General features: G+C 42.2%; 1 non-coding gene across 1 annotated transcript; it reads right to left on the bottom strand.

The window, feature by feature from the left end:
- Positions 1-24,782: 24,782 nt before the first annotated feature.
- Positions 24,783-24,889, bottom strand: LOC140853533 (small nucleolar RNA R71). Its single transcript, XR_012136603.1, has one exon. It is a non-coding gene; the product is annotated as a small nucleolar RNA R71 (small nucleolar RNA).
- Between the last annotated feature and the right edge of the window lie 43,838 nt (positions 24,890-68,727).

The raw sequence follows: 68,727 nt of genomic DNA, 5'->3' as shown, positions 1-68,727 counted from the left end.
TCGATCAAATATTGACCCATGGACCTTGGACTGAAGGCCACTTGGCAAGAGGTCATTGGAGAGTTTTTATGGAGTGTCCACCTACTAATTTTACCCTCAAAATGGGCTCCATAATTAGATATGGTGTGCGCCCCAAGTGGATAAGGATAGAGTCCCATGAGATGAGGACTCTATACCTTGATCGACTCAAACTATTGGGCACCAATCTCACTGTGTTTATCCAGTGTTGGTGCCAATAATAGAAGGGTTTGGTGGAGTTCTTACCTGATATAATCAGATGACATCACTCCATCAATCAAAATTTTTTCAAAATTAATTAAAATTTTCTGATTGGTCGAATGATGTGGCACTGCATGGTGCAGTAGGGTCTATTTAAACCCTATCTGCGCCTAAGGTTTTGATACTCTGCTCAATACCCAGAAAAAATATGAAACCCCTCCACTTCTCCACACCCCCTCTGCTCCTCTCCCTCCCCTCTTCATGTCCAAGAGGTTGGGCATCCATCTGGTGCTTGTCCAAGGTGTGGTGGCTCCCTGATTAGAAGGCTGCAGGGATTTGTCGAGAAGCTGCTGCTCCAGCTTCAGAAGATCTTGTAGATCAGATCTAGATCTAACTTTTGGAGCAAAGATTTATGAGGAGAAGATGATCTAGATCCTACTTGAGTGGATACCAGTAGAGATCAGACGACTGTGTGGCTATTTTAGAACCTCGGGTGTTGCTGCGATCATCTATAGGGTAATCTAGTTACCCTAGAAGTATTCCTCTAATCCTCAAGTTTTAAATTTAATTTTAAATTAAATATCAGATAATAATAATTAAGTTTAATAGATCTTATATCTAAAATAAAGTAGAATATTTTTTTTTAAAAAAATATTCCATCCCAGATCTCATTAGATCTGGAAGATCCTACAAGAAAAAAACCGATTTTTCCTTCAACTGGTATCAGAATCAAGTTGATGGCTCTATTTTAAATCTAATTTAGATCTAATTTTTATTTTTATTTATTTAATATTAATAAATTTTAGATGTCACATCAGATATAATTAGATCTAAAATTAAAAAATTTAAAATTAAATCTAAGTAGATCTAACATGTATGAGATGCATGACTAGACTAGGAATAGTTTAAACTATGAATAGTCTTGAAGTTTTATGTTTTAATATGATTAAAATATAAATTAGATCTAATTTATTCTCTAATTTTTTGATGTTATAAATATTATATTCAGATCAAAAAATAGAAAATAAAATTTAATTAATTCATAAGATTGATCTGCTGCATGCCTAGACTAGTTGTAGAATTGTTCTAGTAACTGTCTAGAATAGAGTTTATATTGAATAGTTCAATTCAAATCTTATTTTTTAGATGTTACATGTGATGTATTAGATTTGAAAGCATGCTAATTAGATCAGATTTTAATACATGAGATGTATGTAAAGCATGTATAAGTTAGATCTAAAATTATATATGTGATATGTAACTTAGATCTAACTAGTTTTGTAGTGAAATCAATATTTTTGATTAAGGTGTTTCTCATGGCCGTCCGATCATAAGAACAAAATAGGGTTTAAGACCCTCTCCTCCCATTCAATAGGATATTCTTATGGTGTATAGGGGTGCTGCGCATTCATCCTTAATCAGAAATTAAAATTTACTTTTTTGCAAAATCCTAGATCCTGAAACCCTAGGATTTATTTACATATTTTGTTTATGAACCCAAGACTTAATTAATGAATTAAGCTTATAAAATTAAATTAGATCTAAAATTGAGAATTTCAGATCTAAGTCATTTTCATAAAATTGGGTTCGGGCTTGGGTAGCTCAATTAGGTCTAGTGGTTGATCAAACTGAATCAAAAGTTGGTTAGGTGGGATCATGAAAGCTAATAATTGATCAGCCTAATAGGATTAAATTTAGATCAAGATCGAATCACATTTAGATGTGACTCGATCAAGTTAAGACCTAATTTGGCTCAGTGGTTAGAGCCTGGATTGTAGGCTAACCCAATTGATTCTAGTTCAACAATTTGGTATTTAAGGTAAGTTGGGCAGATGCGACCGAATGGTTTTTAATTGAGAGCTACTCAACTCAAATGCGTTCTTGTCAATGTAATGGCATATCCCTCCCATCGGTCTCACTTACCTGGCTATATGTGTCGACCCAGTTCTGATTTGAGGTGACTAACAATTCGAGCTAACCCATGCCATTAGGTTAGTCATAATTGTTATGACTATGTCAAGTCAAGCTTAATGAGACCTAAATCAAATCTCTCTAAGAAAATATTAAGTCTAAGGTCTTCCACCATTGTGGATGTGCGGGTCCTTCCCGAGATTAATTGTTCTCGGCTAGTTACAGTGGCTTAGTTGCATCAAAAAGATGAAACTATGTCCATTAGGCATTGGATGCTACGGATTAGAGGATGGGTTGTGCTCAATATTCCGGATACGGTGAGGGACTCAATCAGGAATCTAGTTCATGCAAATAGTGGGTCTGACTTAACTAAGGATTGAAGCAATATTTCAGACACGGTGAGCTTCATGAATTAGAGACCAAGTTTTGGGTGCACCATAATTAGAGTATCATTGGACAAGAGTTGTCCACTCATTGGTTGACCCATCATCAATAACTGTTTGGTGAGGTGGTGAGCCAGTCGGTGAGACCGTACCACCCACTAGAAATCACTAATCACGGAGATTTTCACATCTCTACCTAGGGAGTGTTGGGATCTGAGAAAATAGTGGGAGCCTAATTTGTTTAAAAATAAAACTTCTAAATAAATTGGTTAAGTCTGATTACAAAATCTAACTAGAAACTTTTGACTCTCTATAGGAAACATGTCTGCATCCAACCCTCTAACCAAAATACTAGACACCCACAGATTGACTGGACCCAATTTTAAGGACTGGTTGAGGAACTACAGAATTATTCTAGGTTTCGAGAAATTGACCATATCTTGGACCAGGACCCACCTGCCATGCCAGCACGTCCGACTGCTGAACAGAGAGCGTCTCTAAAAAAGTAGATGGATGATGATAACAAAGTCAGGTACTACATGTTGGGTGCCATGTCTGATGATTTGCAGCGTCAGCATGAGAATATTATGACTACCCACCAAATGTTGGCTCACCTACAAGAGTTGTTTGGTAAACAAAGTAGCGCAGCCAAGTATCAAGTCTGCTAAAGACTTTTTAAGACTAAAATGCATGATGGGCAGTCAGTCTAAGATCATTGTTTGTCAATGATCAAGGACCTTGAGGAGCTTGAGAAGCTCGATGTCATCTTAGACAGAGATTTTCAGATTGATGTGATCCTTCAATCCTTGTCTGATGCATATGGTCAGTTCATCATGAACTTCCATATGCATAAGATGCAATGTACCTTGGCTGAGTTAATAAACATGTTGGTTACAGCTGAACTTTCTTTGAAGAGTTCAAAAGGCTCAATTCTTATTGTGGAGCAGACTTCTTCCAAGAAAAAATCTTTTGGAAAAAAGAAAAAGTCTGTGAAGAAGCAGAAGGTGGATGAAAAAAGAAAGAAGACGGAACCGAAGAAGAAGGCTGCTGAAAAGAAAAAATATTTTCACTACAATTCAGATGGCCATTGGAAATGGAACTGTCCTCAGTACCTGGCTACCCTGAAGAAGAAGAAGGATGGCCCTTCTGGAGGTATGCTCGTTATAGAATCTAATCTTACAATTTTCTCTGCATCTAATTGGGTACTTGACTCTGGTTCTAGTGCTCATTAGTGCACTTCTACGCAGGATCTTAAGGAGAGCAGGAGGCTAAGGGATGGGGATATGATCCTACACGTCGGGAACGAAGCAAGAGTTGCTGCTGTGGCCGTGGGAACCTACCCTCTGCGATTATCGTTAGGATAAGATTTAGTTCTTAGAGACTGTTATTATGTGCATGCAGCAAGCAAGAATTTGATTTCTGTTTCATGTTTAGCACAAGAAGGCTATGTGATTAGCTTTCATAAGGACCATTGTAACATATTTTATGAAAATAATAAAGTTGCAAATAGTTTTCTTATTAATGGTCTCTATCAGCTACATAATGATGTATCTGTATTTCATATCGAGCAAAATATGAATGCCATAGGAATTAAAAGGCCTAGAGATAGTCTAAATGATTGGTATCTGTGGCACCTAAGGCTAGGTCATATAGCAGAAGATAGGGTTAACAAATTAGAGAAATTCAGGCTATTGAGTCCGTTGACTTTCGAGTCATATCCAGTTTGTGAAGCATGCCTTCAAGGAAAAATGATCAAGCTTCCTTTTGTGGGACATGGGGAAAGGGCCACAGACCTACTTGTCCTAGTACATATGGATGTATGTGGCCCATTTGATGTGCTGGCTAGAGATAACTATGTCTACTTCATTAACTTTACCAATGATATGTTTAGGTACGGGTATGTGTTTCTAATGAAACACAAGTCCGAAGCCTTTGAAAAGTTTAAAGAATTCAGGCATGAGGTGGAAAAATAAACAGGAAAGCCCATTAAGGTTCTTCAATCAGATCGAGGAGGTGAATACCTTAGTCGAAAGTTTCTAGACTATCTTAAAGACAATGGCATAGTCTCTCAATGGACTCCAGCTGGAATGCCACAACTCAACGAGATTTCAGAACAGAAGAATCGGACCCTATTAGATATGGTCCGTTCTATGATGAGCTTCACGGACCTCCCTAAGTTTCTTTGGGGACATTGTCTCATGACAGCAATATATATATTGAATAGAGTTTCTTCTAAAACTGTTTCTATCACACCGTATGAGATATGGCATGGTAAGAAGTCAAGTCTGAGTCATCTCAGAATTTGAGGTTGTCCGGCTCATGTCAAGAGACAGCAGGCGGACAAGTTAGAGTTCAGATCTTTTAGAGCTCGGTTCATAGGATATCCTAAAGAGTCATTAGGATACTATTTCTATATTTCAGTAGATCATAATGTGATTGTGAATCGACATACTATTTTTCTTGAAAAATAATTTATTCAAGATAGTGGCATCGGAAGAACAATTAAGCTCAATAAAAATATCTTCCAAGAGTAATGAGCTAAAGAACCTGAGAAACCCAATCAATTAGAACCACTTCAAACATAATCTCTTCCACCTCGTAGATCGACTAGGATTTTCCATCCTCTTGAAAGGTACTTAGGTACCATACAAGAAGATGTAGAGGAAATGTTCCTCACGGAAAATGGGGCTCATGGTGATGACCCCAAGACCTATGATGAGGCGACATCAGATATCGACTCCAAGAAATGGTTAGAGGCAATGAGATCAGAAATTGACTCGATGCACTCAAACCAAGTTTGGACCTTGATAGATCCATCTGAAGATATTGTACCTATTAGGTGTAAATGGATCTTCAAGAGAAAGATAGGTGCAGATGAAAATATGGAGACATTCAAGGCTAGGCTCGTAGCGAAAGGTTATAGTCAGCGCGAAGGCATTGACTATCAGGATATCTTTTCACCTGTAGTGTTGCCCAGCTATGCAACCCCAGAGGGGGGGTGAATTGGGTTTTAAATATTTTAGGCTTAACTAATTACTTGTAAAAATTATATATCAAAAGCTTGATGAATGAGGAGAGAGACTTTAGTTTGAGATTAATTACTTAAAACAAGAATGCAAGGATATAATGGAGAATTAAAGAGAAACAATAAAGCATGCCACAAACACAATGATTTATAGTGGTTCGGTGCCAACCTTGCACCTACATCCACTCCCCAAGCTCCTACTTGAGAATTCCAATCCACTAAACTTTGTATTCAACCCGAATACAACCGTCGGAAACTCCGACACTAGCTATCCCAAGCTAGTCCACTTGTTTCCCGGGTACAAGCCGACCCAATACACTCCGATTTCAGGTTCGGATCAACCTTTCCTTGTTTTGGAAACCCTCCAAAATAAAAACAATTACTCACAAGATAAAATCAGTTTAGAGCACAAAAAAGTACAAGAATAGCTCCTTAAGTGAGCGAATATAACAATAAATACGCTTTACTCAAATGAAGAAGCCCCTCTTGGATTTCCTCAAAGTGGATGAGAGATGAAGTAAATGCTTGAGGAGTTGGTGAGCTTGATTGATGGCTTCTTGAAGGCTTTTAAATGAGCTCTTGAATGATGTTGAGTAGTTGGCTTGAGAAACCTTCTCTTGAATGCACTTGAATGCTCTCTTGAATGCTCTTGATTTTCTCTTTTCAAATCACTTGAATGCCTCTTGGATATTTTGATCTCTCTCTTTTTGTTTTCCACCTTTTGAAACCTTTTATAGCCTTAAGAGACAAGGGAAAACAAACTAGGCAGAAAAAGAGCCGTTAGAGCACAAAAAGCAGCATTAAAAAGCAACCAAATCTGGCCAAAAACTAGCCGTTACAGGCAAATCCCGACATATGAGTCGACTCATGAGTCGACTCATGCCTCAGGGGTCGACTCATGAGTCGACCTCTGTTGCAAAGTCCAGAGATTGGGTTTCTGGATTTTCTTGGCCCAAAACAGCAGAGGTCGACTCATGAGTCGACTCATGCCTTGTGGGTCGACTCATGAGTCGACTCACAGGTTGTGCCAAGCCAGAAAACCAGCGTGCCATGGCTAATCTTTGCGTGCCAATCAGCTCATAGTTTCATGAGTTGACTCATGAGTCGACTCATGAACTTCAAACCTTCATAACTCCAAAAATATAAGTCCAAAAACCATGAAACTTTCACCAATAGATTACATATCATTTGTTCTACACGATGATGCTATCAAATCAGAGTTTTGATGAAATTACGATTTTGCCCCTGTAAAGCATAAGGTCTTTTTCACATAAAAATATTTGTATCCCTTCCAACTGTTTTGTAGTCATCAAAATCAATCTAGGAGCAACAATCTCCCCCTTTTTGATGATGATAAAATATTTGAACAAAAGCATTTATATGAATCATGAATTTCAAAAGATTGCGTTTTTGGTGCATATGCTTGAAAAGAGTATGATTCTTTTGGCATGTGATACAGATGGTTATATGCATAAATAGTTTGTCCATTTGCTTAAAGATTGAAAGATATGCTCATTGGATAATTGTTTTGGTGTTAGAGCAGAAAATTTGATTTTATTATCAGAGCAAACTGTATTTTGAAAAATTTTCTCAATTCTCAAAACTAGTCATGTGTGCCAAAGCATATTGAATAGTTGATTTGGAAAGAGTATTAGATTATATAAGTTTAAGATGTATCAGAGCAAGAGAAGTGAAAATCCTGCAATGTATCAGTGTAGGGAAAACAATTTTACAAAGTATCAGAGAAAAATTTTGCAAAGTATCAGAGTAATAAAAAACAGTTTTGTATCAGAGTAAAATTGAGTAATGTATCGGAGTAGTAAAAAAAATTGTCAAAGTATTAGAGCAATGTATTCAATATATCAGAGTGGGTTTGGAATTTGAAAGCCTATCAGAGCATATTCAAAGGTTTACAGCAAATCAGAGTATAAGTAATTTTAAAAGGTACTTATTTAAAAGGTGCTTATTTGCAATATATTTAGCATTTGTACTTAAAGTTGTCAATGTATTAATTTCTCATAATTTATAGTGTTTGCTTTTATGGATTTCTTTTTGTTTAATTTCTCCCCCTTTTTGACATCATCAAACAAGGTTAAGTCCTTTTTCTGAAGCATTCTTTAATTTCTCCTCTTGTAGGGTTTGCTCCCCCTTAATGAAGCAACTATTAACAGCAATCATAAAATGATAATACCATTAAGAGAAGACAATATTTCACAAAAGAGAATATATAACCAAAGTAAGATAATCATCATTCCAAAGGTAAAGCCATAATTGTTTCAGTACATAGATTGTAACATAAAAAGTAACATACAAAGTCAACTAGCTCATGTCAATACATGGCCCCAAAAATACAGATCCTAGAGAGGACTAAACACTAAGACCTAGGATCTAGAAATGATCAATGATAAGTCAATGATCGGAATCATCAGAAATGTGATAAGGAGCAGATGAATCTGGATCTGAGATGCGTCCTCGACCCCGTCTGCCTCTGGCACGAGAGGAAGAACTGGCACGAGCAGGCGAACGGGAGGAACTGGGTGGCTGAGAACGCTGAGAAGCTAGGGACTGAACTGAAAGGGTAAGTCTGATGGAGTCAAGTACAGTCAGTGCCCTGGAGACAGCCTGGAGAAGTGCAGTGAACTGAGTAGTAGCTTGCTCACTTGATCCTCTGATCTCCTTCCTCAGTAACTCATAACCGCCCTCAAGAGCTCCTCTGAGTCTGCCGGCCTCTGCAGTGAGATCAGTGACCTCAATCGTAGACTCCTGAGGCTGAGGGTGTGCCAAATCGAAGACCTGCCCCTGTAACTCGAGAACTCTGCCAGTCAATCTCAGTACAGTGTCCTCAAGCTGCTGAATCCTCATGGACTGATCTGCCATCATCTGATATACTGTGGAGATGTGGGGAGTCAAAGTCTGATCAGTAGAAGTAGCCCCTGGTACAAATGAAGTACTGCTCACTGACTCGACATCAAAGAGCCACACGCTGTGCAATCCGCTCAATCTGATAATCGACAGTGTGAACTCTGGCGGAGGTGCTCTCTCTCTGGCTGATGCACAGGTGTGGGTATCCTGGTAAACTCAGAAGGGCCAGCCTCTGGATCCGGAAAGAACTGTATATCTGGTGAAGCTGCCCTGAAGTCATGAACAGGAGATGATGGTTCTTCTTCTTCTTCAGCTCTGACTCCTGCTGTATCCTCAGCTCTTTCTTCTGTTCTTTCCTCAGCTCCCCTGATCCAACCACCACCACTTTTTGTGAACCCCATTCGATGCAAGGTGTGTGGTTGAAGGTATCAACATGAGACAGTTTGGTGGGAGCCTCCCCCTCACAACTAACTCCAAACCTCCTGAAAACTCTAGTCAGGGCCATACCATAAGGCAAATGTGCCTTAGATCTGTTCAGAGTCTCTCTCATGGCCTCTATCATAAGTGCGGGAGGTTTAGGGGGGTTTCTGTGATAATGTGAAACATAATGCATATATCCCTGCCTGACAGAAGATCGTGCCTACCACTCCTAGGGAAGAAAAGTTTTGTGACCATTTGATGTAAGATTCTCATTTCTATAGGTAAAATCTTGGCCTCTAGTTTATTCAAATTCCCTTGGTAGGTTCCTCCAAGTATAACACTTATACCTTCTTCTTTCACAGGGAGTTCCATGTATGCATAACTTCACTAGGTAAGTGTAAAATCTTCCCCTAAAATGACAGGATCCAGACAGATATCAATCCCTTTCACAGTTGAAGTTACTGACCCATTTCCATAAATAAGATTCTGATAAAACTCCCTAACAAGGTCAACAAAGGTGACTTCTTTGAGTGAACAGTAAAAGCTCCATCCCTGATTTTTGATCTTACTTGCTAAAGAAAATCCCTCACTTTCAAAGAACCGGAAGTCAATGTTTTTCCCGTTTCTACTTTTCTATCTGAGAGAGGGTTCTTACTGGGAGTTTAGAAGACTGTGAAGGACCTTGAACTGAAGCTGGAGCGGGAGCAGAGGAGGACTGTGCCGCTTGCCTTTTCTTCTGACATTTCTTCAAGTTCTCGGACAGACTTTCTCCTTTGGGAAAGCTTCATTTTTGGTGCCATACCCTCTTCAATACCAGGCGAGGAGACTTGAGGAGCAAGTGAGAGAGTGGAGGAAGGATCACAAGAGAGTGATTTGAGGTTTTGGAGGAGAGAAGAGTGGATTTGAGAGGGACGGTGGAGTGCTAGGGCACGCTCCAACCGTGAAGAACAAGGGAAGAGGTCACAAAAGAACCTTTCCCCGAGTGGCGATTTGCGGTGGAGAGGAGGCGGGAGGAGTTCCACAAGATTAAGCCTTGGAAATGGAGCAAATGGGAGAAGGAAGAATGGATTTCGGAAGGAAGAAGACGAGCGTGAGGGTCGGCTCACGAACAGTAATTCAAATATAAACCTTCAGCCCGTTGGAAGTTGCTGGGAATTACAAGTTTGCCATTGAGTCGACTCATGGGGTCGACTCATGAAGTTCAGAAAATCAGGAAAAATGTGAATAAATTCCAGAAAAATTTGAAATTTGGGGAGAAGGAGTTTAGCTCTAAGATGAGTTTTTAGAATGAAAAACTTGAGCTTTTGAGACCAAGAAAGGTGTTGGAAATTGAGCTCTTAGGAAATTTTGACCATAAATCATTGGAATTTGAAAATTAATTCAGGCAAATGGATTAAGAATTCCTAGATTTCTCCTAATTTCACAGAATCTATCCTCACTAAGGGCCTTTGTAAAGATATCAGCTAATTGATTTTCGGTGCAAACATATTCAAGAATTATATTTTTGTTTTGAACATGTTCTCTTATGAAGTGATGTCTTATTTCAATATGTTTGGATCTTGAGTGTTGAATAGGATTTTTAGATAGATTTATGGCACTTGTGTTGTCACATCTTATTGGTGTTTCATTAAGTTTAATTCCAAAGTCTTCGAGTTGTTGCTTAATCCACAAGATTTGAGCACAACAACTTCGGCTGCAATGTATTCGGCCTCAGCCGTAGACAGTGCTACCGAATTTTGTTTCTTACTAAACCATGAGATTAGGTTAACTCCAAAAATTGACAAGTTCCACTTGTGCTTTTTCTATCTAGTTTACATCCAGCAAAGTCAGCATCAGAATATCCTAATAAATCTATTTGTGAGTCCTTAGAGTACCATAACCCTAAAGTTTGAGTACCATTTAAGTATCTAAGGATTCTTTTAACATCATTCAAATGAGATTCTTTAGGATTAGATTGATATCTAGCACATAAACAAATACTAAACATGATATCAGGCCTACTTGCAGTTAGATACAATAATGATCCAATCATGCCTCTATAGTATTTTAAGTCTACACATTTACCTTCATCATCCTTGTCAAGCTTACATGAGGGACTCATTGGTGTGCCAATGGGTTTGGAGTTCTCCATTCCAAATCTTTTAAGTAGTTCCTTGGTGTACTTGCTTTGGGCGATGGAGATTCCTCTTTTGATTGTTTGATTTGGAGTCCGAGGAAGAAGGTGAGTTCTCCCATCATGCTCATCTCGAACTCCCCTGCATAAGCTTAGCAAAGTCTTGACAAAGGGATTCATTAGTAGACCCAAAAATTATGTCATCAACATAAATTTGTATAACTAACATATCATTTTGATTTCTTTTGATAAAGAGGGTTGTATCTACATTACCTCTTGAAAAACCATTATTTAGTAAAATTTGCTTAGTCTATCATACCATGCTCTAGGTGCTTGTTTTAATCCATATAAAGCCTTATTAATTTAAAAACATGATTAGGAAAGGCATGATTTTCAAATCCAGGGGGTTGTTCTACATAAACTTCTTCAGCAATAAATCCATTTAAAAATGCACTTTTAACATCCATTTGAAACAATTTGAATTTCATAAAGCAAGCATATGCAAGTAGAAGTCTAATGGCTTCTAATCTAGCTACTGGTGCAAAGGTTTCATCAAAATCAATCCCTTCTTCTTGATTATATCCTTTAGCAACCAATCTTGCTTTATTTCTAATTACATTACCATGCTCATCTAATTTGTTTTTAAAGACCCATTTTGTGCCAATTATTGAACAGTTTTTAGGTCTTGAAACCAAAGTCCAAACATTATTTCTTTCAAATTGATTAAGTTCCTCTTGCATTGCATTAATCCAATTATGATCTTTTTCAGCTTCTTCAATAGTTTTAGGTTCAAAATGAGATACAAAAGCACAATGATTAAACACATCTCTAAGTGAAGAGCGAGTTTTTACACCATGCATAGGATCACCAATAATTAACTCCTTAGGGTGGTTGTGAACATACCTCCATTCCTTGGGTAGGTCATTTGTACCTTGAGGTTGTTCTTGAATTTCCTCACCTATCTCATCTTGTTTGTCTTCTTGTTCCTTGTCCTCTGGAGTGGCTGAATCTTTCAGAGTGATCTCCTTCATACCTTCTATTAATGGATCTGCATCATCAACACCCTCATTCTTCCTTGAAGGAAGATCGTTAGATTCATCAAAGACAACATGAATGGACTCCTCAACTACTAAAGTTCTTTTATTAAAAACTCTAAAAGCTTTACTAGTAGAGGAGTAACCCAGAAAGATTGCTTCATCTGATTTTGCATCAAATTTACCAAGTCTTTCCTTGCTATTATTTAATACAAAACATCGGCAGCCAAAAACATGAAAATATGCAATATTTGGTTTTCTTCCTTTCCAAAGTTCATAGGGGGTTTTCTTTAAAAATTGTCTGATCAAAGCACGATTTAAAATGTAACATGCTGTGTTAATAGCTTCCGCCCAAAAATATCTTGGAAGGTTGCTTTCACAAAGCATGGTACGGGCCATTTCTTCTAAGGTTCTGTTTTTCCTTTCAACTACCCCATTTTGTTGGGGTGTTCTAGGAGCAGAGAAGTTATGGCCGATTCCATTCTCATCACAAAATTTTTCAAAGTCTTGATTTTCAAATTCAGTTCCATGGTCACTTCTAATATTTTGAATTGAAAATCCTTTTTCATTAGTGACTTTTCGATGAAATTTAGTGAAAATATGAAAAGTTTCATCTTTGTGTGCCAAAAAGAAAACCCAAGTAAAACGTGAATAATCATCTATTATTACAAAACCATATCATTTTCCTCCTAGACTTGTGGTTCTAGTTGGTCCAAATAAATCCATATGCAAAAGCTCTAATGGTCTAGAAGTTGAAACAATGTATTTGGATTTAAATGAAACTCTAGTTTGCTTACCTAGTTGACATGCATCACAAATCCTATCCTTTTCAAAATTCAGTTTAGGCAAGCCATGAACTAATTCTTTCTTAATTAATTTTGAAAGAGAATGCATGCTAATGTGAGCAAGTCTACGATACCAAAGCCAACTAGTCTCATTAACTTTAGTATTTAAGGATACTAGGCATTGCATGTCTAATTTGGCTAAATCATTTAGATCTACCATATAAACATTGCCATGTCTATGTCCTATAAATTTGATGCCATCATTAATAGGACTAGTCACAATACAAACAGATGATTCAAAAACTACTTTATACCCTTTATCACAAAATTGACTAATGCTAAGTAAGTTATGCTTTAAACCTTTAACTAACAAAACATTTTCAATATATTTGGAGGGAGTGATACCAATGTTACCTATCCCGATGATCTTTCCTTTGCCATTATCTCCAAAGGTGACCATCCCTCCATCCTTAGCGTCAAGCGTGATGAATTGTGATTCATCACCAGTCATGTGTCTCGAGCATCCACTGTCCAGATACCATTTCCTGTTTTCTCCATGGGATGCTAGACACACCTGCAAACAAATATCAAGTTTTTGTTTTAGGTACCCAAGCTTTCTTGGGTCCTTTTTGGTTAGTCAAGATGGTTCCTTTTGGAACCCATATTTTCTTTACAGTTATGTTTGCACAAGTGTAAGATTTATGTCCTATTCTACCACATTTAAAACAAGTAGTATTGGTAGGCTTGTTACTTGAATAATTTACATAAATATTTTTCAGAAATTTTTGTTTCTTTAGGGGTTATAGCCAAGTCCGGCCTTATCATATACGGCCTTTTGATTTTCAAGAATCATATTTAGTTTGTTTGAACTTAAGGTGAATTTATCTACTATAGGTTTCAGCTTATTAATATCATTCTTTAGGCTTTGGTTCTCTTGAAGCAAAGTAGATTTTTCAATTGAAAGATTTTCTGCTTGTTTTACTAAAGACTGATTTTTCAATTTTAGTTCTTTGTTTTTCATTCCTAGTTTCTTCAATTCATCAATTAAATCATTGAAGGCTTCATGTAATTCTTCAAAAGTAAATTTACTAGGGGTTTCAGAAATTACCTCATTATCCTGTGCCATAAGGCACAGGTTGGCTTGTTCTGTTGAGGTCTCCTCATCGGAGCTTGAGTCGTCGCTCGCACTCCATGTGGCCATCATTGCCTTCTTTTTGAACTTTTTGGGACCTTTCTTCAATTGTGGACATTCGGATTTGAAATGCCCCGGCTTCTTGCACTCATAGCATATAAGGGGTTGATCTTTTTCTTTCTCTTTGCTTTGTTCCCCTTTTGTGAAAGGTCTCTTTCTCATCCCCTGCTTCCTTTTTCTTAGGAACTTCTTGAATCTCCGGGTGATGAGTGCCATCTCTTCATCCTGTTCTTCATCTTCTGTGTCGTCAATTTCTTCATCAGGAGAAGCTGTGGATTTGAGGGCAATGGTTCTTTTCTTTTTGACTTCATCCTCTTGATGTTGCTTCATGCTAAGCTCATGAGTCATCAAGGATCCAAGAAGCTCTTCTAGAGGTAGAGTGTTCAAGTCCTTTGCTTCTTGGATGGCAGTCACCTTGGCTTCCCAAGTTCTTGACAATGACCTGAGAATTTTTCTTACAAGCTCACTGTTAGTATAAGATTTGCCAAGACTCTTCAAACCATTAATTATATCAGTAAAACGAGTAAACATAGCAGTTATGGACTCATCATGCTCCATTTTAAATAGCTCATATTTATGTACAAGCATGTTTATTTTGGACTCTTTTACTTGATTTGTTCCCTCATGGGTTACTTCTAACCTATCCCATATTTCTTTAGCAGATGCACAGGTAGAAATGCGATTAAATTCATTTGCATCAAGTGCACAATAAAGAATATTCATAGCTTTAGCATTTAATTGTGCCAATTTCTTATCAACCTCATCCCATTCTCTTTCGGGTTTGGTTGACTCCTCACCATCTATAATCTTGGTGGGTGTGTGAGGACCGTTCACTATGATACTCCACATATCATAGTCTAGTGCTTGTATGAATATCTTCATCCGAGCTTTCCAATAGGTGTAATTAGACCCATTGAAAAGTGGAGGTCGGTTGGTGGATTGCCCCTCGGCTAGAGAAGTGCCGACGTGGGTTGCCATAGATCTTTGGCTCTTTGATTGTTAGATCAAAGAAGGGCTAGAGCACCGGGCTCTGATACCACTTGTTGCCCAGCTATGCAACCCAAGAGGGGGGGTGAATTGGGTTTTAAAAATTTTAGGCTTAACTAATTACTTGTAAAAATTATATATCAAAAGCTTGATGAATGAGGAGAGAGACTTTAGTTTGAGATTAATTACTTAAAACAAGAATGCAAGGATATAATGGAGAATTAAAGAGAAACAATAAAGCATGCCACAAACACAATGATTTATAGTGGTTCGGTGCCAACCTTGCACCTACATCCACTCCCCAAGCTCCTACTTGGGAATTCCAATCCACTATACTTTGTATTCAACCCGAATACAACCGTCGGAAACTCTGACACTAGCTATCCCAAGCTAGTCCACTTGTTTCCCGGGTACAAGCCGACCCAATACACTCTGATTTCAGGTTCGGATCAATCTTTCCTTGTTTTGGAAACCCTCCAAAACAAAAATAATTACTCACAAGATAAAATCAGTTTAGAGCACAAATAAGTACAAGAATAGCTCCTTAAGTGAGCGAATATAACAATAAATACGCTTTACTCAAATGAATAAGCCCCTCTTGGATTTCCTCAAAGTGGATGAGAGATGAAGTAAATGCTTGAGGAGTTGGTGAGCTTGATTGATGGCTTCTTGAAGGCTTTTAAATGAGCTCTTGTATGATGTTGAGTAGTTGGCTTGAAAAATCTTCTCTTGAATGCACTTGAATGCCCTCTTGAATGCTCTTGATTTTCTCTTTTCAAATCACTTGAATGCCTCTTGGATATTTTGATCTCTCTCATTTTTGTTTTCCACCTTTTGAAACTTTTTATAGCCTTAAGAGACAAGGAAAAACAAATTAGGCAGAAAAAGAGCCGTTAGAGCACAAAAAGCAGCATTAAAAAGCAACCAAATCTGGCCAAAAACTAGCCGTTACAGGCAAATCCCGTCATATGAGTCGACTCATGAGTCGACTCATGCCTCAGGGGTCGACTCATGAGTCGACCTCTGTTGCAAAGTCCAGAGATTTGGTTTCTGGATTTTCTTGGCCCAAAACAGCAGAAGTCGACTCATGAGTCGACTCATGCCTTGTGGGTCGACTCATGAGTCGACGCACAGGTCATGCCAAGCCAGAAAACCAGCGTGCCATGGCTAATCTTTGCGTGCCAATCAGCTCATAGTTTCATGAGTTGACTCATGAGTCGACTCATGAACTTCAAACCTTCATAACTCCAAAAATATAAGTCCAAAAACCATGAAACTTTCACCAATAGATTACATATCATTTGTTCTACACGATGATGCTATTAAATCAGAGTTTTGATGAAATTATGATTTTGCCCCTGTAGAGCATAAGGTCTTTTTCAAATAAAAAATATTTGTATCCCTTCAAACTGTTTTGTAGTCATCAAAATCAATCTAGGAGCAACATCATCTATTCTTTAATAAAATCCTCAAAAAAATTATTAGGTCCTAAAAATGATTAAATTATATTGATAACTAAGTCATAACCTCCCATTAAGTGAGTGATAATGAGTCCATTAGTTTAATAATCATTGGAGGCCCAAAGACCTGGTGCTTATTGACTAATGGAATTATCATTCATAGTATGATAATTTGGTTTGAGTCTTTCTGATAGTGGTTAGGTTGGCCGATCAAAGTCAGGCTTCATCATTTATTGGTCCGATTCACCAAATCAAATCATGTTAATGATTGGACCTAACCAAATTTTTTCAGTGGAAGCCAAAGCCTACTGATTAGGTTCTGGGGCAAAATTAATTACTAGAAGTTATTTAGAGAAACAACTGGTTATGAACCTACCCATAGATGCACATGGGTTGACCAACCAAAGTTGGGCTCGTGTGTAGTCTGTGTGCATTCTAGTACCCACTAAGGAATTAAAGTAATTCCTCGAATTGGAGGTTGAGGCTATCAATTTGTAAAAATACTGGGAGAAACTTTAGTCTAAAGTCCAAATCTTTAGTATTAATAATTTATGTACTAATATAGGTTTGGTTTTTCTTTATGCAGCTATGGCCACTACCCTGTCTCTCTGGTCATTATTAGATAATGACAAGCTCATGGGACCTAATTTCGATAGCTGGTATCAAAAATTAAAAATCATCCTTGAGCATGAGTGGATCCTTTATGTAGTAACGAATTCGGCACCTGAGGAGCCAGTCCTGAATGCTAAAGGGACGGTCCGAGACACTTACCAGAAGTGGCTCAATAACCGCACCACCGTCCGGTGCATAATGCTGGCGGTAATGAATGATGAGTTCAGCTGCAGGTTCGAGAACATCCAGCCACAGGAGATGCTTCAAATGTTAAACGACTCTTTTGGCACGTCTGACGATATTGAAAGGCACAAAACTAGTTGTGCCATTTTCAATACTCGGATGAGGGATGGAGCCTCAGTCACTGATCATGTACTATACATGATCAAAATGATTGAGCACCTAAGTAAACTGGGTTTTCCCCTGCACGAGCAGCTCGGTAAGGATGCGATCCTTAATTCTTTGTCCAAGTCCTTTCTTCCCTTTCTTACTCATTTTCGAATAACAAAGCCTGCAGTGAACTACCACGACTTGTTGGAGTTGCTGCAGAACTTTGAGAAAGACCACCAGCTCCATAAGGAGTCAGTGAATGTTGTGGGAGGATCTTCTTCTGGTCATCGACCCTTTAAGAAAGGGAAGAAGAACAAGAAGAACAAGAATAAGAAAGTGCAGCTGCATGCCGGGATATCTGCACAGGGTTAGACCAAGAAGCGCAAGCCCGACCAGAGTCAGGCGGAGTGCTTCTTTTGCAAGAAGCAGGGGCACTGGAAGAGGAATTGTCCTCTATACATTGCCTCACTGGATCCGAACAGGTCGAAGAAGAAGCAAGGTACTTATATGATAACACCTTGCAACTTTTTTATTTGTGATACTACTGCCTCGGTATTCGATACCGGAAGCCCTTATCATATTTGCAATTCGATGCAGGGTCTGCAGGTCAGTAGGAGATTTGATAAAGGTGAGAGATTCCTGAACGTTGGAGATGGAAGCAAAGTTTCTGTTCTAGCATTAGGAATCATGAACCTTGTAATCAATTCTCAAAATATAATTCTGAGTGAATGTCACTATTGTCTAAGCTTTTTATTAAATATTATTTCTGTAGGCCTTTTGGCCATGAATGGTTATCAATTTTTAATAAAAAAAAATATTTGCAATATCATTTTGAATGGTGTTACAATGTTTGTTGGATAACTTAATAATAGAATTTACTTTCTATCACAACCTGTTAATGTGGTTCAAACCTCCAGTAAATGTCCTAGAATAGATAATATGTCAGAAGTCTACCTTTGGCACTGTAGGCTAGGTCATATCAATAAGAACAGGATAAACAGGTTGGCTCAAGAAGGAATTCTTGAAGTATGTGATTATGAATCACTTCCAACCGTGAGTCCTATCTTCTTGGTAAAATGATCAAGTCACCTTTTACTGGAAAAGGTGAGCGAGCCAGTGAACTCTTGACTCTGGTACATTCTGATGTATATGGATCCATGAGCTCAAGTGTAAGAGGTGGATATTTTTACTTTATAACCTTCACAGACAACCTATCGAGGTATGGGTATGTCTATTTAATGAAGCATAAGTCGGAGTCGTTTGAAATGTTCAAACTATTTCGAAATGAGGTAGAAAAATAAACTGAAAAGTGTATTAAAACTCTTCGATCTGATCGAGGAGGTGAATACCTTTCCAATGAGTTTCTGACATATTTTGGGGAGAATGAGATTCTCTCTCAATGGACTCCTCCTGGAACACCACAGCATAATGGTGTATCTGAAAGGAGGAATCAGACCTTGTTGGACATAGTTTGATCCATGATGGGGTTTGCTGGTCTGCCGATCTCCCTTTGGGGATATGTGCTCGAATCGGCTTGTTACCTTCTAAATAGGACTCTGAGTAAGTCTGTAACCAAAACGTCATATGAGATATGGATAGGATGTAAGCCAGTACTCTCGCACCTTAGGGTTTGGGGGTGTCCGACTTATGTTAAACGTTTAATTACGGACAAGCTTGGACCTAGGTCTGACAAGTGTAATTTTATAGGGTACCCAAAAGAGACCAAAGGGTATTACTTCTACCTAGCTGAAGAGCAAAAAGTATTTGTCAGCCTTAAGGCAATCTTTTTGGAAAGAAAGTTTCTTGGTGAAGGGACTGTTGCCTCTAAGGTCGAACTTGACGAAATTCGACAGGTGAAAAATCCGACGCAAGTTGTTGAACCTGAACCAAATTTGATTAGATCAGATCCGGAGCCCATTGTTCAAGCACCCTTAAGGTGATCTGATAGAGTACCACGTCAACCGGACAGATACTATGGTTTCTTGGTTCAGGACGACGATCCTATCAAACTTGATGAAAACGATGAGGATCCGATCACCTACATGGATGCAATGTAGAGATCCGACTTTGAAAAATGGCTAGAGGCCATGAAATCCGAAATGGAGTCCATGAAGGTCAACGATGTGTGGATATTGGTTGACCCACCCGAAGGAGTAAAACCCATAGGGTGTAAGTGGATCTTCAAGAGGAAGAGGGGCGCAGACGGAAAGGTGAAAACCTATAAAGCCCGTCTGGTTGCCAAGGGATATCGTCAATGTTATGGTATAGACTATGATGAGATGTTTTCTCTTGTGGCAATGCTCAAATTCATTAGGATTATGCTTGCGATAGCTACCCATCTGAACTATGAAATCTGGCAGATAAATGTGAAGACAGCTTTCCTAAATGAAGAGCTGGACGAAGAGGTGTATATGATACAACCTGAAGGATTCACATCCACAGATGAGTCTAAGGTGTGTAGACTACAGAGGTCCATTTATGGACTTAAGCAGGCATCCCGGAGTTGGAACATACATTTTGATAGGACGATCAAGACGTATGGCTTCGTTAAGAACGGAGAAGTGCCCTGTATTTATAAGTGGGCTAATGGTCCAGTAGTAGTATTTCTTGTATTGTATGTGGATGACATTCTCTTAATGGGGAATGAAATTCCTGCATTACAGGGAATAAAGATTTGGCTGTCATCACAGTTCTTCATGAAGGATCTGGGAGAAGCTTCCTACATCCTAGGGATGAGGATCTATAGGGATAGATCTAAAAGGTTGCTTGGTTTATCCCAGTCTACGTACATATATACTATGCTGAAGAGGTTCAGCATGGAGAATTTCAAGAAAGGCTATCTACCGATAGGCCATGAAATTTCTCTCTCGAAGAGGGATTGTCTGACAACACCTCAAGAGAGAGAGCGTATGCGTAGGATTCCATATGCTTTGGCAGTGGGATCTATCATGTACGCCATGACATGTACACGATCAGATGTGGCATACTCACTAGGGGTAGTGAGTAGATACCAATCTGATCTAGGGGAGAATCACTGGAAGGTTGTTAAAACTATCCTGAAGTATTTAAGAAATACTAAGGACCAGTGGCTTGTTTATGGTGAATCAGACTTGAGACTTATAAGGTTTACAAACTCTAGTTTTCAGTCTGATCACGATGACAGCAAAAGTGTGTCGGGATTTATTTTTACCCTTAATGGTGGGGCTATCTACTGGAAGAGTTCCAAGCAACACACAATGGCTGATTCAGTTTGCGAGGCGGAGTACGTCGCTGCATCAGATGCTGCCAAAGAAGCGGAGTGGCTGAGGAAATTCATCACCGAGCTCGGAGTAGCACCCTCCCTTGTTGGTCTAGTTCTGCTCTACTATGACAGCTATGGAGCCATTGTTCAGGCGAAGGAACCCAAGGCACACCAGCGGATGAAGCATATTCTGCGTCGCTACCATCTCATCCAAGAAATTATGGATCGAGGTGACATCGACCTTCTGAAGATCGACGGAAAGGAGAACCTGACCGACCCATCCACTAAAGCCATTGCGGTGAAGGAGTTCGACGACTACAAGTCGAAGATGGGTATTAGATACTGCACTGATTGGCTTTAGGCCAAATGGGAGATTGTTGGAAATAGTGTCCCAAAGCCAATCGTCAGCCTGTTAACGGTTGTGCTCATTTTTGCATATGTACATAAATTATGAATTAATAAAAATTATTTTGATATTTTTTATCATAAAATATTTCATCTTACTCCTATGTTGTGGTGAAGTCCTTAGGACTATTTAGACTCGACAAAGGAGGATTTGTCGTTTAGTCCTTAAATCTGTTCGCGATTAAATGATACGTTGTTACCAAGGATGACAATATTTATCAAGCATAGGTCGTTGTGTGCCATATAGGTTGGTTGTCCTCTTAACCAATGAGTGTGGAGACACTGATATGGCATACAGGTGAGATGTAAGGGTACATCTGCACTGAACGTGACCGACTCTGGAGCTATTTCTACTGTCAAGATTTGCTCCGATGGAATATGGGTATAAATGTCTCTCTGACCTGAGACCGCCACGGTGACTTGCAAGCAACTCACTGCACTTAGGCACTGGACTACCTGAATTTCTAATTCAGTGACGGAAGGCTGCTGGGTGTAGTCAAGTACTTGACTTGTCGGTGCGTGTGTCAAGATGGGATTGACCACTCCAGTTTAAGAGTTGTGTATAGTCGTGTTTCAATTTAGCAAAATCTTGGCCAGGGTAGTCTTTGTGAGGAGTCACAGGACTGTTTGAGTTGAGCACGATTCGAATGATCTAATCAGGGTGGATAGTTTAACCCTGAGTCGTCCTAAACACAGAGGTCAAAAGGATGAATTATATAGTAACCATATTCACGTAGGTTTTGAGTGTTGCGATTGCGATTATTCGACCTATCTGATCATCGAATACATTGCTAGTTGATCACTTCGATTAGTACAGGAATTGATTCCTGTGCTATCGGCTTAGGTTCGAACCTGCGGGGTCACACACATTAGAAGTTTCTATCTGATCTGATGGCTGATGAAGAGTCCTAATACTCATAGACTATGAGTCCTACATGTCTAAGACTCTATGATCGAGAATCAGGATTCTCTGATCATGAGTCCCACATATTTTGGGTACCGGGGTCAAGAGTCCCACTGGTTTGGGACTCTTCGATCAGGGTTACATATCGATGAATTCTGATGTTCGATTACCCATCGGATTTGGATTCAATATTTATGAGAGGTTTAATTAGTGATTTGATCACTTATTAACTCAATTTAATTGAGTAATTAATTTTGGATCAAGTCCAATTGAATTGGATTCAGTTGGGTTTGACCCGATTAGGTTAAGAGTTGACCTAATCGTCGAGATGGTTTGGTCCCTGATTTGATCAGGGGTTGGGCTTAATCAATTTCTAATTTGATTAAGATTTTATTGAGCCTAATTAAGCCTAATTTAGTTGAGTTTAAATTAGTCTAATTGGGCCTAACTTATTTGGTTCAATTAGGTTGGTTTAAATAATGAAACCACCTTGACCCATTCTCCCTGTGCCACCTCACTTCCACTGCGCCCATTTGAATTCACGAGAAGGAAGTTCTCATGAATTTTTTCTCATGCAAAGCCCTCCTCACGCCCTACTTTAATGCACCAAATGAGTGGATAAGGATGATTGGTTGGCCATTCAAATTCAAAACAAAGTTTGAATTTGAATGAGCAACCAATCTTAGCGCCTTGACCTTATCCTCTTTTAGTGCCCCATTTATTACACGAGAAAATGTTTCTCATGAAATGACTCATGCACAAATTAAGCCACACCCTTTTCTTCTCACGCCCTTAGTGGATAGGGATAAATTGGTTTCCATTTAAATTCAAATTTTGATTTGAATTTAAATGTGAAATTACTCATCTTTATCCTCTCACGTGGATAAGACGTTTGACATTGTTTTAAAAGGAGGAGAAGAGTGGGGCATGTGCAAGAAAATTTTTGGAGAGAAAATCTAGGCGTGAGGAATCCTTGTGTGTAAGGTGAAGGTCTATATCCTTCCGAGAGAAAAAGAAAGAAAAGAAAGAAAAAGTGTGTGCAGAGTTTCAGTGAGTTCTTCAGGGTTTCAGCCTGGAGTTCAGAAAGTGAGAAGGTGAGCTACGAGTGTCGTGAGCCCACCAAATTTTAGGAAGGTCTTCAACATCCTCTCAAGCATGTCTGCTAATGATTCAGAGCATCCAAAGAATTGGCAGACATCGATCGAAGGAGTTCGATCAGCATCGATCGTCGAAAGGGCTCTACAATGAGCTAGCACTCGTGAGGAGTCGATCAGATCGAAAACTTCATGTGGATGATCCGCAGAGGCCAGACATGTTGTGTGGCTATATCGCGATGATCAGACTCTTCCAACTATGATCAGATTATGATGATCTACTACCCACACAAAGGTATTGTGTTCTGAACACATTACAGTAAAGTGTTTACTGTTCAAATTCGAATTTCAAATTTAAATACATGCATGCTATATATCATATTTAGATCCTAGTGTAGGATAAATTCATATTAATTAATTAAATTAATTAATATTTTTTCATTATAAAATCATAATTTTAAAAAAATTTTAAAATTATCATTTTACCTCTGCACTGAATTTTTCCACAATCTCGACTCATCCTACCTACGTAGTGAGTAGAGTTATTTTTGGTGCTATCAATGACTACGCATCAAATTTTGGTACCATTGTCGGGGATCTTGGCACGGTTGAATTAAAAAAAAACCACTGACATTTCATAACACTTAACTAAAATAGCATAACCTCAAATATATAAATTTCTAACTTGATTGGACACCTTGTTTCTTTGCATTGCATTTCCATAATTAACTTTAAGGGCACAACCCATTAACTAAGATAAGGTAGGAATTTGATCACCCTTCCTTGGCCCACAAATCACTCCCTTGCATTTGTATAACCAAAACCTTAATCTAAAATTAATTAGACGTTGACCCCGAAGGATTTTGAGCTCATTAGGATAAGTGACCCTGAGAGTTGAATCAGGTTAGACTTGGTTAGCTAGCTGGTGTCTAGGCAAGTGGTTTGCGGGATGATTGGGCCTGAAGAAAGGTGGTTTTTAATTAGTTCTGTTCACTGATCTAGCCAATTTAATTGGTGTCTAAGGAAAGCAACGGGGGGACTCCCACCAACCTTACACTTACCTGGCCAGTTGGTTGGTCAAGCTCCGACTTGGAGGGCTTGAAGGCTAACTACAGTTGGGAGCTGTCTAGAACTAGAGTAACTTTAGGATAGAGAATCCACTGTGTGCTAACTTGATTGTAATTAAAATCTAACCACAACTAATTCTTCTATTAGTTTTAGGACTTCTTAGGATCTCTTCTTTAGAACTCTTTTCTCTCTTCTCTTCTCCTCTTAATAAAAAAAAAATCCTTAACAAACTAGGATAGTCCTACATAGACCTTTTAGTTGCATGTTAGGTCGATGATCACTAAAACCCGACTTGCAACCATTAGACAAAGAATTAGAAAAGACTCTTAGGACTATCCGAGTTAGAAACATGGTTGCACCTAGTGAGGCTAATCCTCCACGCTCATTGAGAGAATATTTCACTCCATCCTCGTATACCTACTCTCCATGCATTCAAGCACCTCTAGTAGAAGCTACCCAATATGAGATTAAGTCTAGCATTATTCAAATGTTGCCATCATTCTATGGACTTAGTAACGAGGACCCATACAGACACTTGGATAAATTTCTTGAAATTTGTTCCACAGTAAAAATCCAAAACTTCTCCGATGATGCCCTTAGGTTGAAACTATTTTCTTTCTCACTTAAGGACAAAGCCAAGCATTGGTTAAACTCCTTAGACTCTATAACCATTTCAACTTGGGAACATCTTCAGAGAGAATTTCTCAAGAAATACTTTTCAATTGAAAAAATAAATCAAATTAGAAAAGCTATCACTAGTTTTTTTTTAATTGGAGGGTGAATTTTTTCATGAGACATGGGAAAGGTTAAGGGACCTCATTCGTAAATATCCACACCATGCTGTCCCTCAATGGCAACTTTGTCAGTATTTTTATGATGGTCTATCAGAAAAACACCAACAAATGGTTGATGCATCATGTAGTGGGACATTAATGCTAAAGAGTGAGGATGAAGCTGGGCAGCTCTTTGAAATACTTAGTGAGAATTTCTTACATCATATGTCTGCTACCTCTAGAGAATAACCCATGCTTCAACAAAAAAGAAGTAGAATTTATCAGATTGGAAACATCATGGATATCCACAGTAAGGTAGATGAACTGTCCCAAAAATTAGACCGTCTTTTAAATACTGAACAATCCCCGATTCTACCTAACCCAATCCAAGAAGTTTGTGCATTGTGTGCAAGTCCGAACCATTTTGTTAGTGAATGCCCAGCCGCACCTCAATTTTCTGAGTTTGTACACAAGTAGGTTCAGCAAGCTCAAGTCCAACAAGCTCGCAGATCAGAAAATGATCCATATTCGAACACTTATAACCCTGGCTGGAGAAACCATCCAAATTTTTTCTAGAGACCACAACCAGTGGTTGGCCCTGCCGCACCTCGACCTCAATATTAGGACCCAATATATAAGCATGGACCATACCATCAATTTCAAAATGCTCCTCAACTGTCTACTATTGATCACAGCTCAACTTTTGAGAAGAAAGTTTTGAAAGCATTAGAACGATTAGAAGTCAACACTCAGACCCTTAACTCCCACACACAATCCATTACTAAGCTAGAGACCCAAATAGGTCAACTAGCGACTGCATTCAGTAGGAGGGAAGGAGAAAAATTACCTAGCCAACCCCAGAGCAACCCAAGAGGGCAATTTGTGATTGAGAGCTCTAATACCCCAGAAGCTTTTTCTGAACATGCCAAATCAATCATGACTCTGAGAAGTGAGAAGGTCATTGAACACACTAGTAAAACCAATGAGACCGACCCTAAACCTCTAACCGAAGCCAAATCACCCAAAAACAAGGAGGACCTTAAAATAGAGAATGAAACACCTGCACCGGAATCATCTTACTTATCTAAAGTCCCATTTCTGGATGCCCTGAAAGCTCCTATTCCTGCAGATAAGAAGGGAGAAAAATTCGATGAGATGTTGGAATTGTTTAAGCAAGTTCAAATTAATCTTTTCCTTCTAGACGCAATCAAACAGGTCCTTACTTATGCCAAATTTTTGAAAGATTTGTGCACCCAAAAACATAAATCTAGATAACAAATCCCAAAGAAAGTATGCCTCACTGATCAGGCTAGTTCTGTCTTCCAGCATGCCACTCCTCCAAAGCTTAAGGACCCAGGAGCCCCTATCATTTCCTATGTTATAGGAGATTATCACATTGAAAAAGCTCTTCTGGATTTAGGGGCAAGTGTGAATCTTTTACCTAGTTCGATGTATGAATTTTTTGGATTCGGAGAACTGAAACCCACATCAGTCACACTGTAATTAGCTGACAGATCAATTAAGGAACCACGTGGAATGCTTGAGGATGACTTAGTCAAGATAGATGAGTTTTACTTTTCGGTTGATTTTCTGGTTCTCGACATGGAACTAAGTGGCAACCCTAGACAAATTTTTATTATCTTAGGACGACCCTTCCTAGCTACGACAAATGCATGCATTAATTGTAGGACAGGAGTCATGAACATATCGTTTGGAAATAAGAAACTGAGACAGAATGTGTTTGGTGCTTCCCAAGGACCATCAATGGATAGTTGCTTCAAAGTAGATACACTAGAAGACATTATAGAAGATGCAACACCCATAATTCTAGCACCAGACCCCTTACATACTTGCTTTGCTCACTTTGGAGTGTATGACTTTGAGGGATATATGAAAGAAGTTAACACTTTGTTGGATACACCACACAATAAAACCACTCCTCCATGGACAATCAAGTATGAGCCATTGCCCACATTAGCCAGTACACCAATAGTCCCATCTTTAAAATCACCACCTATGTTAGAATTGAAACCCCTTCCTGCTACGCTCAAGTATGTATTTCTAGGACCCAATGACACCCTCCCGGCAATCATTGCATCAGACTTGACCCCTAATCAGGAAGCACAATTGGTTGGTATTCTGAAGAAACATAAAGAGGCTATCGGTTGGTCCATTGCCGATTTAAAAGGAATTGACCCCTCCATTTGCATGCACCATATTCATTTTGAGGCAAATGCCAAATCCCATCGAGATATGCAGAGGAGATTGAACCCAAACATGTGTGAAGTAGAAAAGAAAGAGATGGTAAAGTGGTTAGATGCTGGAATCATCTATCCCATATCCGATAGTAAATGGATCAGTCCCACTCAAGTAGTACCTAAGAAATCAGGTATTACTGTGGTTGAGAATGAAGAAGGTGAACTGCTTCCCACTCGCATATCATCTGGATGGCGAGTATGCATAGATTATAGAAAACTAAATATCGTTACTAGGAAGGACCATTTTTCATTGCCCTTCATCGATCAAATCTTAGAATGGTTAGCAGGATAAAGTTTTTTCTATTTTCTTGATGGTTATTCAGGGTACAATCAAGTATCTGTATTTTTGGATGACCAAGAAAAGACTACCTTCACCTGCCCCTATGGCACCTTCACTTTTCGACGTATGCCATTTGGGCTCTGCAATGCACCCGCTACATTTCAACGGTTCATACTGGCCATTTTTTCAGATATGGTGGACAAATATCTTGAAGTTTTTATGGATGATTTTTCTGTGTTTGGAACCACCTTTGAGGATTGTCTCCATAATCTTTCCAAAGTTCTTAAACGGTGTATGGAGATAAATCTTATCCTTAGTTGGAAAAAGAGCCATTTCATGGTGCGGAAAGGAATTGTATTAGGACATATTATTTCTGAAAGAGGGATCGAGATAGATAAAGCCAAAGTTGAGGTCATTTCAAAACTACCACCCCCTACTTCGATCCGATAAATACGATCCTTCTTAGGTCATGTCGGATTTTATAGACGCTTCATCAAAGACTTTAGTAAGATTTCAAGACCCCTGTGCAATCTGTTAGCCAAGGACACACTATTTATCTTTGACGAAGACTATTTGAAAGTATTCAACACATTACGAACAGCCCTGACAACAGCACCCGTAATAAAACCCCTGACTGGTCCATTCCATTTGAGATTATGTGTGATGCCTCTGACTTTGCAATAGATGTCGTCTTAGTTCAAAAAATCAATAAGGAGCCACATGTGATCTATTATGCTAGCAAGACTCTTTTCGATGCCCAATTAAACTACACCACAACAGAAAAAGAGCTATTAGCAGTAGTGTTCATCCTTGAAAAATTTTGCTCATATCTGTTAGGGTCTAAGGTTCTAGTTTACTCTGATCATGCGACTCTGAAACATCTCCTCTCAAAGAAAGATACTAAACCGCGTTTGATCAGGTGGATCCTTCTTTTACAAGAATTTGATCTGGAAATCCGAGATAAGAAGGGTTCCGAGAATGTGGTAGCTGATCACATCTCCAGAATCTTAGTTGAACACACGATAAGCATAGATGAGGTTAAAGAAAAATTTTCTGACGAATAACTTTTCGCAATCTCCTCTAGCCATCCTCCATGGTTTGTCCATATTGTCAATTACTTGTCAACAGGACAAGTACCTTCTCACTGGACAAAACAAGAAAAGGATCGATTTTTCTCGCAAATTAAACATTATTTCTGGGAAGAACCTAAACTATTCAAATACTGTCCTGACCAAGTTATTCGCCGTTGTGTCTCCGAGAGTGAATTCCAAAGCATTCTCACTTTTTGCCATTCTTCGGCATGTGGGGGATATTTTAGTGGAAGAAAAACTACAGCAAAAGTGCTGAAGAGTGGGTTTTATTGGCCAATGCTTTTCAAGGATGCACATGAATTTGGTCGAAGTTGTCTGCAATGTCAGCGAACAAAAAATTTATCCAAGAAGGATATTGTTGGGTACAAAATACCCACAGCCGAAGTCCTCAGCAGAGTCGACTCCAGGAGAACTCCGCCCGGACTCCTACGGGAGTCGGGCTCCGTCCACGACGCCAAGGAAGACTCCACCCGGACTCCTACGGGAGCCGGGCTCCGTCGCCAACGTCAAGATCCGCCCGGACTCCTACGGGAGCCGGGCTTCGTCGCCAACGTCAAGCTCCGCCCGGACTCCTACGGGAGCCGGGCTCCGTCACCAACGTCAAGATCCGCCCGGACTCCTACGGGAGCCGGGCTTCATCGCCAACGTCAAGCTCCGCCCGGACTCCTACGGGAGCCGGGCTCCGTCGCCAACGTCAAGATCCGCCCGGACTCCTACGGGAGCCGGGCTTCGTCGCCAACGTCAAGATCCGCCCGGACTCCTACGAGAGCCGGGCTCCGTCGCCAACGTCAAGATCCGCCCGGACTCCTACGGGAGCCGGGCTTCGTCGCCAACGTCAAGCTCCGCCCGGACTCCTATGGGAGTCGGGCTCCGTCGCCAACGTCAAGATCCGCCCGGACTCCTACGGGAGTCGGGCTTCATCGCCAACGTCAAGCTCCGCCCGGACTCCTACGGGAGCCGGGCTCCGTCGCCAACGTCAAGATCCGCCCGGACTCCTACGGGAGCCGGGCTTCATCGCCAACGTCAAGATCTGCCCGGACTCCTACGGGAGCCGGGCTTCTTCGCCAACTTCAACCGTTAGTAAGATTTGTCCAGACTCCTACGGGGGCCGGACTTCACCTTTGACTTTAATTGCAGGAAGATTCTCTCCGGACTCCTACAGGGGCCGAGCTCCGTCACCAACTCCAACCGGACAGGCTGTAGTAACGGCCATGATTCTGCCCCACTCTCTGCGGCCGTTACTCCCTGGCAGGCTGTAATAATGGCCATGATTCTGCTCCACTCCCTGCGGCGGAGCCTGTGCGATTCCACCACTCCCGGATGAGTAATGACAGCAAATACTGCTCCACTCCCATAACTGATCCCATGTAGCGAGCCACGGCGACAGCCATGACCCCACTCCACTACTCTCCGTAATAAATTTCTCCTGACTCTGAGCGGTCCACGACCAGACGGTTACAGATGTCGCTATCAGGCTACCGCTCCCTCCGCCTATAAAAGGGGGTCCCAGATACGTTATTCATAAGCTTTGATCTTTCATCTAAAAACTCTGCTAAATTCTCCGTTCGAGCACTCCATTCTTGTTGAGGCAGAGAACTGACTTGAGCGTCGGAGGGTCTTGCCGGAGCAACCCCACCTCTGGTTTAGACTTCCTTTGCAGGTCCCGACGGTGACCGCGGCTTCCTCGACTCCAGCTTCTCCGGTGCGAGTGGATTTTTGCACCAACAGGATTGGCGCTAGAGGAAGGGTGTTGAACCTTCGCAATACCCTTGTTCTTAAAGGAGTGCTCAACGGATCCACCTCCGGTCATCTTATCCGGCACCCACTCCTCCTTTCCTCATCTGATGCCTTCTCGCGAGGCATTCGCACAACTACCTCCGGCTATGGTCGCCGACAAGGAGCGGCCGGACGATCGGCCTCTATCGGATTCCGTCAACACCATTTCGGGGGGATCCCAGCGGGAAGCAACCAACGTGCCGGCTATATCCCCCAAACGGCAAAAGGTTGAAGAACCCATAACCTTTACCGAAGAAGACACCCAAGGAGTCTAATTCCCTCATAATGATGCAGTCGTAGTTTCCTTGAATATAGCAAATTACGACGTCCGTCACATTCTTATCGACAACGAAAGTTCGGCCGACATCTTGTTCTATGACGCCTTTTCAAGAATGTCCGCTCTTAGCGGTCATCTGAGGCCGATTTGCTCCCCCTTGGTAGGGTTTACCGGTGACGCCGTTCCGACGGAAGGAATGATAGCTTTGACTGTGGCCACGGGTCAATATCCAAAGCAATCCAGGGCTCTGGTGAATTTCTTGGTGGTGAAGGTGCCATCCGCCTACAATGCAATCCTTGGCCGACCCGGCCTCAATGCTCTCCGAGCTGTCGTTTCGACCTACCATTTGAAGTTGAAGTTCCCCACCAACCAGGGGATCGGAGAGGTCCAGGGAGACCAAGCCCTGGCCAGACACTGCTACAACATCGCCCTGCAAAGAAGCAATCAGGCTGACCCCTGTCCCGTCGATGGACTGGATGCTCGCGATGACCTCGCCGAAGAAAGGGGCGGCCCAATCGAAGATCTGGTACCAATCCCTTTGAATGATGGGAATGCGGAGCATGTAGCGCTAATCGGCTCCAACCTGAGGGAGGAGGTGCGGACGCGTCTTATTGATTTTCTACGGAGGAATGCGGATGTTTTCGCTTGGATTCCAGCAGACATGCCGGGGATTGACACGGAAGTCATGGAGCATCATCTGGCCGTCGACCCAAAGCATCGACCGACGAAAAAAAAAATCCAGAGTCATGCCCCAGAGAGGCAGAAGGCGATAGCCGAGGAAGTGGATAAGCTCCTCAAGGCCGGATTCATTAAGGAAGTCAATTATTCTGATTGGATTTCCAATGTTGTTCTGGTCAAAAAAGCAAACGGCAAGTGGAGGATGTGCATTGACTTCAAAAAGCTGAATAAGGCTTGTCCGAAGGACAGCTACCTCCTTCTCAGAATCGACCAACTGGTGGATGCGACCTCAGGCCATGAGCTCCTCACCTTTATGGACGCGTTCTCCGGCTATAATCAAATTAGAATGGCGTCGGAAGATGAAGAAAAGATAGCTTTCATCACTAATCGCGGCCTTTACTGTTACAGGGTCATGCCTTTCGGCCTCAAGAATGCGGGCGCAACCTACCAACGATTGGTGAACAAAATCTTTAAAGAGTAGATCGGCCGAAACATGGAGGTCTATGTGGACGATATGCTCGTAAAAAGCAAGTCTTTCAGAAATCATGTCGCCGACCTCGAGGAGACCTTTGACGCTCTCCGAAAGTATAAAATGAAGCTGAACCCAACTAAATGCGCTTTCGGAGTAACCTCAGGAAAGTTCCTGGGCTTCATGGTATCGGGGTGCGGGATTGAGGCCAATCCAGAGAAAATTCGCGCCATCCAGAAGATGACCACCCCAAAGTCGATCAAAGAGGTTCAGCGCCTCACAGGGAGGATAGCGGCTCTTAATCGCTTCGTCGTAAGGTCGACCGAATGGTGCTTGCCCTTCTTTCAAACCCTCAAGCAGCCGAAGAACTTCTGCTGGACCTCTGAGTGCCAACAGGCGTTCGAAGAGTTAAGGAGTTACCTTAGCTCACCCCCACTGTTGGCAAAGCCTGAACCTGGGGAGGAACTATTTTTATACCTAGCGGTCTCTCCCATGGCCCTCGCGGCCGTCCTTGTCAAAGAAGAGGCGAAAGTCCAGCGACCAGTCTACTACATTAGCCGCGCGCTGAGGGACGTCGAGACCAGGTACATCAAATTAGAAAAACTGACCTACGCCTTGTTGGTTGCAGCTCGGAGGCTCCGACCCTACTTTCAAGGGCACACCGTGATGCTACTCACCGATCAACCGATCAAGGTGGTGTTGCACCAGGCAGACACCTCTGAAAGAATGGCAAAATGGGCGATCGAGCTCACGGAATTCGACATCAACTACAAACCTAGACCAGCAATAAAGGCCCAAATACTGGCAGATTTCATAGTGGAGTGCACCATCCCAGAGGAGGCTGAGCCTGAGCAAAGCAAAGTTGATGACCTGAAGTCTCAACCGAACCCCCCCAACGAAGAGGCCAATTCCTCCGATCGCTTTTGGACCCTCTATGTGGATGGATCCTCCAACGTGTCGGGCGTGGGTGCAGGCCTGATCTTGGTCAGTCCGGAGGGAGTCATCATGGAGTACGCCCTGCGTTTTGAGTTTCCTGCAACAAACAATGGAGCGAAATATGAAGCTCTGATCGCAGGACTAAGGATCGCCAGAGAGCTGGGAATAAGTCAGCTCCGAGTGCACAGTGACTCTCAACTGGTGGTGGGGCAAGTCAGCGGGAGTTACGAAGCGCGGGAGGACAGTATGGCCAGATACCTCGAGAAGGTAAAGGAGCTCACCCCCGCCTTCAGCTGCTTCAACATTAGACAGATTCCAAGGTTGGAGAATACCAGAGCTGATCTTCTCTCCAAGTTGGCGACATCGGCTCCGGTCGAATTGCCGAAAGGCATCCTCTTTGAAGTTCTAAAACACCCGAGTACAGAAGAATCGCAGTCCGTAATGGAGATCGACCACGAGCCCAGCTGGGTCGACCCGCTGATAACCTATCTCAGAGATGGAGTTCTCCCCCAGGACGCGAAGGAGGCTCGGAAGCTCCGAAATCAAGCCTCCCGGTACATCCTTTATGAGGGCAAATTGTACAAAAGATCATACTCCTTGCCCCTCTTGAGATGTCTCCGGCCCTCGGAAGCTGACTATGCCTTGTGGGAAGTACATGAGAGGATTTGCGGAAACCATTTGGGGGCTAGATCTTTATCCCACAAGCTGCTCCGCCAGGGATATTACTGGCCAACGATGCATCATGATTCGATTGAATATGTCAAAAAGTGTGATCGATGCCAGAGATACGCCAACGTCCAGAGACAGCCCGCCACCGAGCTCACACCCTTGAGTGTCCCATGACCTTTTGCGCAATGGGGGATGGATATCCTTGGCCCTTTTCCCATGGCGTCCGGGCAAAGGAAGTTCCTTCTTGTGGCAATCGACTACTTCACCAAATGGGTTGAAGCCGAACCACTGGCGAAAATTACAGAAGCAAAAGTACAAGATTTCGTCTGGAAGTCGATCGTGTGTAGGTTCGGTCTGCCCAAAACCTTAATCACTGATAACGGACGACAATTTACAGGAGCAAAATTCATCGAATTCTGTGAAGATCTAAATATCTCCCATAATTTTACATCAGTAGCCCACCCCCAGGCGAATGGCGAAGCTAAGGTGACTAACAGAACCCTTTTGCAGGAAATTAAGACGAGGCTTGAAAAAGCGAAGGGAACTTGGGCAGACGAGCTTTACCCTATACTATGGGCGTATCGAACTACCCAGAGGCTACCTACGGGGGAGACCCCCTTTGCTTTAGCCTTAGGTATGGAAGTCGTCATCCCGATCGAACTAAAACTCCTGTCGGCAGGAGTCGTGGCATTCGACGAACATCAAAATTCGCAAAGTCTTAGAGCCAACCTCGACCTGCTGGAAGAAAGATGGGAGATTGCTCAGGTTCGAATGGCAGCCTACAGACAGAAAGTTGCTCGATATTACAACGCCCGGGTCAAGAACAAGGCCTTCAAAACAGGAGATCTAGTGCTCCGACGAGCTGCTGTCTCGCAACCCCAGGACCGGGGGAAGCTCGCACCAAACTGGGAAGGACCGTATGAAATCAAAGAAGTGGTCCGGCCAGGAACTTATTATCTTAGGGAACTCGGAGGAGCCGACCTCCCGCGATCGTGGAGCTCGAAAAACTTGCGGGTGTACTATCAATAACTTCATTTTAATTGAAAGTTACGTATCTGTATGTCTTTGAACAATGCAAACAAACTGTATCAAAAACGAAAGGGAAACCTCATCCCGACAAGGTCGAAGGCCCGGTTCCATTTAGACCGAATGGGGGGAGAGGCCTTACAGCACCCTAATGCGCCCCCACAGCCCTGTTAGGGACAGGAGGAGAACCTCGCCCTAACTTGAGCAAGGTCAAAGGCCCGATTCCATTTAGATCGGATGGGGGGAGAGGCCTTACAGCGGCCTAATGCGTCCCCACAGCCCTGTTAGGGACAGGAGGAGAACCTCGTCCTAACTTGAGCAAGGTCGAAGGCCCGGTTCCATTTAGACCGGATGGGGGGAGAGGCCTTACAGCGCCCTAATGCGCCCCCACAGCCCTGTTAGGGACAGGAGGAGAACCTCGCCCTAACTTGAGCAAGGTCGAAGGCCCGGTTCCATTTAGACCGGATGGGAGGAGAGGCCTTACAGCGTCCTAATGCGCCCCCACAGCCCTGTTAGGGACAGGAGGAGAACCTCGCCCTAACTTGAGCAAGGTCGAAGGCCCGGTTCCATTTAGACCGGATGGAGGGAGAGGCCTTACAGCGCCCTAATGCGCCACCACAGCCCTGTTAGGGATAGGAGGAGAACCTCGTCCTAACTTGAGCAAGGTCGAAGGCCCGGTTCCATTTAGACCGGATGGGGGGAGAGGTCTTACAGCGCCCTAATGCGCCCCCACAGCCATATCAAAAATAGGAGGAGAACCTCGTCCTAACATAAGCAAAATCAAAGACCCGATTCTTTTAGACCGGATGGGGGGAGGGGCCTTACAGCGCCCTAACGCGCCCCCACAGCCAAGCCGGGAACGGGAGGAGAACCTCGCCCTGGCTCGAGCAAAGTGGAAGGTCCAGACTCCTACGGGAGCCAGACTTCATCCACGATGCCAAGGAAGACCCCACCCGAACTCCTACGGGAGCTGGGCTCCGTCGTCAGTGTCAAGCTCTGCCCGGACTCCTACGGGAGCCGGGCTCCGTCGCCAGCGTCAAGATCCGCCCGGACTCCTACAGGAGCCGGGCTCCGTCGCCAACGTCAAGATCCGCCCGGACTCCTACGAGAGCCAGGCTTCGTCGCCAACGTCAAGCTCCACCCGGAATCCTACGGGAGCCAGGCTCCGTCGCCAACGTCAAGATCCACCCGGACTCCTACGGGAGCCGGGCTCCGTCGCCAACGTCAAGATCCGTCCGGACTCCTACGGGAGCCGGGCTTCGTCGCCAGTGTCAAGATCCGCCCGGACTCCTATGGGAGTCGGGCTCCGTCGCCAGCGTCAAGCTCCGCCCGAACTCCTATGGGAGCCGGGCTCCGTCGCCAGCGTCAAGCTCCGCCCGGACTCCTACGGGAGCCAGGCTCCGTCGCCATCGTCAAGCTCCGCCCGGACTCCTACGGGAGCCGGGCTCCGTCGCCAGCGTCAAGATCTGCCTGGACTCCTACGGGAGCCGGGCTCCGTCGCCAGCGTCAAGCTCCGCCCGGACTCCTACGGGAGCCGGGCTCCGTCGCCCACGTCAAGATCCGCCCGGACTCCTACGGGAGCCGGGCTTCATCGCCAACGTCAAGATCCGCCCGGACTCCTACGGGAGCCGGGCTCCATCGCCAGCGTCAAGCTCCGCCCGGACTCCTACGGGAGCCGGGCTCCGTCGCCAGCGTCAAGCTCCGCCCGGACTCCTACGGGAGCTGGGCTTCGTCGCCAACGTCAAGATCCACCCGGACTCCTACGGGAGCCGGGTCCGTCGCCAGCGTCAAGCTCCGCCCGGAGTCCTACGGGAGCCGGGCTCCGTCGCCAGCGTCAAGCTCCGCCCGGACTCCTACGGGAGCCGGGCTCCGTCGCCCACGTCAAGATCCGCCCGGACTCCTACGGGAGTCGGGCTCCGTCGCCAACATCAAGATCCGCCCGGACTCCTACGGGAGCCGGGCTTCGCCGCCAACGTCAAGATCCGCCCGGACTCCTACGGGAGCCGGGCTTCTTCGCCAATGTCAAGATCCGCCCGGACTCCTACGGGAGTCGGGCTCCGTCGCCAGCGTCAAGCTCCGCCCGGACTCCTACGGGAGTCGGGCTCCGTCGCCAACGTCAAGATCCGCCCGGACTCCTACGGGAGCCGGGCTCCGTCGCCAACATCAAGATCCGCCCGGACTCCTACGGGAGCCGGGCTTCGCCGCCAACGTCAAGATCCGCCCGGACTCCTACGGGAGCCGGGCTTCTTCGCCAACTTCAACCGTTAGTAAGATTTGTCCAGACTCCTACGGGGACCGGACTTCGCCTTTGACTTTAATTGCAGAAAGATTCTCCCCGGACTCCTACAGGGGCCGAGCTCCATCACCAACTCCAACCGGACAAGCTGTAGTAACGACCATGATTCTGCCCCACTCTCTGCGGCCGTTACTCCCTGGCAGGCTGTAATAATGGCCATGATTCTGCTCCACTCCCTGCGGTGGAGCCTGTGCGATTCCGCCACTCCCGGATGAGTAATGACAGCAAATACTGCTCCACTCCCGTAACTGATCCCATGTAGCGAGCCACGGCGACAGCCATGACCCCACTCCACTACTCTCCGTAATAAATTATTCCTGACTCTGAGCGGTCCACGACCAGACGGTTACAGATGTCGCTATCAGGCTACCGCTCCCTCCACCTATAAAAGGGGGTCCCAGATATGTTATTCATAAGCTTTGATCTTTCATCTAAAAACTCTGCTAAATTCTCCGTTCGAGCACTCCATTCTTGTTGAGGCAGAGAACTGACTTGAGCGTCGGAGGGTCTTGCCGGAGCAACCCCACCTCCGGTTTAGACTTTCTTTGCAGGTCCCGGTGGCGACCGCGGCTTCCTCGACTCTAGCTTCTCCGGCGCGAGCGGATTTTTGCACCAACAGATATGATGCCGCTGACCCCCATTTTAGTAGTAGAAATCTTCGATGTTTGGGGGATTGATTTCATGGGACCTTTTCCAGCCTCATTTGGATTCGAATATATTTTGGTGACAGTTGATTATGTGTCAAAATGGATAGAGGCAATAGCTACACGGACTAATGATAATAAAATTGTAACTAGTTTTATTCAACGAAACATCATTAGTCGATTTGGCTTCCCAAGGATGATCATTAGTGATGGGGGGACTCATTTTACGAATAAATATTTTGAAGCACTTATGAAAAAATATAATATTACACACAAAGTGGCCACAACATATCACCCCCAAACTATTGGTCAGATAGAGGTGTCAAATAGGGAGATTAAACATATCCTAGAAAAGACGGTTAGACCCGATAGAAAGGATTGGTCTCTTCGCTTAGATGATGCATTATGGGCTTATCGTACAGCTTTTAAAACCCCTATCGGTATGTCACCCTACCGACTAGTTTATGGCAAAGCTTGCCATCTGCCGGTTGAATTAGAACATCGTGCACTCTGGGCCATACGAATGTTTAATTTTAACATGAAGAATGCAGGTTCTAATCGAAGATTGCAAATCAATAAACTGGAAGAACTTCGCAACGATGCATACGAGAGTTCACAAATTTACAAGGCTCGAACCAAAGTATTTCATGACAAATATATCTCTAGAAAATCGTTTAAGCTAAATCAAAAGGTATGGCTTTTCAATTCTAGGTTACGTCTTTTTTTCGGTAAACTTTGATCCCGATGGGATGGACCTTTCATTGTCACATAAATATTCCCACATTAAGCAATTGAAATTCATGACCCCTGGAATGGCAATACATTTAAGGTAAACAGCCAACGTCTGAAGCCATATGTAGATAAAATTGCACATAAAGAACGAATCGACACCATCTACCTGTGTGATCCACTTTATAATAAATAATAAACTTGATGTCTGGCTGAAGACGTAAAACTTAGCGCTTGTTGGGAGGCAACCCAATGATTTCATATTTTTTTTACTTTACTGCAGCTACAGAAATTTAGAACAAGAACCTAGTAATCAATGAAGCTATCTTCAACTTCCGAAGCAAAATTATCTCAGGTGCATTCTCTCCTTTTATTTTCTTTGCTTTCCTACTCCATTAAGGACAATGTAGATTAAGTTGGGGGGGAAGAAAATTAATCAAATCCTCGAGTATGGTCAAGAAATAATTAGTTTTGTGTATCCGAATTTTATTTTGATTAAGAGTCAATTAGGCATCCTAATCAATGAATGATTAACAATCAAGATAATTTTAGAGATACTAAGGAATAAATTATTAAGAAAACTCAATGAATGGTAGGGTTTAGACTAAACCAAATTTTAGGAGTGATTCTACAACTCTCTTCTTACTGATCTCAATAAAGAATCTGCTTCATGAGAGATTGGGTGGAAAGGTCGAGGTATGCAAAAATTTTTTTTAAAATTTACTTTAAAAAATATATATATATTGATTTCCTACTGAGTAACCGGGCCCCTTCGCCTAAGTAAGTGTTGTGGTTCACGTAAAAAGGTGGGTAATGTTAAAAAAAATAATGGATAATAAGGAGACTAAATTGCAAGAAGATAATAAACCTCTCTCACATTAAGTTAAAGGATTTAAAGAGTAAAGTGGGGAGTTGGTGAAAGAAAAGCTCTTGAAATTTTTTTAGTTAATACTCAGCCACTAATTGGGTCAAATTGATAATCCAATGAAGTATCTCTTTAATGGTCCGATCAGGATCATCTACTTTTTGGGATGTCTAACCTAACTTTTTATTCAAGATCGAGTCAGTACACAATGCTGATATATCTATTTTACTCGAGGACGAGCAAAATTCAAGTTGGAGGATGTGATAAACACTTCATTTAAGTCATTTAAAGCAAAAAATTATAGTTAATTTATTTTATTTATTAAGAATTTGATACTTCTTTTTATGTTTTACAGGAAAGGTGATTGTCGATACAAAGAGTCCGATTCGTAGATAAAAAAGACTCAAGTTTGAAAAAAATTAGACTTAAAATAAAATTTAAATAAAAGAAGGATGTATACGGTATTATAGAAAATGAAGATACTATGTAAGAAACCAAAAGGATATAGATATCATTGTAAAGAAACAAAAATTTCTTTTTGGAATCAAAAAGGAGCGTTAATGCGCGTGCAGGCGAGCAGAAGCGAGCGCGCGGGAGCGGGCGTGCGGAAGGAACGCGCGGCAGCAAACACGCGGGCGCAAGGCGGGCGGACGCGCGGGCGGGCACGAGGCAGGCGAACGTGCGGGCGGGCGCGTGGCAGTGGACGGTGGGTTCGCGCGGCATCATGTTCGCGGGGAGATTTTCCTGACGGACACAGTGGCGAACAGATGGATCTAAAAATTAAAGGAAAAAAATATAATAGTTGGAAATATTTCAAGAGGAAGAATATATATTTTTTTATCTGCTTGTGATCTTTCCATCTCATCCATCCATCTTTTAGTCCTTAGTATTTTTTTTAGTCCCACATCGAAAAATCATGTAAAACTCCTCCCTCCTAACACCTATAAAAAGACTTTTGTACTCTCATTGGAGGGGGAGCCCAGAAATTCTTCTAGAGCCTTGCATAGAGGAATAGAAAGGGACTACTTCATGAGCAGCTAGGCTAGCAGTCTCGAGAGTGGAGAAGAAATTTTGTAACGACACAGAGATAGTTTATTGTTCTAAACTTTCTTGTATTTCTTTATATGCAATAAAGATTATGCTTTTTATTTAAATCATCATGAGTTCTTTATTTGCTCTCTTTCATATGCTTTTATTTATGCTTTGCTGTTAAATTAATATTAAGAATAACTTTTACTTTTCGAAGATGTGCCATGATCTACAGGTACGGGGCATGCCGAGGAAAGAAGAGTTGTTTACCTAGTACTTTTCGAAGACACACCATGATCTATAGGTACGGGATGTGCCGAAGAAAGATAGATATTTTTGCTAAGATTAATCACATCTATTTAATTAAAAAAGAGATACAACTTTGCTAGTACAAAATTAATTCAAAACTCTCGAGCTCTTTATTTTCTAATTACATCAATTTTAAGATAATTTATTTTCTAAATCAAAAATAATACTTCTTTCTTTTATTTTGTAATCTCAACTTAGCCCAAGATCCTTGAGGATACGATCTCGACTCATCCTACCTACGTAGTGAGTAGAGTTATTTTTGGTGCTATCAACGACTACGCATCACGTACATACTGATGTATGTGGACCGATGAGCACAAGTGCGAAAGGAGGGCATCAATATTTCATTGCATTCACAGACAACCTATCTAGGTATGAGTATGTCTACTTGATGAAAATAAGTCTGAATCATTTGAAATATTCAAATGATTCCGTAGTGAGATAGAGAAACAAACTGAAAAGAGTATTAAAATTTTTTGATCTGATCGTGGAGATGAATACCTTTCTCTATAAATTTTTGATATATCTAAAAAAGAATGGAGATTCTCTCGCAATGGACTCCTCCTGGAATGCCACAGCATAATGGTATCTGGGAAAGGAGGAATCTAACCTTGTTGGATATAGTTTGATCCATGATGAGGTTTTCGAATCTGTCAATCTTTTTTTAGAGATATGCACTCGAGTCGGCTTGCTATATACTTAATAAGATTCTAAGTTTATAAATAAAATACCACATGAGATATGGACTGGATATAAACTAGCACTCTCACATCTTAGGGTTTGGGGGTGTCCGACTTATGTCAGATGTTTAAAAATAGACAAACTAGGACCTAGGTCTAACAAATATATCTTCATAGGGTATCCTAAAAAAATAAAAGGGTATTACTTCTACCTTGCTGATGAATAAAAAGTATTCATGAGCAATAAAGCATATTTTTTAGAAAAAAAAATTCTTAGTAAAGGAATTAGTGCTTCTAAAATTGAGCTTGATGAAATTCGATGAGTAAAAGAACTGACATAATCTAATAAATCCACAGAACCTGATTTGACTGAGTCAAATTCAGAACTCATTATTGATGCACCATTAAGAAGATCCGATAGAGTATCGCACTCATCGAACAGATACTATGATTTCTTGGTATAAGATGGGAATCTTATTAAGCTCGATGAGAACAATGAGGATCCGATCTCTCACATAGATGCAATGCAGAGGTCTGACTCCGATAAGTGGCTAAAAGCCATGAAATCTGAAATAGAGTCCATTAAAGTCAACGATGTGTGGATATTAGTTGATCCACCTGAAGGGATAAAATTCATAGGATATAAGTGAATCTTCAAGAGGAAGATAGGTGCAGATGGCAAGGTGAAGATCTATAAAGTCCGTCTGATTGCGAAGAGGTATCATTAATATTATGGTATTGACTATGACGAGACGTTCTCCTTTGTGGTAATGCTGAAATCCATTCGGATCATGCTTGTGATAGCTGCACATCTAGACTATGAAATCTGACAAATGGATGTGAAAATAGCTTTTCTCAATAGTGAGCTAGAAGAAGAGGTATATATGATACAATCTGAAGATTTCACATCCACAAATGAGTCTATGGTATGCAAGCTTCAAAGATCTATTTATGGATTGAAACAAGCTTCAAAGATCCATTTATGGATTGAAGCAAGCAAATAGGAGTTGGAACATGTGTTTTGATAAAGTGATCAAAACATATGGCTTTATTAGGAACGGAGAAGAATCCTGCATATACAAATAGGTTAACCATTCTATAATAGTATTTCTTGTTCTATATATAGATGATATTCTTTTAATCGGAAATGATGTTCCTACATTACAAGAAATAAAGGTTTGGCTACTCTTAGTTCTCTATGAAGGATTTAAGAGAAATATCTTATATTCTTAGGATGAAGATCTATAGAGATAGATCTAAGAAAATGCTTGGATTGTCCCAGTCCATATACATCGACACCATGCTAAAAAGTTCAGCATAAAAAATTTTAAGAAGGGCTATCTTCCAATAGGTCAAGAAATTATTCTTTCAAAGAGAGATTGTCCGACAACTCCTCAAGAGAGGGAGTGTATGAGCAAGATTTCATATGCCTTGGCAATAGATTCTATAATGTACGCTATGACATGTACAAGACCAGACATAGCATACTCACTAGGAGTAGTGAGTAGATATCAGTCTGATCCAGGAGAGAACTACTAGAAGGTTGTAAAAACCATCCTTAAGTATTTGAGAAATACTAAGGATCAGTGACTTATTTATGGAGAATCTGACTTAAAACTTATGAAGTTTATAGACTTCAGTTTTTAATCGGATCATGACGACAGTATGAGCATGTCAGATTATATCTATACCTTGAATGGTGGAGCAATCTCCTGAAAAAATTTAAAGCAGTACACCATGGCTGACTCTACTTACGAGGCAGAATATATCGCGATATCCGATACTGCGAAAGAAGCTATGTGGTTATAAAAGTTTATCAGTGAGCTCAGAGTGGCACCTTCCCTCGATGGCCCTATTTTGTTGTACTGTGATAGCATTGGCGTCATCGCTCAAGTGAAGGAATCGAAGTTATATCAGCACACCAAGCATATTTTGCATCGCTCCACTTGGTCTGGAAGATCATAGATCAAGATGACGTTGAGCTTCAGAAGATCGATGAAAAAGAGAACCTAATCGATCCATTTACTAAAACCCTCAGTATCAAGGAGTTTCAAGACCATAAACTGAAGATAGGTATACGATACTGTGCTATCGACTTTAGACCAAGTGAGAGTTGTTAAAAATTATGTCTCAAAGTCAATCGTCAGTCTGTTAATGATTGTGCTAAACTATGTAAATGTATATGAATTGATAAAATTAATAAAATTATTATTTAGCTTTTTCATCACAAAGTAGTGTACATCTTCTTAATAAACTCTAATTATTATGATGAAGTCCTTAGGACTATCCTAATCAATATAGGAGGATATATCATTTAGTCTTTAAAATAAGTTTACGACCAAATAATATGCTATTACTAGGATGATAGTGTTTATCGAGTGTAGGTCATTGTATGTCATATGCATTGGTTGTCCTCCTAACCAAATGATGTGAAAATATTGGTATGGTATACAAGTGAGATGTAGAAGTACATCTTATTGAATGTGACCAACTACTGAGTACTCTGCTGTCAAGAGAAGTTCATGAAGAATATAAGTATAAATATTTCTCTGATCTGAGATTATCATGGTGACTTGCAAGCAACTCATTGTGCTTTGATGTCAAACTATCTAAATTTTTAATTTAGTAATGAAAGATTTTTGGATGCAGTTAAATACTTGTGAAGTTGGTGTGTGAGTCAAGATGGAATTGATCTCTCTGAATAAATAGGAGTTAATGTATCAGTGTGTTTCAATTTAGTAAAATTTTGGTCAGGATAATTCATGCGATGGATTTGAAAAGTTGAGACACAATGTGGTTGACTAATCTGGGGTTGACAGTTAAACTTCAGGTCATCTTGAGCATAAGGGTCAAAGAGATGATTTATACAGTAACCATATACCAATAGGTTCATGAATAATGCTTTGCAATCTTTTGACTTATCCAGACATCGAGTACCATTACTAGATGGTCACTTTAATTGGTATAGAAAGTTCATTCCTATACTATCAGTTTAGGTTTGAACCTATAAGATCACACTCAAAAAAAAATTTTGACTGATCATGTGGTTGATCAATAATTGAGGATCGTTCTAGAGTTCAATTGTTAATTCGATTGATGATTAATCTTGTATAAAAATTATAATAAATTAATTTATTAATTATTGATAAATTATAAAAAAAATTGATTAGCAATTAGATTGCTAATTAACTCAATCTAATTGAGCATTAAAGTTTAGATTAAATCTAATTGAATTGGATTCAAGTTGGTTTGATCCGATGGTTATGAGATGACTTAATCACTAAGGATGTTCGATTTCTGATTCAAGCTTGATTAATTTTTAATTTGATTAAAATTTAATCAAGATCATTTATTACCTAATTAGATTAGATAATTTAATTGGGTCTAACCTAATTTGGTTAGGTTCAAAATCTAATTAGATGAGAACACAAGTTCGAATTCAAATGGGATGAGAACACCCCTTGCGCCACCTTTTACTGCGCCCATCTTTTCTTCACGCATGAAAGTAGTTTTTGCATGAAATTTTTTATGCATAGAAGGTATGTGATGCCTTATTCTGATCTTCTTTAGATTGAAATTTTGTTGGATTGAGTTTGAGTTCGACATGATTTGAAATCAAGCTTAAACCAAGAGTCCAAGTTTTATGGGACTCTACCTAGCCACCAACCAGCCTACTTTCTCATGCATAAAAAAATTTTTTGTGTGGGTTTTTTTATGCCAATCTAAGCTTTGTCACACCCCTTTCTGAGTCTCTTAGATATGGATTAATTTTGCTTCAAAAAAAATTTTAAATCTGATTTGAATTCGTGATAAGCTCATAAATTGTTTGAACCTGAACCAAATCATCCAAACTCTTCATGGGACGCCACTTTAAGAAGGACTGATTTTTTGTGTGCCAAATAAGATCAAATTTAGTGTGAGAGAACCTCAAAGAGGGGACATGAAAAACCAGAGAGAGGGGTGAGCGTCCGTGCGTGAGAAAAAGAGGAAGAAGGTTCCTCTTTGGGGCATGAGATCTAGGGTGGGACTTTTAGGGTTTCCTAGTTCTAGTTTTGTGAGAGAAAAAAATAAAAGAAGTTTTATTCTTCTTCTTCCACACCATCTCTTCCTTGAAAAGTTCCATCTTTTGATCTAGAGGTATCTATTTAATCTGAAGAAAGGAGTCTCCATCAGCCATCCAGATCCTTCATCATAAGCTAGCACTCTCGGAAAGGATGATCTGTTCGAGGCTTCAAGTGGACCACCTATAGAGGTCAGACACGCTGTGCGGTTGCTCGACATTAGGAAGGATCTCCTACCATGTTCATCAATAGCGGTGATCATCAACCCACGATCAGATAATGAGTTTTGAACTCATTAGATCAGATCTAACTATTTGATCTGATTCAGAACATCGATACGATCGATGCAGTCTTTTATGTTCAATCAATTTTTTTCTGTACAATATTTTTATGTCGTAGATCTTTAAGAAGATAGTTTAGATCTAATCTAAAGCATGTGTAAGAGATTAAATAGTTTAATCTATTACTTTCACTATAAAAATTAAAAAAAATACATGCTTTGAACTACCTATTTCCCAACATGCAGAGGATCAATAGGGGATCGAGGGTAGAGCAAAGCATCAAACAGAGCAGCTGCAAAAAGGTACGATGTAGTGGTTCGCTCTACAGGAAGCATCCAGAGGCATCAAGGATCTTGATACTGACAGACCTGTGAGAGGGTCTCCTTAGGAGATTTTGAGAGAGCTTTTGTGAGGGAAGCTTCTAATTGAGAGAGTTGTGTACATAGAGTTGAGAGTGGATGTTCTCCTCTTGTACTTGTGTTCTCTTTCCTAGTGAAGCTTACATACCTCATGGAGGCAGTGCTTGGGCTCTTCCACATATCTGATTGTGTCTATATTATTTTCTTCTTTCTTTCTATCTGTAACATGAGTGGTATCAAAAAGATCTTGCAGTGGTGGTGTCCTGATCAGATATCCCCAACAATTGATATCAGAGCGAGGCGATACCAATGCGAGGTTGCAACGGTGGTGGTCAAGATTGAAGATGGAGAAGATAGGCTCAATTAAGATGGAGATCGATCGTGGAGGGTTGATTGATGCTCTCTTGTACAAGGAGGAACCGTCTACATGGAGGTTGCCAATGGAAGCCCAGTACGAGGTGCAGCTCCAGATGGAGATAGATCAGTCACGGGATGGAAGACTCGGGAGGAGGATATGCGACATTGCCAGGAGGCTATCCCGAGTGGGTCTCAAATTAGGAGCTGCACGGCACGTGATAGAGATGGGATCGAGCAGCCTGGCTCAACTTCCATGTTTATCTATCCATGAGTAGCAAATGTTTGTCCCTGAGCATGGGGGTAAGAAGATTCAAAAGCTCTTAAAGTCAGATGGAGGCTGAATATCGAATCGAGGTAGAGATTGTTGAAAAAAATACTTCAAATTTGACCTCCAAGAGAGAAAATTCAGATGCGGAGAAGTCCAGCTGAAAGAACACATCATGAAGAGCTCGAAGGTATGGAGCAATGGGGCCTACAGTGCACAGAGCAGTGAGGCCCATAACATGCAGCCTGAAGGTAGGCCAGGTGGGCCTGTAGCATGCGGCCCGACCCAGGCCAGTCTGCGAGCTAGCCCAAGCACATGCGGACGTGCGGGCCAGCCACAGGCATGCATCCCAGCATGCAAGCATGCATGGGCCGACTGCAGGTGAGGCCTAGTGAGCACACAATCTCTTCACGTGGTCCACACATGGTGCATGGACTGACAGCATTTCACACCGTGTTTCACATGATGTATGGTGAATCGAAGGGCATTTCGGGTTGATTTCTTGCGGTCCATGGAAAATTCTATGGACCAATGCATGATTGGATGGCTTGGGTGTGATCTCAGGCTTGATCAAGCGACTGTGCAAGATGGGAGGCTTGATCGAGAGGCTGCTGAGGTTGGGACACGAGATCGGGCTATAGGATGCTTGATCAAGCACGATCGGACAGGCAGCAGTGCTTGCGGCATGGATCGGATGGCCAAATGCCTATTAGAGTCTGATTAGAAGTAGCTCTTCAATCAGATTTGGGTTTTAGGACTTTAAGAACCCTATGGGCAGCAAAACCATGGAGAGAGAGTGTGGCAGAGAACCATAAGTGGAGGCATCAATATGTGGGAGGCTCGTGCAGTCACCGGGAGGAGTCTGACAGAGCTTTGAGTGTGCGTAGTGGGTAGAGCAGACCCTACAGAGCACCAACAGGAGATCGAAGGCAAAGCAAAGCATCAGGCAAAGCAGCTATAGAGAGGTACGATGTAGCGATTCGCTCTACAGAAAGCATCCAGGGGCATCGAGGACCCTAGTACTGGCAGGCCTATGAGAGGGTCTCATTTGGAGATTTTGAGAGAGCTTTTGTGAGGGTAGCTTCTAGTTGAGAGAATTGTGTATGAAGAGTTGAGAGTGAGTGTTCTCCTCTTGTACTTGTGTTCTCTTTCTTAGTGAAGCTTGTATGCCCCGTAGAGGCAGCGTTTGAGCTGTTGTACATACCTACTTGTATCTGTATTATTTTCTTCTTTCTTCCTGTCTGCAATGCGAGTGATATCAAAAAATTCTTTGGTGATGATGTCTTGGCCAGACATCTCCAACAAGAGCCTTGATGGACTTTGGCTTCCATCCCACATGGATCAACTGGATCTTGGCTTATATTCAGAGTCCTTTCTTTGCCATCCTGCTCAATGGGACACCTTCAGACTTCATCTACTCTATGGTTGGGCTATTGTAAGGTTGTTTCTTGTTCCCATATCTCTTCATTATTTGTGCTGACACTTTCTAGCGAGCTATTCGCACTGCCGCCCGAGGGCTGGCCTTAAACCTCTATGTGCCGGTATTTGGTGCCCAGTCGATCTCGCAACTCCTCTTCATAGATGATTGTTTATTGATCAATCGGGCTTTTATTCAGAACATGATGGAATTTTGGAGGATTACTGCATGGCTTCGAGTCAGAAGGTCAACCTCCTTAAATCAGTGGCTATGTTTAGTCCGAAGATGCCAGCCCAGCAGTGACTTACGATCAGAGATATTCTTGTGATCAGGGGAGTACAGTGAGACCTTACAGTATTTGGACGTCCTTGTTACTAGGCATAGGTTGAGAAGGGTGGAGTGTGTGGATGTCGAGCGGATGATCCAAGCACAGCTGGAGGGTTGGCAAGGCCATGTACTATCCATGATGGGGTGGGTTACCCTAGTGAGGTTTATTCTTAGCTCCATTCCCATTTACCTGCTTTCATATATGGTTCTCCCTAGAGGCCTGGTGGTGAAACTGGAGTAGTTTTTTTAGAGCTTTCTATGGGGATCCTGATCGGGAGGAGGGGGAGGTGTCTATTTGCTTACTTAGGAGGTGGTGTGCCAGTCTTTGAGGGAGGGCAGACTGGGTATCCAGTCTTTAGCCATCAAGTGGGAGGCCCTACTTGCGAGGCATGCTGCACGGCTTCTACACAGTCCGGACTCTCCATGGAGCTCAATCATGATAGTCAGGTATGGCCTATGGCCTGCTTGGGATGAGGTCCATCCTAGACATACTGCTTCCTTTTTATGGTGAGAGATCTGTGCTCGTGCTCCTGATGTATTTCTCCAAATTAGATGGCTAGTGGGAGATGGATACTCTATGGGTATCCTTCATGATATTTGGATTGGAGTGTTAGATGTCCTAGAAGTCAATCAGACTGATACATTAATTCTTTCTAAGATATAATTTCATACTTGACCTAATTATTGAGGGTAGTTAGTTATCATTCATGTAGTATATGTTGTTGCCCAGTTAGATAACCCAAGAAGAGGGGTGAATTGGGTTTTCAAAGATTTAAGCAAGTATGTGCGGGTTTTTCAAAACAACTTAAGAAGATACAGTGAATCCGCAGCAAATACAGTGAATAGTAGCGAAAATAAATCAGTAAATGCTAAACAATAAGTAAAGCAAGTAAAGATAAGTAAGCCACACAAACATAAGAGATTTTATAGTGTTTCGGTGCACTCCAAGCACCTACATCCACTCTCCAAGCTTCACTTGAGATTTTTTACTATAATCTACTAATTACAATACATTTGTTTTAGTCGAGATCATGAATAAACCCATTTGATTTTTTAGGCTCATCAACCACAACCTTTCAAGCCTTTTTTTAGGATCACAATCTAATTTTTAAGCTTGGATTACACTTATTCTCCAAGTTTCAACCTCTTGAAACTTGTTACAGTAGATTTCAACAAGAACAGAAATTACAAAGCTCTCAAAAGAGTAAATAAAATACTTTGAATGTAGTTTGAAGATCACTTGAATACTTGGCATGAGATTGAAGACTTTTCTCCTGAATATTAGCCTCTCAGAAATCTAGATTTTTTTATGTGGAGGTAGAAAATACTCTTAAAATCACTCAATGCTGTTAGGCTCTGTTGGTGCAAAAATCCGCTTGCGTCGGAGAAGCTGGAATCGAGTGAGTCGCGGTCACCGTCGGGACCTGCAAAGGAAGTCTAAACCGGAGGTGGGGTTGCTCCGGCAAGACCCTCCGATACTCAAGTCAGTTCTCTGCCTCAACAAGAATGGAGTGCTCGAACGAAAATATTAGCAGAGTTTTGGGATAGAAAATAGAGCTTAGAGAATAACATATCTGGGGTATTCTTTTATAGATGGGGGAGCAGCGGATTGATAGCGACTGTTTATGATCGCCTCGTCGTGGGCCGCACGGGGCCAAGAGGAATTTATCATGAAGAGTAATGGGGTGGAGTCGTGGCTGCCACCATGGCTCGCCACGTGGAATCATTGCGGGGAGTGAAGCGGCGTCCGTTGTCGCGCCTCGTCGGAGAGTGATGGAACCGCACAGGATCCGTCGCAGGGAGTGGAGCGAAATCATGGCCGTTACTACGGCCTGTCAGGGAGTAATGGAGCCGCGTAGGATCTGCTGCAAGGAGTGGAGCAGAATCATGGCCGTTACTGCAGCCTGCCAGGGAGTGATGGAGCCGCACAGAATCTGTTGCAGGAGGTGGAGCAGAGTCGTGGCCGTTACTGTGGCTTGCCAGGGAGTGATGGAGCCGCACAGAATCTATTGCAAGAGGTGGAGCAGAGTCGTGGCCGTTGCTGCGGCCTGCCAGGGGGTCCAGGCCTATCGGTCGGAGTTCGGTTGGAGGGTCTAGCGGAGAGAGGTGGGTAGCCACCCGTCTGAGAAGAGCTCGGAGTCTGACTCTCGCAGGAGTCCGGAGGGAGTCTTCCTTCAGTCAAAGTCAGGGGTGAGGTTCGGCTCCCGTAGGAGTCCGGATGAAGCCTTCTTGCGGTTGAAGTCGGGGGTGAAGCCCGGCTCCCGTAGGAGTTCGGATGAAGTCCACCTGCAATTAAAGTCAGGGGCAAAGTCCAGCTCCCGTAGGAGTCCGGATGAAGTTTACCATCAGTCGAGGTCGGGGATGAAGTCCGGCTCCCGCAAGAGTCCGGGCGGAGTCTTCCCGTAGTCGGAGTCGGAGATGAGGTCTGGCTCCCGTAGGAGTCTGGGCGAAGTCTACCTGCAATTAAAGTCAGGGGCGAAGTCCAGCTCCCGTAGGAGTCCGGACGAAATTTGTCCGTGGCCGGGGTTGGAGACGGAATCCGGCTCTTGTAGGAGTCCGGACGGAACTTACCATCGTTTGAGGTCGAGGATGAAGTTCGGCTCTCGTAGAAGTCCGGACGGAGCCTTCCAATAGTTGAGGTTGGGGACGAAGTCCGGCTCCCATAGGAGTCCGGACGGAGTCTGCCTGTAGCTGGAGTTGGAGACGAGATCTGGCTCCCGTAGGAGTCCGGACGAAGCTTGTCTGCAGTCGAAGTAGAAGACGGAGTCTGGCTCCCGTAGGAGTCCGGATGAAGCTTGCCTGTAGTATCCCCGAGGGGTCGCCCCGAACACGAACTTCGGCTGGGGGAGGTTTTACACCCAACACCAGTCCCCCTACTTTTGAGTTCGAGTTTCGATCGGAGGAAGTACAGAAAATTTTCACAACCAAAGTCGTTTCCTTGAATTCTGCCCACGACCGTCCTCAAAAATCTTGGCATTTAATGCACGCATGCTGGAGCCTTTTTTCGATTAGGGCAACCCGAAAAGTCTTTTCGAAATTCCCACCAGGACGTGATCCTAAGCGTCATGCATAAAAATCTGCGAACGGTCAACCCTATGCCGCGGTGAGTGGGACATGCGGTGGGTACTGGTTGGCCTAGGGACATCTGCCACCATAACTGTGCCAGGCTCCGTTGCCTATTTAAGCCCCCACCTTTCCTCCGGGGGCTTCACTTCGCCTGTGGGTCGACGTCTTTCTTTCGCCTAAGAGCCTAGCCACTCAGCCACTCCATCGGTGCCCCTTCCGACTCCGAGCGTTCTTTGCGTCGGTCCTTGCCATCTCCACCGGCTCTCCGTCGTCTTCGGTCCCCCGAGTCTCTCCGAGGGGTTCTCCCGCTGGGGCCTCCACCCCGGAGACCAACCTCAAGAGGATGCCACAGACTGGGAAGAGGGCGAGGAGGAGAACAGCGGTCTACAAGTTCTTCAGTTATCAAACTACCGCTGAGGGTTCCCGTCGCCTTAAAGGGGGATCGGGGGAGAATTTCTTCAACAACAGGGGTTTAATAATGGGGACAACCGGTGAAGGTGTTTCGCCTGAGAACTTTGGAGTAGCTGAATGGGGCGACACCGGTAAAGGGGGCAGAGCTGTCGTCACAAGCCGTGGCGGGATCCTTGATGTCATCGGGGTCGAGGGACCAGAAGTGGTCGGTGCCGACGGTGGGGCGGTAAAACTTGTTGCGGAGATGGTGGAAGTAGCACATGCCGACCTTGCCGGAACACCTAGGACGGTGGTTGTCGTGGAGCACACGGTGGTGGCGCATATCTCCGGCGCCATTGCTGCCTCCGGGGTAACCCTTGTTCTTCTTGAAACAGGTCGTCGTCGCCGCTGCCGTTGCCTTTGCTGCTCCCTGAATTCTATCCCATCTTTTTCCCCCTAGGGTTGGAACTTTGGAGATGGAGCGGAATGAGGCAGGGGGCGAGAGCCGAGAGGCTTATCATACATACTGGAAAATACTGCTGGGAAGGATAGAATCGGGAAGAGAAGTCTACAGCTTGAAGTGGCCTCCGGTGTATCCCTTTCGAGTTTTGTAATAATATTTTCTTTTTCTGGCCCTCCGGGTCTTGTAACGTACATCTTGTTAATCGAAGAATGAGAAAGAGATTTTGTTACCTCATCCGCACTTTGCGTCGAACTGTTGTCTGCCGAATTTTTTTTCTTTACCATTGTTATTGTTGTATTTCCTTCTTTCTATTTTTCTTCTTTTTCCCCTTTTCTCTCTCTTTTTTTTTTTTTTTGACATCGTCCGTAGGTTACCGGTAGTTATCATGCCGGCTCGCCTTTCAGTTATGCTTCTCCTTTAACCTTAATGGCTCTATAATGTATATTGGATGAATAATATGAGAAGGAAAATTACTGCTACCTCTTATACTCACGTGTTGAATTGTCGCTTGCCGAGCTTCTTTTCGACCTTCACATCATTCGGAGGTACCCGATTGCCATCGTATCGATCCATCCTTTTCGTCCGTAGCCACAGATTTGTCTGAGGCCGCTCGGGTTTGGTGCCCCCCACCAGGGCTCGGGCTCGAAGGTCTGAGCTTTCGTCACCCCGAGGAAGTCGTCTCATCTCGGGCTTGTGTTGAGAGCTTCCTTGAGAGCTGGGGTTCTTGATAAGAATCTCAATCCGTGCTGAGATTGGGTTCTCTGCATCTTTGACGCTGTTTGTTTTCTATTCATCACTAACGTAGTCCATCGCTTTCCTTTTTAGCCCCTCCTCCCTTTTTCTTTTTTGAGTGGAATTTTTCCTCCGCTCTTAGTGGGGCTACGGGAGTCTGGCTCCCATAGGCGAAGTTGGGGTGAAGTCCGGCTCCCGTGGGAGTCCGGACGGAGTTTACCTGCAATTGAAGTCAGGGGCAAAATCTGGCTCCCGAATGGAGCTTACCAGCGGTTGAAGTCGGGGATGAAGTTTCGGCTCCCGTAAGAGTTCGGATGGAGTCTTCTTTCGATCAAAGTCGAAGGTGAAGTCCGACTCCCGTAGGAGTCCGGACGGGGTTTGCCTGCAGCCGAAGTTGGAGACGAAGTCTGGCTCCCGTAGGAGTTCGGACGAAGCTTGTCTGCAGTTGAAGTCTGAGATGAAGTCTGGCTCTCGTGGGAGTCCGGACGGAGCTTACCGACGGTCGAAGTCGGGGACGAAGTTCTAGCTCCCGTAAGAGTTCGGATGGAGTCTTCTTTCGATCGAAGTCGAAGGCGAAGTCTGGCTCCCGTAGGAGTCCGGACGGGGTTTGCCTACAGCCGAAGTTGGAGACGGAGTCTGGCTCCCGTAGGAGTCCGGACGAAGCTTGTCTGCAGTTGAAGTTTGAGATGGAGTTCAGCTCCCGTGGGACTCCGGACGGAGCTTACCGACGGTCGAAGTCAGAGACGAAGTCCGGCTCTCGTAGGAGTTCGGATGAAGTCTTATTGCGAAGGGGCCGCTGGGGAAGGTCCCCCCTTTTTCTCTTCTGGTCTTGAATGACCAGACCTTAATTGATGTCGGGGCGAGGTTCTTTCCCTATTTTTATCGTAACAGGTTTCAGCGCTGGTTAGGATGAGGTCCTCCTCTTATCTCTAACGTGGCTGTAGGGGCACATATGGGCATTGCTGGGCCCTTCCCCCCTTCCGGTCTAAAGAGAACCAGGCCTTTGACTTTGCTCGAGTTAGGGCGAGGTTCTCCTCCTGTCCCTAACAGGGCTGTGGGGATGCATATGGGTGTTGCAGGGCCTCTCCCCCCATCCGATCTAAAGAGAACCGGGCCTTCGACTTTGCTCGAGTCATGGCGAGGTTCTCCTCCTGTCCTTAATAGGGCTGTGGGGGCGCATATGGGTGTTGCAGGGTCTCTCCCCCCATCCGGTCTAAAGACAATCGGACGTTCGACTTTGCTCGAGTTAGGGCAAGGTTCTCCTCCTATCCCTAACAGGGCTGTGGGGGTGCATATGGGCATTGCAGGGCCTCTCCCCCCATCCGATCTAAAGAGAACCAGGCCTTCGACTTGGCTCAAGTTAGGGCGAGGTTCTCCTCCTGTCCCTAACAGGGCCGTGGGGGCGCATATGGGCGTTGCAGGGCCTCTCCCCCCATCCGATCTAAAGAGAACCGGGCCTTCGACTTGGCTCAAGTTAGGGCGAGGTTCTCCTCCTGTCCCTAACAGGGCCATGGGGGCGCATATGGGCGTTGCAGGGCCTCTCCCCCCATCTGATCTAAAGAGAACCAGGCTTTCGACTTTGTTGAGACGAAGTTCCCCTCCTGCTTCCGATACAGTTTGTTTTGACTGCCCTGTCGATATAAGATAGTGCCAAGAGGGGAAACATGTAGATATGCAACTTTTATTTAAAATAAAGTTATCGATAATATATCCGTAAGTTTTTCGAGCTCCATGGTCGTGGGAGGTCTGCTCCTTCGAGCTCCTTGAGATAATAAGTTTCGGGTCGGACTACTTCTTTGACCTCATACGGGCCTTCCCAATTTGGGGCGAGCTTCCCTCAATCCTGAGGTTGCGAGACAGCGGCTCATCGAAGCACTAGGTCTCCTGCTCTAAAGACTTTGTTCTTGACCTGGGAGTTGTAATAGCGGGGGACTTTCTGTCTGTAGGCTGTCATTCGAACTTGAGCTACCTCCCGCCTTTCTTCCAGCAAGTCGAGGTTGGCTTTAAGGCCTTGTGAATTTTGATGTTCGTCGAATGCCACGACTCGTGCCGACGGGAGTTTAAGTTCAATTGGGATGACAGCCTCCGTTCTGAAGGCTAAAGCAAAGGGGGTCTCCCCTGTGGGCAGTCTTTGGGTAGTTCGATACGCTCACAACACATGATAAAGTTTGTTTGCCCAAGTTTTCTTCGCCTTTTCAAGCCTTGTCTTGATCTCCTGCAGAAGGATTCTGTTGGTCACCTCAGCTTCGCCGTTCGCCTGAGGATGGGCTACTGATGTGAAGTTGTGGGAGATGTTTAGATCTTCACAGAATTCGACGAATCTTGCTCCTGCGAATTACCGCCCATTATCAGTGATTAGGGTCTTGGGTAGACCGAACTTGCATATGATTGACTTCCAGACGAAATCTTACACTTTTGCTTCTGTGATTTTTGCTAGTGGTTCGACTTCAACCCATTTGGTGAAGTAGTCGATCGCTACAAGGAGGAACTTTCTCTGCCCCGACGCCACGGGAAAGGGTCCAAGGATGTCCATCCTCCATTATGCAAAAGGCCATGGGGCACTCATGGGTGTAAGCTCGGTGGCGGGCTGTCTCTGGATGTTGGCATATCTCTGGCATCGATTACACTTTCTGACATATTCAATCGAGTCATGATGCATCGTCGGTCAGTAATATCCTTGGCGAAGCAACTTGTGGGAAAAAGATCTAGCCCCCAAATGGTTTTCGCAGATTCCTTCATGCACCTCCCACAAGGCGTAGTCAGCTTCCGAAGGCCGGAGACATTTCAAAAGGGGCAAAGAGTATGATCTCTTGTACAACTTGCCCCCATAAAGGATGTATCGGGAGGCTTGATTTCTGAACTTTTGAGCCTCTTTTGCGTCTTGGGGGAGAACCCCGTCTCTGAGATAGGTTATCAGTGGATCGATCCAGCTGGGCTCGTGGTCAATTTCCATCACAGGCCACGATTCTTCCGTACTCGGGCACTTTAGAACTTCAAAGAGAATGCCCTTGGGCAATTCGGTCGGAGCCAGCGTTGCCAGCTTGGAGAGAAGGTCGGCCCTGGTATTTTCCAACCTCGAAATCTGTCTGATGTTGAAGCTGCTGAAGGCGGGGACGAGCTCCTTTACCTTTTCAAGGTATTTAGCCATGCTGTTCTCCCGTGCTTCGTAGTTTCTGTTGACTTGTCCAACTACTAATTGAGAGTCGCTGTGGACCTGGAGCCGATCTATCCCCAGCTCTTTGGCGATCCTCAGTCCTGCAATCAGAGCTTCATATTCTACTCCATTGTTTGTCACGGAGAACTCGAAGCGCAGAGTGTACTCCATGACGACTCCCTCTGGACTGATCAAGATCAGGCCCGCGCCTGCGCCTGTCATATTGGAAGACCCGTCCACGTAGAGGGCCCAAAAGCACCCAGAGGGATTTGCCTCTTCTTTGGGGGAGTTCGGTCGGGACTTCAGGCCGTCAATTTCGCATTGTTCAGGTTCGGCCTCCTCTGGGATAGTACACTCCACTATGAAATCTGCCAATATCTGGGCCTTCACTGCTGGCCTGGGTCGATAGTTGATGTCGAATTCTGTGAGCTCGATCGCCCATTTTGCCATCCTCCCGGAGGCATCCACCCGGTGCAGAATCGCCTTGATCGGTTGGTCGGTGAGCAGCATTACGGTGTGCCCTTGAAAGTAGGGTCAGAGCCTCCGGGCTGCAATCAACAAGGCGTAAGTCAGTTTTTCTAATTTGGTATACCTGGTCTCGGCATCTCTCAACGTACGACTGACATAGTAAATCGGCCGTTGGACTTTTGCTTCTTCTTTGACAAGGACTGCCGCAAGGGCCATGGGAGAGACCGCTAGGTATAAAAATAGTTCCTCCCCAGGCTCTGGCTTTGCCAACAGCGGGGGTGAGCCGAGGTAGCTCCTTAGTTCTTCGAACGCCCGTTGGCACTCAGGGGTCCAACAGAAGTTCTTCGGCTGCTTGAGAGTTTGGAAAAAGGGTAAGCACCGTTCGGCTGACCTCGCGACAAAGCGATTCAGGGCTGCTACTCTCCCTGCAAGGTGCTGAACCTCTTTTATCGACCTTGGGGCGGTCATCTCCTGGATGGCATGAATTTTCTCTGGATTGGCCCCAATTCCGTGCCCTGATACCATGAAGCCCAAGAACTTTCCTGAGGTCACTCCGAAAGCATATTTAGTCGGGTTCAGCTTTATTTTATATTTTCGGAGGGTGCTGAAGGTCTCTTCGAGGTCGGTGATGTGGTTCATGGAAGATTTACTTTTTACAAGCATGTCGTCCACGTAGACCTCCATGTTGCGGCCGATCTGCTCCTTGAAGATTCTGTTCACCAACCGCTGGTAGGTTGCGCCTGCATTTTTGAGGCCGAAAGGCATGACCCTGTAACAGTAAAGGCCACGGTTAGTAATGAAAGCAGTCTTTTCTTCATCTTCCGGTGCCATCCTGATTTGATTATAGTCGGAGAATGCATCCATGAAGGTGAGGAGCTCATGGCCCGAGGTCGCATCCACCAGTTGATCAATTTTGGGCAGTGGGTAGCTGTCCTTGGGGCAGACTTTATTCAGCTTTTTGAAGTCTATGCACATCCTCTGCTTGCCGTTTGCTTTTTTGACCAGGACAACGTTGGAGATTCAATCAGGATAATTGACTTCCCCAATGAATCCGGCCTTAAGAAGTTTGTCCACTTCCTCGGCTATCGCCTTCTGCCTCTCTGGTGCATGACCTCGGATTTTTTCTTTCATCGATCGATGCCTAGGATCAACGGCCAAGTGGTGCTCCATGACTTCCGTGTCGATCCCCGGCATGTCCATCGAAATCAAAGCGAAGACGTCCATATTCTTTCATAGAAAATCGATGAGACGCATCCGCACCTCTTCCCCCAGGTTGGAGCCGATCATCGCCACATGCTCCGCATTCCCGTCGTTCAAAGGGATCGGTACCAGATCTTCAATTGGACCGCCCCTCTCTTCGGTGAGGTCGTCGCGAGCATCCAGCCCATCAATTGGATAGGGGTCGGATTGGTCGCTTCTTTGCAAGGCTATGTTGTAGCAGTGTCTGGCCAGGGCTTGATCTCCTCGGACCTCTCCGATGCCCTGGTTGGTGGGAAATTTTAACTTCAAATGGTAGGTTGACACGATAGCTCGGAGAGCATTGAGGCCAGGTCGGTCGAGGATTGCGTTGTAGGCTGACGGTGCCTTCACCATCAGAAAATCCACCAGAGCCCTGGATTGTCTTGGATATCGACCCGCAGCTACAGTCAAAGTCACCATTCCCTCCATCGGGACAGCATCGCCGGTAAACCCTACTAGAGGGGAGGTAATCGGCCTCAAATGGCCGTCAAAGATGGACATTCTTGAAAAGGCATCGTAGAACAAAACGTTGGCCGAACTTTTATTGTCACAAGAATGCGGCGGACATCGTAATTTGCTATATTCAAAGAAACTACAACCGCGTCGTTATGAGGAAATTGGACTCCCTGAGCATCTTCTTCGATAAAGGTTATGGGCTCCTTAATTTTTTGCCGCTTGGGAGGTACGGCCAATACGTTGGTTGCTTCCTGCTGGGATCCTCCCAAGATGGTGTTGACGAAATCCGTTGGAGGCCGATTGTCCGACCGCTCCCTGCTGGCCACCACTGCTGGAGGATGCGGGGCCTGAGAAACTGGAGGCGAGGTCGGAGCCTGAGATCTGGCCGCGGAGGCCATGGGTCACCGTGTGGATGCTTTGCGGGGAGGCATCGGGCGAAGATCAAGTGGGGGAAGGAGAAGTGGATGTCAGAGAAGATGACCAGAGGTGGTCCCGTTGAGCGCTCCTTTAAGAACAAGGGTACTGCGAAGACACGTGCCCTCCTTCCTCTAGCGCCAATCCTGTTGGTGCAAAAATCCACTTGCGTCGGAGAAGCTGGAATCGAGTGAGTCACAGTCACCGTCGGGACCTGTAAAGGAAGTCTAAACTGGAGGTGGGGTTACTCTGGCAAGACCCTCCGATGCTCAAGTCAGTTCTCTGCCTCAACAAGAATGGAGTGCTCGAATAGAAATTTTAACAGAGTTTTGGGATAGAAAATAGAGCTTAGAGAATAACATATCGGGGTATTCTTTTATAAACGGGGGGAGCAGCGGATTGATAGCGACTGTTTATGATCGCCTCGTCGTGGGCCGCACGGGGCCAGGAGGAATTTATCATGAAGAGTAATGGGGTGGAGTCGTGGCTGCCACCATGGCTCGCCACGTGGAATCAGTTGCGGGGAGTGGAGCGGCGTCCGTTGTCGTGACTCGTCGGGGAGTGGTGGAACTGCACAGGATCCACCACAGGGAGTGGAGCAGAATCGTGGCCGTTACTACAGCCTGCCAGGGAGTAATGGAGCCACGTAGGATCCACTGCAGGGAGTGGAGCAGAATCGTGGCCGTTACTGCGGCCTACCAGGGAGTGATGGAGCTGCACGGAATCTGTTGCAGGAGGTGGAGCAGAGTCGTGGCCGTTACTGTGGCCTGCCAGGGAGTGATGGAGCCACACGGAATCTGTTGCAGAAGGTGGAGCAGAGTCGTGGCCGTTGCTGCGGCCTACCAGGGGGTTCAGGCCTATCGGTCGGAGTTCGGCTGGAGTGTCTGGCAGAGAGAGGTGGGTAGCCACCCGTCTGAGAGGAGCTCGAAGTCTGGCTCTCGCAGGAGTTCGGAGGGAGTCTTCCTTCAATCAAAGTCGGGGGCGAGGTCCGGCTCCAGTAGGAGTCCGGACGAAGCCTTCTTGCGGTTGAAGTCGGGGGCGAAGCCCGGCTCCCGTAGGAGTCCGGATGAAGTCCACCTGCAATTAAAGTCAGGGGCGAAGTCCGGCTCCCGTAGGAGTCCGGATGAAGTTTACCATCAGTCGAGGTCGGAGATGAAGTCCGGCTCCCGCAGGAGTCTGGGCGAAGTCTTCCCGTAGTCGAAGTCGGAGATGAGGTCTGGCTCCCGTAGGAGTCTGGGCGAAGTCTACCTGCAATTAAAGTCAGGGGTGAAGTCCGACTCCCGTAGGAGTCCGGATGAAGTTTGTCCGTGGCCGGGGTTGGAGACGGAATCCGGCTCTTGTAGGAGTCCGGACGGAACTTACCATCGTTCGAGGTCGAGGATGAAGTTCGGCTCCCGTAGAAGTCCAGACGGAGCCTTCCAGCAGTTGAGGTTGGGGATGAAGTCCGGCTCCCGTAGGAGTCCGGACGGAGTCTGCCTGTAGCTGGAGTCAGAGACGAGATCTGGCTCCCGTAGGAGTCCGGACGAAGCTTGTCTGCAGTTGAAGTAGAAGACGGAGTCCGACTTCCGTAGGAGTCCGGACGAAGCTTGCCTGTAGTATCCCCGAGGGGTCGCCCCGAGCACAAACTTCAGCTGGGGGAGGTTTTACACCCAACAGGCTCTTTTCCCTTCAATATGCTATTCTTGATAGTCAATTAGGCTTCTCCTTCATTAAAATAACTCTCCTTTCTATTTAAAGTAATTTGAATTCAAAAACTGGCCGTTTCTGGATGTTGGAGATGGATTCCAGCTATTTGAACAATTTTTGGACGCTTCTGCAATAGATTCTACACATTCTATTATGGCTATCAAAAACAGTCGAGTCAACTCAAATGGTCCATAAGTCGGCATGAATTCAGCATGAGTTGGCTCAAAATATTTTGGAGTCGGCTCGATCTCAGTGTGCAGAAAATAGCTCTCTGTCCTTTGAATTGAATCAGCTCAAAATATTTTGAAGTCGACTCAGATTCAGCATGAGTTGACTTGAAATATTTTGAAGTCAGTTCGAAAGCATATCAGTCTAGTGTGCCACAACCTGTTTGTGCCAGAGTCGACTCGAATATGCTGGAGTCGATTCAAATTCCTCCATTTAGCTTTTCTCATTCAATTTCTATCCAAACTTGATTTTTCTTGATTCCAAAGCTTTTCAAGTGTTTCTAAATGACTTCAAAGCATATCACAAGAATTTGCTTCCTATAAAAATATTCTTAATCAAGCTTCAAAGATATTAGTCTCCTTTTATATTTTAATATTATGTAATCAGTAAAATCATTCCTTAGGTCAACAATCTCTTCCTTTTTGATGATGACAAAATATTAAGCACAAAAGTAAACAAGTAAAAGCTCAAGCTAATATAATATATAACTTATAATTTCAGCAAATCATAAGAGTATCATAGATAGAAAATTCAAATATTTGAGATTCAAATATGAGATATTGCATAACATTTAAGAAAACTAACATCTCTCTAATAATTTTCTCTCTCATTTTATAAAAAATTTAGAATAGATTAATCTCTCCCTTAATGTAATGTTAGAAACTTCTAGTTATACAAGATGCAAAAACAAGATACTCCCTCTCAATTTATTGCTCAAATTTTTCTTGCTCAATACTTTTCTCCCCCTTTTTGTCATTAACAAAAAGAGTCAAACAAGAATACCATAAAAACATCAATAATAGAAGTGATACTACAAAATTATATCATTATAAATACAACAAGGATAATCATAAGTAAGCATGCAAATGATACCAAAAGATTTAAAAAGGATCACATATTCCCAATTCTCCTCTAATCATATAAAATCTATCCTATTTTAAAGATTTAGTAAAAATATCTACTAATTGATTATCAGTGCAAACAAAATCAAGCACAATATGATTAGTTTGCATATGATCTCTAATAAAATGATATCTTATATCAATATGCTTAGTTTTTGATAACTGAATTGGATTTTCAGTTAAATTTATAGTACTTGTATTATCACATCTTATAAGAATTTTATTTTGTTCAACGCTATAATCTTTAAGTTGTTGCTTAATTCAAAAAAATTGAGCACAGTAACTTTTGATTGCAACTACTCAACTTTCACCGTGGACAATACTACCAAACTTTGCTTTTTACTAAACCAAGAGATTAAGTTCAACCTAAAAAATTGGCATGTACCACTAGTAGTCTTTCTATCAATTTTACATCTATCATAATTAGAATCAGAATAACCAATTAAATTAATAGAAGAATACTTAAAATATCATGAGCCTAAATTTTGAGTACCCATCAAATATTAAGAATTTCTTTAACAGCAAGCATATGAAACTCTTTAGGATTAGATTGAAAACTAGCATATATGCATACACTAAATATTATGCCTAGTCTACTTGCAGTAAGATAAAATAAAATTCTAATTATACCTCTATAAAGCTTTTGATCTACATTTTAACTATTTTCATCTTTGTTAAGTTTGCATGTAACACTCATGGGTGTTCCAATTGCTTTCACACTCTCCATCCTAGATTTTTTAAGTATCTTCTTGATGTACTTAGCTTGGTTGATGAATATTCCTTCTTTTATTTTTTTGATTTGAAGATCGAGAAAGAAATTTAGCTCTCCCATCATGTTCATTTCAAATTCTCCCTGCATTAACTTAGTAAATTCTTGGCAAAGAGTTTCATTAGTAACTCTGAAAATAATGTCATCCACATATATTTCAATAATTAACAAATCAGTTTCTTTTCTTTTTAAGAATAGAGTAGTATTTACACTATCTCTAATAAAATCTTTTTAAACAAAAATTTATTCAATCTATCATACTATGCTCTTCGTACTTGTTTCAAACTATATAGCTTTGTTAAATTTGAAAACATGATTTGAAAAACATGACTTTTAAATTTAGATGGTTATTCTATAAAACTTTCTTTAACAATATGGCTATTTAAAAAAATACTTTTAACATCTATTTGATATAATTTAAAATCAATGTTGCAAGCAAATGCAAGTAATACTTTTATAGCTTTTATTCTAGCTACAGGAGCATAAGTTTTATGAAAATTTATTTCTTCTTCTTAACTAAATTCTTTTGCAACTAATTTAATTTTATTTTTAATTATATTATCATTTTTAATCAATTTATTTCTAAATGTTCATTTTATTCTTATTATTGGATGGTCAATTGGCCTACTAACTAAGGTTCAAACATCTCAAATTGAATTAACTCCTCTTGCATAGCAAGCATCCAATTTACATCATTTTTATCTTCTTCTATGCATTTGGGTTTAATTTGAGAAATAAAAACAAGATGATCATGAATATCTTCAAAAGTAGATCTTGTTCTTACCCCTTATGAAAGTTCACCTATGATAAGATCTTTTGGATGATTACATATGAACTTCTACTCTTTGGATAAGTCATCATGCTCTTTGTTAATATTTTCATTAAGGTTATTCTCTTAATCATCAACTTTGGCTTCATTTTTTCTATTTCAATTTGCATTATCTCTCAAGTTGAGTTTTTCATCTTTTTTTTTTGTAATTCCTGCATCATCATCATTAAAATCTTTCTTTTTCGAAGATAGATCATTAGTTTCTCAAATACAATGTGTATAGATTCTTTAATAATCAAAATATATTTGTTGAAGACTCTATAAGCTTTGCTAGATAAAGAATATCTTAGAAAAATATTATCATTCGATTTAGCATCAAATTTACCTAAGTTTTCTTTATCATTATTCAAGATAAAACATCGATAATCAAAAATATGAAAGTAACTAATATTAGATTTTCTATCTTTTCAAAGCTTATAGAGGATTTTTTTTTTAAATCAGTAGAATTAAAAATCGATTTAAAATGTAACATGCGGTGTTAATGGCTTCAGTCTAAAAGTACTTTGGGAGACTCCCTTCACACAGCATGGTATAGATCATTTCTTTTAAAATTTAATTTTTTCTTTCAACAACTCTATTTATTGAGATGTTCTTGGTACAAAAAAATTATATTTAATTTCATTTTGATTGTAAAAATTTTTAAAACTTTAATTTTTAAATTCAGTACCATAATCACTTCGAATACAAATAATTGTTAAACTCTTTTCATTCAAAAATTTTCAATAAAATTTTTAAAATATAGAAAAAGCTTTATCTTTATGTGCTAAAAATAGAACCCATATAAATCATAAAAAATCATCTCTGATCATAAATCCATATCTTTTTTCTCTAGGCTCGTAGTCCTAATAGGTCTAAATAAGTCCTTGTGAATTAATTTTAAGAGTCTAAAAGTTGAAACCATATTTTTAAATTTAAAATATCCCCTGATTTATTTTTTATATTAACATACATCACAAATTCGATCTTTTTTAAAATTTAGTTTTGATAAACTTTTAACTAAATCTTTTACAATCAATTTTGAAATAGTATTCATGCATGCATATCCTAGTCTATGATGCCACAACCAACTAGATCTGTTGATTTTGATATCCATTGCTACAAGATATTGCCCACTGTTCATGACAATCTCATCAAGATCAATCATGTAGATATTATTATACCTATGTCCAATGAATTTTATACCTTCATCAAAAGGACAAGAAACAATGCATAAAGAAGATTCAAAAGTAACTTTAAATCCTTTATCACATAATTGACTTATGCTAAGTAAATTATATTTCAATCCATCAACTAATAAAATATTATCAATAAATATAGAGGGAGTAATATATATTTTATCACTACTAATAATCTTTTTTTTGTTCATGATTGCCAAATGTTACTACTCCTTTTCTATCAAGAGTGATAAACTAATTTTTATCATCTGTCATATATCTTGAATAGTCACCATCAAGATACCATCTTTTTTCAATCTATAGATTGTAAGACACTCTTACAAAATAGTGAAAGGAATATGCCCTACAAACCAATCGAAATTTATATTTTGATGGGTTTTCCTTGTAATCTTTCAGACTTATGTATTGACTCTTTAAATAATAAAAGATATTTTCATCATATGTTGCATCTTACTTTAGTAATGATTATGATGAACTTAATAAATCAGGAAAATGGGTTTAGGGTTATGATGAGATTATACCTATGAGACCTAAAATTCTAAAAATCCTGATTTAGAATATTTCTAGTCATAAGAGCATTGAGTAGGAGATCAATGTTCCGGATAGATTAACATTTTCTATGTATGCTCGATGGAGAGGGTGGTAGATCTCATATGCCACTTGTGTGAGACACTAATACAAGAAAGTGGGTGCTCATTAGAGAATGAGTTCACTGAATTGATCCGACTTAAGAAATATCTTATGGAATTTACTTACCTGTCAAGAGATATTTTCTTATAGTGGGAGTTGTGCATGTAATCCTTTGACCTGAGACTACCATAGAACCTTGTATACATGAATCCATATTTTTTGGTTCATACTCATTCATGACTTAATCATGTACGAGGTATTCTAGATATGGTAGAATATGTATGGAGGTTGTGAGTAGGTCAACATGGAATCGATCACTTCTGGTAAGAGGAAATCGCATCCTACTTGTTCTGATCGATTGATGATTCAAGAAGCCTTTGATCAAAGTAAAATAAAAATTAGAAAGAGTTTCTAATATTTTATTAATTGAATCATCATATAAGATTGAGAGAAATATGAGTATGATATTGGATTTGACATCATTCCATATCCAGAGTCATATTCGGGGTGCAGGGAGATCGCAGGATCAAATTGCACGATAACTTTCCACTGAAGGGTATTTTTGGTATTTCCATCAAAAATTTTATATCTTTCAGGTAGACATGATACGTTGCTAGACGTCAATTTTATCTTATAGGTTTAATCAAATTAAAGAGTTTAATTCAATCACCAATTAGAAAGAGTTCTAATTGCTGAAATCAGGTTAGCTCGATTGGATCTAGACCGGTTAGATTAAATTCTAATCAAATCAAATCGACTTGAACTCGGACCTATTGCTAGCTAGATGTGGTACCCAATCGGTCACACACAAAGGGTATTGATCAGGGGTCTAATTGGATTAGATCATGTTTGCAAAATTGACATTCTAGCACATGTTGCAAAAAACTAGCTCCTTGTTTTAAATTGGGTTTAAAATTGATTCCAGATTGGGCTAATTAAATCCAAATTAATTCAAATAAATTTTGGATTTAAGTTGGTTCTGCATGTAACAAAAATTTGGAGCCAAGAAACCAATTCTCCATGAGTCAAGAATTTTTCTTGTGTGTGGGTGCAGTTTTTGTGTGCAGAAACAGTTTTCGCATCCCATGAGATAGGACGCTTCATCCTCAAGCTTATCCTATGTTTCATGATGAAATAAATTTTTTGATGATTCGTAACTTTATTTTGAGTGTCAAAAATTTTTTTGAAGTTAAAATTCCTTCCAGTTTAATCGTGGAAATTCATTGAAGTTGGAAATCCTGTCAGCCTGATCCATGCGCCTGACCAAGAGTCCAACTTGTGAAGGACTCTAACCCATTTGTCACGCCACTTTTTAATCTGAATTTTTTTTCACGACATTTTCATATCAGTGCCTTAATTTTTGGCCATTGGATAGAGAAAATTACATTGATGGGTAGTAGAAAAAAATTATGCCATGCGAAGCTGTGCGACTCATCAGAGAATCATCGAGAAAAATGTTCCGAAGAGTCCTTCTACATGAAGCATCTCTTGAATTTTTTTCCGATGATTGCCATGTGTCAAAAACTTTCAGATAGGCATGAGAATTCATCAGGAGGCATGAGATTTTCTGATGGATGCGAGATGGCACGTGGAAGGGGCGCGAAAAATTCTCGAAGGCAACCCATCGCTAAGTATTTAAAGGGGGTGCGCCGGGGGATTGGATTCATTCAGATTTTCAATTCCTCCTTTCTTTCTAACATCCTCTCCCTATTGTCCAATTAGTCTCTTCCTTCTCTTGTTAGGACAAGTCCAAAAATAGAAAGGACAAGTTCGATTTTAGGACAAGAGTCTAGGAAGAGAATTAAGGAAGACAAGGAGAAAAGAAAGGTAGGGATAGGAAGGCTAGGAGAAGAGGAAGAGCGTCTTGAGGTCCTGATGTTCAAAAAAATTCTCAGAGTGAGAATTTTGGAGGAGGAATCATCTCAAAGAGTTGGTGTCCTGATCATAGCCCTGTGTAGATCACCGTTGGAGGGCGAACACTTGGGCGCCTGGTGGAGGTTCTGCCGAAATTTGGATTAAGCGCTGCAGGTATTCTTCTATAACTTAAATTTAATCTTGAATTTATGTTATATATGATTGTTAATCATCAAGGAGATACTGGTTTAAGAGTTTAATATTTAAGATTTCTTTATTAAAATTTTGAAATCCATTATGTTTCCACTGTGCATGCCCACTATGAAACCCTACAGTGGTATCAGAGCCGGCCTTGTTTGGTTCAATCATATATACATAATATTTATGTGATCCATAGTATGATTTATGCTTTCATATGATGATATGAAATAATACATATATCATTCACCACTTCATCATCTTGACATAAGGTTGTCCTAGCATAACGGGATTATGCTGCAAGGTTGTCCTAGGATGATGAATGTCCATATGTTACACTTGCACATGTAGAAAATTTTAATATTGATATATAAATGGGTATTATGTAGTTAGAATGTGCATGAGACCAAATAAAAGCCCTCATTAGAAAATTATATTAAGTGGTAGTGATATGCAACTATGGGTTAACCAATTCTTGATCAATTGATCAATTGGTGTCTAGGAAAGTGCTATAGGTGATTTTTTAATTGGTTCCATTGTCTGACCTGACCAATTTATTGGTGTCTAAGGAAAGCAACGGGGGGACCCCCACCTTACTTACCTGGCCAATTTGATTAAGCGATCTTGATATTGAAAAATCCTAATGTTGAAAATACTATTAAGAGCCTTCCTTCATGCTAGGTTAATGTTACATCATGAACTATGGCTAGTTTGTTGTGTTAACATGAGGCTTGTCATAAAGATTGATATAACATAATCCTGGTGCATAGAAGATGCTTACGGCAATTTTGAATATACTGCTTTGTTGTGTTAACACAATGGCAGTTATATTAGAATTTGACTGTATTGAAATGAAAGGTCTAACTTAACTAAAATATTATAGCTTGTTGTGTTAACACAAGGGTAATAATATTTTAGAGGCCAAGATATAATATTAAAAATTATATGAGATGCAATTGGAAAGAGTTTCCTACCTATGAACTCATAAGGGTTTATTGTGTTAACACAAGATCATTATAAGAAATTAGGGTCTCAATCCCACTAAGATAAATATAACATATGTCTCGTTCATCATAGTAGAGGGTTATGATGTTCGATAAAATAGTGGGAGGTACAATTAAATCTAAAGATCTTATTTAATTGTATAAGTTAATATGAGTTATTTGCTTATGTAATATTCTTTAATTATTGTAGATTAAATTCTACAAATGGCATCTTCACTATCATTGCGAGGAATTTTAGATTTCAACAAGTTGACCAGTCCCAATTATGTAGACTGGTTGAGGAATTTAAAGATCATACTCACTTGAAGAAACTCTCCTATATTCTTGACATCCCTGAACCACAAGAGGTTGGGGATGATGCCACAGAAGAGGAGGTATCCACATACAGGATATGGAAGAATGACAATTTGACTGTCAAATGCATCATACTGGCCTCTATGAGCAATGAGTTGCAGAGGCAGCATGAGAGCATGGATACTCAATCCATACTCCTCAATCTTAAAGAGTTGTATGGAGAACAGAGTAGAACTGCTAGATATGAGATATCTAAGCAGTTATTTCGTGCTAGAATGACTGAGGGATCATCCGTACAAGATCATGTCCTGAAGGTCATTGATCTGATCACTAGATTGGGTCAACTTAGTTTTGTGATGGATGGAGAATTAAGTCAGGATTTGATCTTGCAATCTCTTCCTGAGTCATTCGCTCAGTTTGTTGTGAACTATCATATGAACAAACTGAATACCTCCTTACCTGAGTTGTTAAATATGCTTAAGACAGCTGAGAGCCATATTAAGAAAGAAAAGGCTCCACTTCTTCTTATGGGTAAAACCTCTAAGAAGAAGTCAGGTTTTAAGGGTTCAAAGAAAGCACTGAATCCTAAGGGTGGCAAGATGAAGAAGAAGGAGAAGAAAATCTCCGGATAGGGTACTTGCTTTCACTGCGGTAAGGCAGGACACTGGAAAAGAAATTGCAAATTATATCTTGCAACTATAAAGGCAGGTGCAAGCGATGCACCAAAAGGTATGTATGAGATACATACAATTTTGTCATTAAGTTCTTCCAATTCAGACTCTTGGGTATTGGATACTGCCTGCGGTTCTCATATCTGTAAGTCGTTGCAGGGGCTGCAGAACATTAAAGTACTGAAGAAGGGTGACTTCGAGCTCTACA

This window comes from Elaeis guineensis, chromosome 13 (genome assembly GCF_000442705.2).
Source record: "Elaeis guineensis isolate ETL-2024a chromosome 13, EG11, whole genome shotgun sequence".
Lineage (NCBI taxonomy): Eukaryota > Viridiplantae > Streptophyta > Magnoliopsida > Arecales > Arecaceae > Elaeis > Elaeis guineensis.
The sequence above is the reverse complement of the archived record's forward strand: the minus strand, read 5'-3'. Positions and strand labels throughout refer to the sequence as shown.